Here is a 72089-nt window from a genome sequence, read left to right as displayed (position 1 = left end):
GGAATTTTATCCACTGTCCTAAATTTCACTTAATTCTGCTCCTTTTGTTAACTTCGAAGAAAACAAAATGGGGAAAAAAGTCTACAAAAAATTCTCTTCGGTTAATATGCCTTGAAGTACAGACAAGAAAGAGCTGAAAATTGACAAGCAATTGTAAGATTCGATTGTGATGTTCAAAATCCTACCTCTTTGCAATCATTCTTCTAAATCTGTACAACTTTTTGTCATTTTATTGGACATTATTGTGAAATTTTTAATGAAACAATTAAAATCTATGCGGTTAAACTTATTCATTTTAATTTCGTGAACAGTTGTTATTTTCATGATTTAAAAAAAAAGTTTGTATCACCTGTCCTTAAGTAACAAGAATATTACTTCATATCAAGATAATTTGTTTTAGGAATGATTCAGTGCTATCGTACACGTACATTAATGTTACACGTACATTATTGTTAGTTGTAGCGTGTGAAAAATAACTGGTTTGTTACTGCTATCGTTAAACTAGTGGATGATTCCAGATATACAGATCTGTGGTAACTTCCATTGAGAAAGTATTTGGAAAAAATATTTTCATCACTTAAAGGATTTCCAGAATTGTAAAGGATTGGAAATCAACCAATGAGCCAGTAGAGTAAATAACTTTTATCAATATGCCCGCTAAAAATACATGTATGTGATAAGATTGATGGAAAATCTTTCAGTTCTTCCCCGATAAAAAGTTTCCTGCTCTACCGAAGAATGAGTGTTTCTATTTTCCAAAAGAGCATATTAATTGAATATTGCTTAAACTTCTGTGAAACACCACTAGTGATTACATCACAGAAGTTGAAATCGACTGGATGTTATAAATTTCAACCCGAAAAAAATTCGGGGGGCGGGGGGGTTATTGTTCCACCTAATTTTTTCCGCAGAAGTTCTCCCAGGTGGCTTGGACAATTTAAATGAAACTTCAATATTATAAACACCTACCAGGCACGTAGCAAAAGGTCAGTCCGCCCCTTTTGTCGCAGTATAGTTAAATATTAAATAAGAGTAATGTAGTAGTGTATGAATAAAATTTGGTACTTAAAGTAGTTGGAACCGCCCCCCCCCCCTCCCCTCCCCGAAAAAGGATTTTTCGAGTTTGGACAATTTCCTTTTTTTATGCTCCCGTAATCGAAGATTCGACGGTAAATAGTTTTTGCCCTATCCGTCCGTCTGTTTGTCTGCAAAACTTTTACCTTGCCCATAACTTATAATTGGTTGAAGCTACGGCTTTAATACCGGTATTTCACATGTGTATTCCTTGTTACAAGATCTTCCTTTGGGTACTAACACATTTGACCTCTTGACCTTAGAGTTTGACCCATTTTTGCAAAAATTAACCAACTTTAACCCTGGCCATAACTTTTGAACAGTTGGTGCTAAGGCTTTCATATTTCACATGTGTACAAGACCTTTCCATGGGTGTAAATATATTTGTCCTTTTTCCCTTGACCTGGGAGTTAAAACTACTTTTGAAAAAACTTTAACCTTCGCCATAACTTTTGAATAGTTGATGCTAGGGCTTTTATACTTTGCATGTGTATTTCTTGTGACAAAGTCTTCCCCTGCATACCATTAATTTTAGCCCATTGACCTTGATTTGGAGTTTGGCCCACTTTAAGAAAACGTTAACCTTGACCATAACTTTTGAATGGTTGGTGCTTGGCTTTTATATTTACTAGGTAGGTCCATTGACACAAGCCTTTTCTTTGGGTAACAGTATTTTTGATCTCTTGACCCTAACCTTGGCATTTGACTTGCATGTCAGAAATTTTAACCTTCGCCATAAGCTGCCGTACGGGGCATCAGTGTTTCACAAGCACACATTGTTTGTTTTTGCTTTTTTGTTTTTGGCTTGTCAAGTTTTTTTTTCAGGTACGTTGAAATAATCTTCTCTGACTGCCCTCACCCCACTACTTTCAGAAACGAAGCTACGTCCCTGCCTAAACTCATTCAGAATGGTCGCCAAAGCCATGAAAATGGATGAATGTCAGTTCTTGGTGACATACAGTACGCTAATACTTGCAGTCTCAAATTTTCCATTTGTAATTGTTATATCTTTATGGTTATTAAATGTATATCTTAAATATGGAACTACTCTATGACGGAAAACTAAAAGTTTTAGATATTTTCCACAAATTGCTTATAAAACAAAACAAAATATTAATGTGTCTTTTCACTACGGGTGGGACGATACACAGGTTTTGCGATACGGTACGTTTCTCGACACATATAACAAGATACGATACGTACCTCGATATGATGATAAATTAGAAAACTATAATAAACTTAGTATTTTATTTCAATAGTTTGTCTTCTTGGCAATAAATCAACAAATTATTTTATGTCAGATCACATGTGCTCTGAAATTAATACTTGAATTTCATTGACTAAAAGTATACAAAAAACAATATTACACGTTTGTTTTGCCAAATGTCTATACAACAAGTTGAGTTTTCAAATAATTATGTAGTTCATCAATATCATTGACTAAAAATTCATATAAAAAAATGACATGTACATAATTTTTAATTGCTGAAATTTTATATAACCAAGCTGAGTTTACAAAAGAATTATTCCACAATTTGTCTCAAAGTTTTAAATTCTTTTTAATGAAATAAGAGAAATCATGCTTTGTTCCGAGCTGTTCATGCAAGGTGGACATTAATAAAAAAGAAACGATACTTTCTGTATATAATACGCTTTACATACTTAACTTTTCTTGTCCCATCATCCGAGGATGCATAAAAGTGAAAATGTTTTACCCCTTATCTACGACATATTAGTTTTATGGTGTGTTCTTAATATCAATATCTTCTCTTCTTTTCGTACAAGCCTCCATTTTCCAAGACAACCTTACTTTCATTTTCAATCTTTTTGATTTGTCGTTCGTGTATCGTTTCTTACCGATATTTTAATGCATTTATCGTAAACTGTATCTTAGCAGAAAATATCAGTGTATCGGTATATCGCCCCACCTCTAAAGTACATGTATAATCCATAGATATATGGACCTCAAATAAAAGCATTTCGACCTCACAATTCGCATTATGTCGATGTGCTTTCTTTCAGGTCGATATATCTAGGGTCTGACCTCGCTCAAATGTTATATTTGTAAAGTATCCAGTATGCGTTTATTATGATAAATTTGGTCTTTATCACATCTTCTTTTGATAAATTTCTCTGATTATTTTTATCATTCATTCCAATACATGTACAAATTATTTCAGGAATAGTGCCAGCCCTGTAAGACTCATGTCAATCAGATCTATATGTGTAGGTCTATATTTTATATCAGTAAATTATTTATTTTTTAAAACACTATTTAAAACCGAAAATGCATTTAATAGAAGTCATATTTTCTCTTGGATATGTATTTGGATAACTCTCCGGAAAAGGTGAAAACGATGTGCTTAATGTAGAGGGAGCATGTTAAACAAAAGAGGGAAATAAATGATAAGGAAGTCTTTCGAAAGTTCTGTCTTGTCTGTTTCTAAATTTGAATTTATTTGACGTTCCACTCTGCCAACATTCTAAAAATTCCTTGTAAGCTAAGTGGGAAAAATCCTTTCAATGCATATTTTGGGGATCCTTGAAAATTTCGTAAATTTTTATTACGTTCCTTTAACTACCTGCCCCTGAAAAAGTTATCAGTACATGCATGCTTAAGATGCAGTATAAGAAAGACAACATACAACGAAAATCATGCAATAAGGATGTATGAGGTCTTTAAATAAAAATATATCTGAGCATTACTTCCCTAGTGATGTTACAATTTCCTAAATTTCGCTGGAAAGTACATGTAAGCATACTACATGTATGTATAAAGATTGAAAAATGTCATGTACATGAAAGCATCCATCAGCAAACTTAAATAATTTCGGGGGGGGGGGGGGATTATATTTTAAAATAACTAGTTTAATTTTCAGTTAGAAAATTGGTGCATATTTTTTTTTATCTGCTTTCTTTAACTTTGGAATTTAATGTTCAATATATCCACCCGAGATTTTAATTTTTTAAACTGTAAGATATTTGCTAATTTGACGTAATAAACATTGTCTGAACATAATCTTGTAAATCAACAGAAATATTACATTTTTTTAAATTTTGAGATTAAATTAACAAAGCTGAGTACATGTGTACCAAAAAATCTCAGCAGAACTTTATAATTATACAGTGTCTGGTATAGGTCATAATTTGAGAAATTCATCTTATTAATTCGTGGCCAAGAAAATAAAATTTGTGGCGAGGGCGAAATAAAGATTGGTGTCCACGAAATAAAAAATCGTGGCAACGAGTGTATGTAAAATAAATATGGAAAGGATTAAAAAATCTTTTTCCAACCTGATGTGTTTTACTGCAGTCAAACTATCATAAACCGTAAACAGATTTCAACTTAAAGTTATTTTCCTCGATACATTATACGTAAAATGTGTTCTATTCAACATATAAGAACTTTTGAATAAGCATGCAGAAGGCTTTTGATTTATATCAATATTTACTAATCTGATAAAACTGTAATGTATAAAATCTTGCTAGACAACAATGGAAATACATGTACAAGATGTCCAAATTTTTACAAGATTTTTTTTTCCAGATACATTAACTTAAGAGGATTGGACTTACTATAACAAAGAGGGGCAGCCTATCTGCCTTTCAATAAACATTTTAATGCTAAATGCTGATACAGTGAAACACTATTTTCGGGAATAGTGAGGGGCAAACAACAGCCCCCCCCCCCCCGATACTTCTTGCCTGGTTTAAGCTTTGTAAGATATGTTTATGAAATGTCGCAAATTCTGAGTGTTTTTTAAATGTTCTAGGGTCAGACAGGAGTACAAGGTCACGACAGGAGAACAAGATGATATAAGAAGATTAAGAAATAAGCAGTTGTCCTTAATCAAAAAGAATTTTGGCTACTTTTCAGACATTATTAACAATATCAACTTAACTTTTCAAAAGCATCCTTGTATGAAGAAAAATATTAAGTTCTTCAAAGAAAGCATCAAGCATCCATTGAAAGAATGTGGAGGGCAGTCATTCAAAACTATATTCTTCAATAGAAACAGTGTGCAAAACATGAAAATAATGTGAAAGCTGTTTTGTTCAATAATCATTTATTAGTCATAAAAGGCAACAACAATTGTTATTGCCTAACTCTTGAACATTTTTTTTTTAAAATCCCTATCAGTCAACAAAGCTATAGGTCTAATTTGTCAAAATTATATTTTAATAAAAAATCATTGATGAAATAATGGCATATTTATACTAAGCGTTTATTTACAGAGTTAAAGGCAGCATGCGATTTGTCGGACCCGAGAGCCAAACTGTTTTTACATTTTTAAAAATATAACAATATTCTTTGTTTATATTTTTTTAAGATGTACATGAGATTACACCATTGCTGTATTTAAATAACGATGTGATTACTATCAAATGCCTTGTGTAATGTGTAAACATGCAAACAATTACAAATGTGTCCCTCTGTCTGCTTTCATCTTGCATGTAATCAGATAAAGTAATAAATACAGAGCCGGATCTGGAGTTTTTTTTGTTTTTTTTTTTTATATGTATTGATCACGCGTACGGATTTACAGACAAACACAGGTTTATTTTTATCTACATGTAAGTACTTTTGAAAGACTTTCCAAAATTTGAAAAATTAAAAAAAAAAATACCTAACACAGTTCAAAGGTTACAGCCAATTATTATTTTTAAACAGACAGGAAGACATGAGGACATACGGGAAAAAAATCCATCAGGCTCTCGATCTTAGATGACATAAAAAGACTAAAAAAATCCACAAAATATTGATCACTTTTGTTTGAGATTTTACGGAATTTATTAGATTAAAATGAATAAACTAAAAAAATATAGCATATTGTTATTGAAATTATCGAATTAAATGTTACAATTTGAATTAATTTCTTTTTGTGTGTTACGCGTTGTTGCATTAGAAAGTACTAGGATGGTTAAGGTAATCTAATTTTATATTAAAAGACGTACATACGTAATTATGTATAGTCGACAGAAGTCAGTAGAGGAGATTTCGTGTCATGTGACGGAAGTCAAAAGGCAAGATTTCATCTTAAGCACGCCCTATTTTAATGGCATTTCATAAATTGGTCAAGAGCATTTTTTCTCAAAGAGAACATTTTACAAATTAACACGTGAATGATAATTTAAAAAAACCCAAGTATTTATAGATTTTAGGTATTTTAAGACAGAATAAAACCCAGTACTTTCCTTTGATTTATAGTTTAAATATTTGAAGAGATCCATGCTTGAATTGAATTGTAATGAATTAGTGATCTCTTCAAATAATTAAAGATATCTTCAGTTATTTTACTTTATGTTAATTAGGCCCTCCATAGTTCCTGCTGTAGATACTGTAAAGTTAAATCTTTCATTCGCTTACCTTATTCCACGAATATATTAAAATTTTAGATGTTCAGGCAGAAATTAATAAGTCTTATGAGCAAAATGTTTCGTTCTTATGATGCTGTCTGTAAAGAAGAACGATAGGTCATTTGTATATTGTATAGGATACAAAGCAAAATTATTCATATATTCTAAGTAAGCTATTCAGTAAAATGTATAAACTTAGAAACAGTTTACGAGAAAAATAGGAAAATATGCGGGGGTTAGTTGTTATAGGCTGGTGTAAAGGTATTTGGACAGAGTTTGTAACGTGAATTTTATTATGGGCCTGTACTCTTCAATGCTATGCTTTCCAAACATTCCAGATGCATTATCGATTTTTATGTATTTTTTTTGGCGGCCGATTTGATGCTTTGCCTCAATTTTAACTTGTTTCCTTTTGTGTACATAGGCGGAAAAGACCAAGCGGAAAAAGACGAGAAGTTTTGCTCATGTGATATCTGTTACAGGAAGCAGCGAAAAAAACACTCAAGGGCGTTTTCGTCAAGTATTATCTAACCTAATATGGCTCTTATGTAACACGATGGTTAATTGCGATTGGTTTTTTAGAGTACCGTATTCCGAGAAATTGTATAAGATTTTCCCACAGGTGCTTGAGGACAGGACCCCCCCCCCCCCCCGATATAGACCTCCAGGTCTGTTCGACTTTTTTCTCATAAATTAGATATTGATGACCCATCTGTGATATAATCTCTATATCATCAATTCGGAAAATTGACTTAAACAACCATTTTATAAAGGTTACTACCCTATATATAAAAATTAACATATATAGGGTAGGGTAGATTTTATAAAATGTTTGTTTTAGGTAATTTTTTGAATTGTTGGTATAAATTATATCACAAATATGTCATTGAAAGATAATTTATGAGAAAAAAAGTCGAAAAGGCCCGGAGGTCTATATCGGGGGGTGGGGGGGGGTCCTGTCCTCAAGCACCTTTGGATTTTCCCCTACAAAATATCATCGATAACATGCCTGTTTTACAATCATACTATAAGGGAAATAGGATTCTACATTTTAAGGTTATTGAACTTATATTGGTGAATATTGGCACGAGTTGACTTTACAATTGCACGAGTTTCGGCAAAAGGCGATTGTTGGCACGGGTTCGCTTTACAAATGTACAAGTTGCGACAACGAGTGCCAATATTCACCAATATAAGTTCAATATCTCCTGTTATTGCTAAAACGTTTTCCCATTGACTTATATTAATCATTTTAATTAAATATATCAAAATTAATGATAATTAATCAGTATCTAAATTAAAAAAGAGCAATATCAGCGTCTGTTCTGGAAGTATTCAATATCAGATCATTCCAATGATCCTACAAAGTGCTATGATTTGCTTATTGGGGGTTTTATTGATGCTATAGGTACTAAATCATTAATTAATATTTTTTGTGAAAATAGACACATCTAACCTGGCTGCCACTACCCATCATAAATATTGTCGTTGAGGGGTTGACCAGACGAAATTGTTTGTGTGGGCGTTCGAATTCTGAATGTTTTGGGGCATACTCGTACATGTATATCTTTTGCAAACTGAGCGTACAATAAAACACCGAGATTCTGAACGCTGAAAGTCTCTTGATTTTTAGGGTTTTTTTTAATTATAGACTATTTAATAGCTATATCATAATGTAATTTATGTTAACAAAAGATCACTTCGATTGTAAAACAGGTAAATTGGTTTCTTCAGTTTATAATTCCTCTTACAAATGTTAAAAAATATCGGAGTAAAGAGAATAATGAGGCTGTAAACACTGCAAACCAGAGCTTGAATTTCATGGTAAAGCAGTTCGGTGAAATTTTGACCACTTTTCCTGATGTATGGCTTTCAATCCCCTAAATTTGCTTTTAAATAAATTAGTTATAAATAGATTCAGAGTGGTTAAGATGGTTTGTTTTCTTTTTTTCGTATTTTTATACTGAATGTATAAAAAATAATAAATTGCTTAAAAAAAAACATAGCAGGCATGGCCTCGAGGTAATTTCGACCACAACAAACATCAAAAAGAAAGATAACTCTTGCAAAGAAAAGAAACTCATTTTATTAGTAAATTTTAGAAAATACTTGTATCTCTCTCTCTCAAAGAGAGAGATTTAAAAGGATAATTATGCATCCAAGCATGTTTGTTGATTCATTATGAGTTGGGTGGGTAAAAGTTTTTCAAGAACAAGTATAACAACTGCGGCCTACATGTACATGGTTGTGGCGAATCGCATCTTAAAAATTATACCGTGCAAAAAGGCCTTCTGCTTTCGGTGTCTTAGTGAATGCGATGCTATTATATATGGCATATAGTAATTGTCTTGGTCAAACTTCAAAGTCAAAGCCGAGGGGTAAAAAATCATAGTATATTTGAAAAGGTCTTGCCACATGCAGGTAATAATGAAATATGTGAAGATAACGAACAATATTCGAGCTCAAAAGTCAATTCAACATTACAAATTAGGAGCAGGGCAAACAACGACCTCTAAGACATCAGAGATGGGATCAGGTGCCATGGAGGAGTGAGCATCCCCTGCCGACCGGTCACACCCGCCATGATCGGGAAATAACGGAAAAATCCGTCGACAATTAAGTGTGTAAATAATGGCCTAAGAATTAGAATGAAAAAAGTCAGCATTTGACTTAATGATAGATTGTATTTGCTGACAAGGTCATTGTATCGACCATAGAACTTACGAAATGATGACTTTAAACGAGACTGCTGATATTCTTGTTTCATCAACTTGTTTGTCAATAGCTTACCTCCTTTTAGAAATTGTTTATACCTAGGGCATGCTTTGGCGTATCGAATCAACTGAGAGATATAAACCCCGAATGTAGGTGATAAGGGTATATTGCTGCATAAGTAAGGGAAGTTGACGATTGAAAAGTTAAAGTCATCACGTTTATCATAAAGCATTGTTGTTAGATTACCATTCACGTTTTTTTTTAATAAATATCCAAATATGAAACAGATGTGTCAGACTCTGGTATCTTTTATCTCTAGCTCACCGGGATATAGCGTGACGACAGAAGAATGGAAATAACCATTGTTAATTGACAATACGTCGTCGATATATCTAAATGTCAAGTTGAAGGCCACAGCACGTGTTTTCTTTAAACGTAAAAGATTTTAAACAAATTCTGCTTCATATGAATACAAAAATAGGTCTGCTAATAACGGGGCGCAATTGGTACCCATGGGAATTCCAATAGATTGTTGGAAGACCTGGTCTCCAAAAACCACATAGATATTGTCAATCAGAAACATGTCAAATATGAAAGTGCTATCTCTTCTAAATCAAAAGTTATAAGGAAAGATTAAATTAATTTTTGAAAAGAAGGTCAAACTTCAAAATCAAGGTCATAAACCATAACAAATTTGGAAAGGTCCTGTCACAGGTAATGTACTTGTGTAATATGAAAGCACTACCTTTTCTCATTCAAATTTTATAACCAATTTAAAGTTATGTTAAAATGTTTGAAAAGTAGGTCAAGGTTATGGGGGTAAAAAATCATAGCATATTTGGAAATGTCGTGTCACAGGTAATGTACATGTCAAATATGAAAGTCCTATCTCTTCTTAATCAAAAGTTATCAGCAAACATTAAATTTTTGAAAAGTGGGTCAAACTTCAAGGTCACGGGGTCAAAAGTCATTTTAAAAAAATTGTCACAGGTAATATACATGTGTAACATGAAAGCCCAATCCTTTCTAATTCAAAAGTTATGACCAATTTAAAGTTATGTTAATTTTTTTTAAAAGTATGTCAAACTTTAAGGTCAAAGGTCACGGGGTAAAAAATCTAAGTTTATTTAGAAAGTCTTGTCACAGGTAATATACCTGTGAAATATGAAAACCATATCTCTTCTCATTCAAAAGTTATGACCAAGGTTGAAGTTTTTGTGACAGACAGACTGACAGACGAATGAGATTTAATGTCCCCTCGCTTTCGCAAAAGCGGCGGACAAAAATTTCTCAGATTTCACAAATAATTTTATGTATTGATTTTTAAACTGTCCAACCCAAAGTGGATTTTATTCTATGCGTTTTTTTATTTATTATTTTATTTTCACCATACACTAATTTATTTGAAATACATTGTATTATGTATTATTTAAAAAAAAATTTTTGTCAAATAAGATAGATCATGAGAAATTCGATACCACTTTTTTTAGTTAAAATGACAGGGGCAGATCCAGTATATTTTCCCCAAGGGGGTCCACGTGTCGGACTCGGAAATTTTTTTTTACCAACCCCCCCCCCCCCCAAAAAAAAAAAAAAACAAAACAAACAAACAACAAAACCAAGAGAAAAAAGTAAATAAATAGAAAAAATGAAACACACACAAAACTGTTTAAGTCTAAAATGAGTCCGTGTTTCCTGGGGGGGGGGGGGGGGTTATCAAAGATTTTTTACTTTTAAATAGAAATTTTAAAACTGAAAAGCCGGGGAGCTCTAGATCCGCCCATGAGTTGTTAGTCCTTGGCTAAAAGTTCGAAATTCTACAGTAAATGAACAATCTGTAGTAAATTAACTTTGTTAAAAAACATTTTATTAGACCATTATGAAGTTATTGAATACTTTATCCCCAGAATGTAAGCAACAGTGAATTTTATACTTCATTGTTTTTGAATACTTTTCCTGGGGAGATATGGCAGGCACCGTATGTTGAAAGGAACTGTAAAAACTTTAAAATGCATCCTCTATATAATTTTCTCAGACCATAACATTTTCTATAAATGTTTAAATACTCTTTAATTTTCTCTTCAAAGAAAAAAATTAATTAAGAAAGCTACACTTCAAGCTTTACTATCATTATTCATACACGGTTACATCTGTTTTTCTTAAAATTTCTGATCTCTTTTTATTTGATGTGGATTTAATTGTCATGAAGCAAGAAAAAGGAAGATAACTTGTATCATAAATTCCACGAAGTTACAGAAAATCAATGCACTATTCGTAATAGATATAAAAACATAGTACAAGCTATTATAAACAATCTTACTTCGATTGCGTGTGGAGGTATAAAACAAACTCCAAAATAGCTGTAAACTGCTAAAAGGAAGACAATTTACATCATTGATGCATGTGACACTTGCTTTTACTCAGCAGTTTATTACCCTTCATCTGTCCCCCTGGAGAAATTAATACGTCAAAATGCAAAAAAACCAAATTAGATCGAATTGCTGCATTACACTGGAAAAAATAGTGCTCACATTCGCCCCGTTTTAAAACAGAAATAACAACCCGGGATAATATATCAGCCATTGAAAGCACCAGGAGCTGAAAATTTGATCAGTTGGTAATTTGAACCCTTGACTGCTGCTTAGGTCTTTTGACAATAGCACTTTGTCATTAGATACCATTCAACATTCATCCTTGTCGAAAACCTTATCAGACAACAGTGCGGGTCAGGTGGCTTGAGATAATTTCCTTTTACACATTACTTGTGACTGTCATTCCTCTGTTTGTGTTCGTGACATTAGATGTAAGAATGAATTAACAGACGATCAATGGAATTCGCACTCGTCTATTTATTTTGTTATATCGTTCATTGATTTGTCTTTTTTTTTACATGGACAAGGATAACCACACTTGTACGAACTCTTCTTCGCTTACTTTGCCATCTTCTGCAAGAAGATAACAGAAACAATTATTCTCCATAAATGTAATCAGTTGTAACTGACAGCAATTCAATTCTAGGTCCTATCAATTCCCATATAGACATGTATTTGATAAATGTAATGAAAAACTTTTGTTGAATTATTCAGTTTGAGCAGATGAATGACCATGAGGAAAAAAAATTGTTAACGGATAATGGCACATGTGACTATTTACAGAGGCAGAGATAATTGTTCATCGAGGTGATTATGCAGATCAACATCTCTAATCTCCATTCTGAAATACTTTTGTCATAACCTGACAGGGGCCTCAAGGTTAATAAACAAACAGATTGATTACTAAATAAAGTAATAAAGTTATTTGCATGTTATGACAAAAACTTACGATCCCGATCGAAATAGTAGAAAACGCGTGTAAGATCAGGGACCTTAGAAATGACGTCATCGCGATCTGTATCGGCATGATGGAAAAGGGTAATGGCGTGCGAGATGTCGCCCAAATGCCGAGATCTCCAAATGTATATGAATTCTTGTTCATCCACAATACCATCCACTAATATTAAGATAAAAAAGAGATATTGTTCGTAACAACATTCATGCAAATTCTTAGAAAACAAAACGTTGAAAGCGTCAATTCTGATGCATATGGTGGCATATTTCTGCCCTCCTACATGCAAGATAAATTATCTCAACCTGCAAGATTAAAATTTAACAAAGTTGAGAAATTCCTAACCTTTTTTTATAATTTGATGTTTAATACGAGTAAATATACTTCCCAACGCCAGTATCCGATATGATACATGTATATGCAAAATGCAGTAAATTTCTGTTGACATGCGACTTATTTATGTCATCATGCGAGTTAGTTAAATGGACATAACAAAATTATTTTGACATGCGAATTGATGTCGACATCCGAGTTTTTTTTTTTCGACTTTCAACATCATTAATTTGTCGTGTGACTTATTAGTCCCCTACCGGTGAAACCGGAGGGGACTATAGGTTTCCTCTGAGTCTGTCCGTCCGTCTGTCTGTCTGTCCCACTTGGTTTTCCGCACTTTTTTCCTAAACGCTTGCAGATATTGAGCTGATTTTTGGTATGTGAGTGTATCTTGATGAGTTACAGATCAAGTTTGCATTTCGTTCCTCTTCATTGATTTTTGACGGAATTACGGCCTTTTCAATTTTTACGGGTTTTCAGCAATTTTCTTCTAAACGCTTGTAGATATTGAGCTGATTTTTGGTATGTGGCTTTACCTTGATTAGTTATAGAATAAGTTTGCATTTCGTCCCGCTTCATTAATTTTTGACGGAATTATGGCATTTTCAATTCTTAACGGGAACCAGATTACACTTGCCGGTAGGGGACTAGTATTGCTAATGCAATACTCTCAGAATGCTTGTTTATGCTGACATGCGAGTTAATTTTGTCGACCAGATTACGACATCAGGCGCGGATCCAGTATTTTTTTCCGGGGGGGGGGGGCATCCCAGTCAAAAAAAAATTCTAACCCAAATATTTCTCGACAAGCAAAAACAAAACACCCCTCCCCCCCCCCCCTAAATTTCCATCCCAAACGAAATAAAGCAAGAAAATTTCTTGACTAGCAGAAAAAAACAACAACCTAAAATCCATTTCCTAAACGTTCAAAACACCTATTTTGTACTGGTGATTGTGGGGTCCACATTTTCCAGGGGGGGGGGGGGGGGGGTTCTGAAGTCATTTTTTATTTGCTTCAGTATATACTTTTTATTACTCTGCAAATTCCGGGGAGGGGGGGGGTCCTGAACCCCCCCCCTTAGATCTGCGCATGGACATAATTATGTTGGCTTGTGACTCAATAATGTTAACACGCGACTTAATTATGGCAATATTCGTATACATAAGACTCTTACGAGTATACTGATATGTCGACATAAATAAGCTGCATGTTAAAATAATTATTTCCCATGTCGACAGAAATGTATGTTTACATAAATAACTCACAAAAGTTGCATCTTGCATGTACATGTATGATGTATGGCGTTAATAAGTAAATTTACCCATCTCTAAAAGGTTGACAATCTGCATGTTTGCTCATTATCTGGCATGGAGACGTACTTTTCTCCATTTTGCTATAATTTATCTTGCATTTAGGAGCTGAAATATGTCGTCAGAGATGCATGATGGAAACTGAAAAAAAAGGACTTTAAACAATAATATATACACATTTCTAAGTTTGATTATTGACTGCTTTTTAAAATCAAAATTTAAGGAAGTGAATATAAATATCGTCATTTAATTTTGAAATCGTTAATCAAACCACGCTCAAAAGAAGAAATACTTTTCTTCAATGATTGCCCAGTAAGATACATGTACTTGTATCATTGATAAATGGTGACTTTTAGTTATTTAAAACATAAAGTTTACGAAAGATCTTATATATCTACAACAATTTTATTTATTGTAAACCAATTCTTACTGTTGTGGTCAAAAGTCTGAAAGATATCGTCTAGTTCTAGTTTTGTAAGAAAGCCATCAGGGGTTCTGTTTCTTTCAGCAGCAGAAAAAATGGCACGTGCCTCTGGACTGTCAACAACAGGACGTCCCAAGTGAAACTGACCACTTACCCTTGAAGAAATAATAATCTAAGGTGAAGGTTATTCGGGAAAATTTGATCAAGCATCATCTAAAAAGTTAGAGGATTCGATAGCAGTGTACCAAAAGCATTAATTTTTCTACCTGTAAAGATAAAATATCAATGAGTTAATATGTTGTCTTCAAATTTCAAAAATATGGTTATCCCTGCTGCAAATGTCAGTTTAGCTGACTGGAATTTCAACGACAGTGCAGCGAGACTGAAAGTTCGGAACATGGTCTAACTCAAATGTTTGGGTAATATAAAAAGTATCATCTGATAAAATTTAATTATATAAGAAAAAGGAGTAATATGAAACGTGCTTGAAAAGCGCAGATCGATATCTTTTAATCGCATTCTTTTATACGTTGAATTAATGTTTGTCATTGGAAATATAAATCCGAAGATTAAAAATAAATGTTCCAAACAGCAATATTACAATCCTTTTGTTTTCGTGAACAAGTATTGATGATCAAAAACATACAAGAAAAAAAGAAATAAATAAATTCTTCGTAAACATTCGTGACGTAATTGTCCAACATGTGTTCAATATTTTGGGTCAGAATGATACACTTGTACTCACATGATGACCCCCATGACAGCTCCTAAACATAAGGCTAAGATAATTTTGTCCATTGTCCTAAAACAAAAAGATTATTATTCTACATATCTTAATTCAGTAAACGTTGTATGTCTTACTGCATTAATTTTTTTTTTCATTTCCTACATGGAAATTGAACAAACCTTTGATACCAGAAAGAGAGAGATTAGAGTTCTTATCGTCTGCATTATGTCAGAACTAAGTTATGACATACATGTACAGGGCTAGGTTCTTAAACAAGCATGACTGTACAAAGTGTTGAAAGATAAGTCTCCAGTGAAAAGCAAATCGGCATATCTATATTTTATCGCATTGATTTTGTTTTTCAGAATTTGGTATATTTCATGTTGACGTTAAACTCATCTATGCCAAACTGTGTTGATTCAGTACCGTAGTAAGCAAACGCACTATAATTCTATTTCTTAGCTCTACTGGTCAGAGACCAAAAGAGCTTATGCATTAGTAAGGTGTCCATCATCCGTCCATCTTGGTGTCCGTCTGTCTGCCTGTAAACAATCTGTTAAAACGCTACTCCTTCAGTTTTGGTCCGATTTCAATAAAACTTCGTTCACAAGTAGATTATACTAAGATACACATAATTCTGTGTATCGTCTTTAAGGTTTTGACGAACGCTCTTGCCATGCTTACTAAAATAAAATTTTGTAAAATTCTCTCATCATCCGGTCCATTCACAAATTGCTCGACATATATATTGTCAAAATCCTTGTTTCTGCAATTAATGTCATTTGAAATTGAGTTTAAATATAAACTGTGGAAATTTTATTAAATTTTAACTGACTTTTTATAATTCAGAAAGTTATTGTTCTAACGTCTTCTTTGATAGGGCATTAGAAGTATTTAAAGGTCGCGGGTCCAAGCCTCAGCCGCGACAAACCTAAGTCGATAAAATGGAAAGCACTCGGCACTATGACATGAAAGGTGCGGGTCTTTCGAATAAGACCTTAAAAACCAAAGCCCTTGTCACGGTAGGCGTTGGTACGATAAAGATCCCTTACTGTTCGGTGGCCCTGAGTCCTGATTTGAAGCCCTTCGCCAGTATATGGTGGCGTCTATATATAAGCGAAAAGTTTTTCGTATGTGACGTAAAACAACATACAATCAATCAATTAATCAATCTCTGGATCAAAAACTGATAATGATTAAGTTATTTTTGCTACTTTATCATAGTCAAGCGTATGTATTTGTCATACTTAAACCGTGTTTTTACAATATAGTACAACCCATGCTATTTTAATATTATGCCTTTATTTTCTTACATGTAGTATGTTGGGAAAAGCAATTCTAGCTTGAAAGTATTGCATATTGATGAAATAAACATTACTTCTGTCAGATGAACGTCATCATGAACGGTGAAATTCAATTTTCATGAGCCAATATAACCCTCAAAAAAGATCTTTTTATCCTCAAGAGAACAAAGTCAATTTAGGCTTATTTTTCCTATTCGAATGTATGAAGCTATCTGAATAATAAGTCAAATAAGTCAAAACAAGTTGAAATATTCAGCTCACTATTAATGTTGCAACTTCACATTCAGTAATACAATACTGCCCCTTAATCTGATTTTTTGGTTACGTTTTTAGCAGACATCACAAATATTGAAAATTGTGAATTGGAAACAAGGTTATTGCTATATACATGTATATATATGCCAGGAAAACACTGGAATGATATATTTTATGTCCATTTTAATTTTTTTATTGTACAATTGAAGATTTATTGCAAAGATTGCCCTATCTTAATTTATTCTTCTTTCTGTAAAAAAAGAAACTCCATTAAAACATGGAATTACATGAAAAGTACATGTATACCATTCGTATTTTTTAAAAAACGGAAGAGTTCGAAGACATTCGCTGTTTTTATCATGAATTTAGTGTTTATTATAAATATGCAAATAGCTCTAAAACAATTATCTAGAGTCACGAACTTGTCACCGAAGACTTCTTCGCAAATTTTCTGTTATTGATTCAATGTCTCAATAAATATGGTGTGAAACTCATCGAAGCCAAAAGAATCATTAGATTTGATGCTGAATGATAAGTACTTCTCTGTGTATAGGTAGGAATTTATTGTAGGTTGATTCTGCATGCCTGGGGGAGACACTGGTTTTTATTAGTCCAATAGGGGTCTTTACCCAACTGTGTGCATGAAAATTTGCTGCATCACTGACGTGAAGATAGAATCAATGATTTGTCACAACAATACATCACGTGTTTAAATATGAAGGTCTCTCGCTATATATTGATGACATTTAGTCCTACGATTAAGGAGCCTGATTTTCAGATGCTTGGGTTTTTATTTTCAGATTTACTGAGGCTGTTAGATTAACTTAGGAAGGTAAGTGTTGCGTTTTTAAATTATTTGAGTTTTGAGTGGAAATATTATTTACAATTTTACAACTTTAAAAGGTTTGTTGATTAAACCTTCTAAAAACCATAACCACGAATTTGTTTCGGTGTAACTTTAAAACCAATCTATTAACATGTTATAGAAACATCATATTTGCACTGTATAAGAAATAACCGTGTTACTAGGATATGCATGTAGACTCCGTAAAATCGAGGTCCAGAAGATTTTTTATCACTACCAACTCGTACCAAATTTCCTTGTTTTCGTGACTTTTTTCAATTACCTGACCATTTGAAATTTTTTAAAAACTTTTTTACTTTAGAAAGATAGCATTACGCACAATGTGTTGTTTTTCATTTCTTCTTTACATTATCAATGACAATTACTATATTAAGAAAAATAATATAAAAATAGCACCGAGGATTTTTCTTCATTTTAATTATAGTTGTGAAAAATGTTCACTGACTTTTTTTCAGTCCTGTAGTAGCAATCGCTGTAAACCAAGCTTTGAAACAGAAATACTCCAAGACAAATTTTAGGTTGTAACTGCTTTGCAAATGATAAAGATGAAAAATGAACGTTTTTATAATAAATACATATATCAATAACCGTATAAAAATAACATTTTTGTTCAATGAATTCTAAAATCCCCCCCCCCCCCCATCTTGCGGATTGAATTATCTGTCTTTCTGTTCGTCGAGATTCGCCCCAGCAAATCTTTCTCTAAATGCAACGCTAGATGCATATATATAAATCAGGCATGTTGTAAGGGAGTCTGCTTGGGAAAAAGCTATAAATGTCAAAAGGTGCACTTTCTCTTTGGTAGATGATTAATATGGCGCCAAATGCTATATATAATGTCCCAAGCGTATACACTAAATGGGAAAATCGCGATCCAATACTTTTCATGACGTCATAATGAGTTTTAAGGGGAAAAACTGTTTAACTCAGAAGTGAATTGTGAAACAATGAGATAGCGATTTAAAAGAAAAAAGAGATAAAGAAGTTACCATTATCCCTGTTTATTCTACCCGTGGATTAATGCTTGTTTCCGACATGTCGGCGACAGTAAAAGAGTGGTATAAAGTAAGTAATCAGCATTATATTTCCCTACGGAATAATTGATGATTATTAATTTCCATCCCGGTAAATAGGTATGCACTTGATGACGGATGAAATGAAGTTTATAGTTTACAAAGTTTATTCTTTCAACATCAACCCTTTTTCTTTTTTAAATGGCGGAAAATTGAGAAAGCCGGCTTGATTACCAGGATTTTAAGGTATTATATCCTCGAAGAAAGGTGTAAAGGGTTGTGTTATTTCCAAGTATCAAAAGTTTTGTGCAGGTCACAATTAAAACATAAGATGAGACGATGATCGATAAGATTTCGACACGAATCCGGTTATTCATGCACACCAGTGAATACTTTTTTTCGGTTTTGTTTTTCTACTGTAAGGATTGTTTGATATGATAGCCAAAGACAATTGAAGTCAATAACTTGCAAATTTGAATTTAAATGATTATGTTTTTGAAAAATTAATGAAATGAGAAATAGAACTTTCAGCATAGATTGGATTGTTGGATTTCATTTAACATTTTCTAAAATCATTCAGTACATACGTACGGCTATCTCAGATGTATGCTATTTTAATGTCAATAAACAATAACCCATTTATGCATTGTTCACATTTATTTGTTTTCTATGTCCTTTTACTCTCACACAGAAAGGAAGAACTTTCATTTTAACAAGCATTCTGAGAGTATTGCATTAGCAATACTAGTCCCCTACCGGCAAGTGTAATCTGGTTCCGTTCCCGTTAAGAATTGAAAATGCCATAATTCCGTCAAAAATTAATGAAGCGGGACGAAATGTAAACTTGATCTATAACTAATTAAGGTAAAGCCACATACCAAAAATCAGCTCAATATCTACAAGCGTTTAGAAGAAAATTGCGGAAAACCCGCAAAAATTGAAAAGGCCGTAATTCCGTCAAAAATCAATGAAGCGGAACGAAATGCAAACTTGATCTGTAACTCATCAAGATACACTTACATATCAAAAATCAGCTCAATATCTGCAAGCGTTTAAGAAAAAAGTGCGGAAAACCAAGTGGGACAGACTGACAGACAGACAGAGGGACAGACAGACAGACAGACAGACAGACAGACGGACAGACGGACGGACAGACTCAGAGGAAACCTATAGTCCCCTCCGGTTTCACCGGTAGGGGACTAATAAAGAAGCCAAAATTCAGTTCATTTATTGACAACGCCATTGTGCATTCGCATGCAGTCCTAAATACAACAAAACAATGAAAAAATAAAATGGAATACAGCAAACCATATAATTTACAAATATATGTAAATACTGCAAACATCTATATGCATATTACTTTGAAGTTTTTTTTTAAATATCAAGGCACTTATTTAAAAAAAAAAAGTTAACAATCTTCTAGCCACTTTAACATTCACAGAATTGATAATTGATGTCAATTTAAAGGTTTCCTTCATATAATAATATCGTTATATTGTAACCTACATTCGTTATAACTAAAGAAAAATAAGGTATGAAATGTTGTCCAGTTTATTTTCAAACAAAAATTCGTAAGAAATAAATACATGGTTAGCTCAACGAACATCTGCCGGTCCTTCGGATGAGACCGTATAAACCGAGGTCCTGTGTCGCAGTAGGTGTTGGCACAAAAAAAATTCCCTCACTGCTCAATGGCCGTAAGTGCCGAGTATAGATATTAAAATTGCAACCCTCCACCGGCAAGTAGTGGCGTCTCCATATGAGTGAAAAATTCTCAAGAGGGACGTTAAACAACAGACAAACAAACGAACATCTGCCTGTTTCAATATATGTAGTGCAGCCACAATGATTCGTAATTGTTTTTTCTCGTAATTGTAAGTAATCTTGCGATATATGTTCATTTGAGCTTACTAAATTTTAATCAAGATAACTTTTATCATAAGATAATTTTCTAGAATCTAACTTACAATTGTTCACTTAATTTTTTGTGACCATAAAGCTCCTCATTAATTCGTGAAACGATGGGCATATTTTTGATAAGCTTGTAGAACATACACTCTACTCATTTAAATAAGGTTTTGTCTCAAAATAAGCATATAACTATTTCCAAAGACAGCAAAGAAATGTTTCGTGCTTTCCGTACCGATGTACTATTAGGTATTAAAAGTTCAAATTCATTACTGTTTGTGATAAAATCTAAAATCCTAAATCTGTTGCCTAATTGAATGAACAGCCATTTTCAAGGTAAACATACCCTGCTACACAGTCAGAGGCAATAAATAATAATGATTTCTCATCACACAATATGTATTGTACAAGAATACTCCTCAGCAATAGCTGACAGAGTTCTTGTTTAAATAGTATTTCAATATCAAGGAGCGATGAACATCACCACGTATCTCTAAACAATTAGAACCCAACGTGTTGATAAAAACTCTAAAAGCATTGTCAATATTTAAATGGTTTACTGTTAATGGCAGTTAAAAAAAATCATATTTGCTCTCTCGAGCTTTTAATCGCTACATTTTGCCTACTTTCTATGACACACCAAAGAAGGGAGCAGGCGGCTACCTATTAATTTTTGAACAAGTCATTATTTTTGTATATTCGCTTTATTACCTATCTTCCCACAAATCATAATTAGAGCCTTGCATTTAAGTTTAAGGTCCATTGGCCATGATTTTAATATAAACATAAACACTATCTTCTGTCACATGAATACCATCTTTTGTCAAGTTTGTAATGCTACTCTGCTTCAAAACTAAAATGAATTTGAATCAAGTTCAAGACCAAACTTTCTTGTTATCTGTATTCTTGTTACGTTTCCCTCTTAATAAATTAGGCCCTTACTTTCGTTTAAATGACCATGTACAAATAAATTCCAATGGATTACCTGTCGGGGTTGTCCAACCTTTTTTTTTTCTACGTGTGAGCATCTTATGTTTCTTCAATTCTTGGACATCATCCAGTCAATGTGATTAATGTTTCTTACCCATTGTGCCTCAATTCGTTTGTTGATAATAGTATTTTGAGCATAATGAAGACTTAGCACATGTATTTACAATTGTACATTAATTCACTTCCCACTGGATAATAAATGAGAGCTTAATATGAGAAAAAGTATCATATGTTTCATGCTTAGGAGCTGGAACTCCTAATCTACAAATTTGAGACAATATAATGCTTAATATAATTATGCAATAATATAATATACTTATGTGTTTGAGGAAAGATTGTCTTGTATAACATTTTTAAATTTATAACTTAGTATTTCCATTGGGAACGTTAGACCCAGATTTCATGATACTTACATGGCTATAATATTCGGCGTTTATGCAAATTACCACGCAAGCCACTCGATTGATCACATCATGAATCCAAAAAATTAGACAGTTATTCCTTAAATAAAGAATAACTAAAGATTTTCCAAGCATTTTCATTGTATTTTAAGAAAGTCTCAACTAGTGGCTTAAGTCCTTAAACCAGACATCACGAATTCAAAATTCTTACAGAAAGTTTATTTATTCAATTCCTAGTAGATGTCCAAGAATGAAGAAGATTTTCAAAAATGTATTTTTTGTTCATACCTTAAAAGCCCCACCCAGGGATGCGGATTCTTGAATGAGGAGCCTTTTTTTTTTTACACAATACTGTAGGAGAGCTTTTTACTCATCAAAATCAGCGAAAAAGTTAACCAGGTGTGTGGAAATAGATGAGATGATTTGAAGATTAAATTTTCATGGTTTTGATCCAACACCTAGACTCCTCAGCTGAAATTCCGTATGTTCTCGAGAAACTATCTTCCAGAATTGGAATTTTATGCCGTTTCATAGAGGACCTGATAATGTTCAAAACTTTACAAACACGAAAAGCAATACATCATCAATCCTAAAATATGGCCAACAAGACCTTTTTAAAAAGAATTTTGGTGACAAAAACACTATTTTGGGTCATGTATTCGTTTTACCAACAGTGTTCAGTAATACGACGTGAACCTTTGACTGATTCAAACCGGAACTCAGCTTCTTATAACACCTAATTGCTGGTTGACAGGAAGTATGTACTGCATTTTTTGTCGACTGTAATTTAAAAAAAAATATCAAAAGTCAGCAAAATTTGAAGAAAAAAAGTGTCATGTTTTTTTAAAGTTAACTACACTCAGTCCATGTAGCACACTCAGGTCTTGGATGATCATATATCCAGTGGATAAATTATCTTTGGCTGTCTTTTTTTCTGCGAGCCTTCTGACCCTTTGACGAGATTATCTTATGCATTAAAGCCCCGATCTCCAGCTGTATTCTTTTATTTATGAAGCGACTTTCAGGTTTTCAATCTAATAATTTCCTTCGCGGTTTGGACATATTTCGTTCAGCAAACAACAAATGGCGTGATAATATAGACAAGCGGCTTTTACTGTTTGTTGTGCTGAAGAATACTTAAAAAGGCATGTTTGCTAATTTGAGTTTCTTGTACTATAAGGCTGTAAATTTTTAATAGTTCTCTCTTTCTTCGTAGATATTACAGACAGAAATACTTATGTTAGACAGCTTTTGATAATGTAGAGTAACTTGATAAAAAAAAATCCCTAACATTTTAAAAATTAAATTTACATTAATTTAAAATGATATATGAGACATACTTTACAGTAAAAACCACAAGCTATCATACTAGTAAAAAGAAAATTAGTGAATATGATGCCAATTTACTATACCCCAAAGATTCCAAATGTCTGTAAAAGTGAGTTGTTTAATTACTTTAATAAATCCTAATTTTATCAAAAAGCATTGCATTTGATTCTAATTAAACTTATATCAAGTTTATTCAATGAATATAAATAAAAGTTCAATTTTCTCAAACCAGACTATCCACACAAAGCATATTTTTTGAAGTTCCTCCATTAATCTTGTGAATCAATATCTTGGAAGACAAAATCCTTCCAAAGCCCATCTTAATTAACTATATTTGCAGCTTATTTCCTGGAAAGTCACTGTCTGTGATTATATAAAGTGATGACTGTGTTGAAGAACGCTATATAGACGATTTCCAAAGCGAATTACTCTATTGGTTTTGTCTCGTGTTTCTCAGAGGTCAGCTTGTCTCACTGACAGCTTATCCGCCTTCACTTAGTTTACTTTTCACGTTTGATGTGTGAATTATTCTTACGGATACCGGTATTTTTAAGGACTGTTTATATGTACAGACAATAACCATCGTTGTCAGTCATATTCACATTTTGTGACTTGCACGGGCAATTTCGGCCATGGAGAAATCATTTTGCCATAGTGACATAGTCCTTGAAGCCTTCTTTAGCGAATCACTTGTGAATTTCCGCATTCTCTTCTTTGCTTTCTGTTCAAAATGTTCAATTTGATAAAAGTGCTGTAAGCAATATCTAAATAAATTGAAAAATAAAATATTAGTAAGGCCATTTCTAAGCAATATATGAACTCGAAAACACATATTTTAAGCTAAAGGAACTTGTATTTTGTTATTGCCGTAGCAGACTTTTTAAAAATAATTCTAATATTCTTCCTTTTAGAAATTAGTGAAAAGATATTACAAATTCTTGGATCAAACTCTGTTCTCCAATTTTTCGTTAATTAAATAACGTTAAAAATTTTTAAGACCTAGTTAATAAATATCATGCAGTTATCGATCTTCTTGACCACGCTTAGCGGCACTTAAAATATCTCCTACTTTAATTACTTCTCTGTCTCTTGAGTACAGCTATTGAAATGCTATTTTCTGTAAAAGAAATATCCAAAAATCACTCTGCAATTACTTCCAAAATCAATAGCATCAAAACTTATGACTTTTATACGCTTTATACAACCATTTATCGCAATAAATTAAAGACCAGACTTTTGACAACATAGACAACTACTTCTTCGATCAATTAAAATGGTACTCGGAAATTTTTATTTGAGATTAGTCATCTAAATTATTTTGTAAAAAAAAAAAATCATTCCGATTCTACACACAAGTACTCTTCAGTTCACATTAAAAAGATGTTAGAGTTCCTCATTGATAATAGCTGTATGTAGCCTTTGGAGACCAGGTCTTCCAACAATATTCCGGTGAGAACTTTATTGTTCTCTTTTGTTAGCCAACCTGTTATTATATTCTTATACAAAAATCTGAAAGAAGAAAACTCTAGCTGTGGCCTTCAGTTTGAGATCTGCAGCAGACACATATCAAAGACATTCATAAATTAACAATAGTCATTCATATTTGGACTCAATAGGTCTTAGTTAACTCGAAATAAAAGACACTACAGAGTTTAACACGTTTCATATTAGTATGGTTTACTTACTATAGACGTAATAACCATCTAACAAGTATATATATGACAAACGTAATGACTTAAGTTTTCAACAGTCAGCCTTTCTCAGTTATGCCGTAATGTTCTAATATCAACCGAGGTTTCTGTCTCCCAGTTGATTCGATACTCAAGAGCATGTTCTGATCAATTTGTAAACCGAGCCAGGCTATTGACAAATGAGTAGAAGTTAAAGGGCTTTCAACAATATCGTTTAAAGTCAGCGTTTGAAAAATTCTGCATAGTCGATATAATGACCTTGTTTGCAAAATAATAAATCCATTCGTTCGATTGTTTTATGAACGACAAATTTTATACCAATGTTGGGCTACTGTTTTCACACTAATTTTAATATAGAGGGCTTGCGGCAGATGTGACTGGTCGACAGGAGATGTTACTCCTCCTGGGCACCCGATCTTACCTCTAGTGTTTCCAGGAGTCAGTTTTTTGGCCAGTTCACGATTTGTATTGTTTAAAAGATTTATGAAATCGTTCAATGTTCGTTGTCGTAACCTTTTCATAACTAAGTGTACCGCCAATCCCACATTCCTAGCGACTACTCCCAAATTGCAAAAAATTTAGAAAGTTGAATTTCAATCCCGTGGGAGTATACGTCATTCAATCCTCCTCATACCCATAGGATATATTTTCCTTAGCAATATCTTTTCACAAATATCATTTCATACATAATTTCATACATGTTATCATACAAACCATAAGTGGTATAAAGTCGAATTTGCATTTTTAATACACATGCTAGAATAGTGGGCAATAGTTTATAAAAAAGGGAAAGTGATTTAAAAAAATGTTCTCGGCATTCGATAAGTTTTTTTTTTTTTTTTTTTTTTTTTTTTTTTTTTTTTTAGAAATTTTTGTAAACTATTTACACATCAGCTTTATTCGTTATTACAATCATTAAAATCCAAATTGAAAAAAAAGTAAAGCTGTTTAATTAAAAAAAAAATGGTTTTCAAATCAACAGTACAATAAGTTGCAGTTGCTCGAGGCTCACCATCATCTAATAAGATATCTTCTATGTTTATTTTTCAGTGGTTGTCATTTGTTACCCATACTCTGATTACATGATGAAAGTGAGTAGAATTAACACCTCTATTGGACTGTATCGGGTACATCTTGTTATTTTTGCCTTCGTCATAGTGATAGCAACATTGGCTTCAGGTAAAATATTCTTTAGGCACAAAAATCACACGAACTTTTACTTGTGGTTTCAGCTATATAATATTATTGAATCTGCATGTATTTCTTATTGGTATGTTCAAAGAAATTGGGGAGCTTATGTGATACACTCGGCGTCGATGCCCCAGGTTAAAGTTTGTGGTGCAGATTTCTTTTCAAGTACTTCTATGGCCTATATAGTAATGGTAGATGCCTGGAAGATGCTTCTTGTTTGTTTCATTTTACCAGTGAAGGTTTCAGATGCTGCAATTTTATCTAAAGAATGACCAGGCTATGTTGTTGGAGCAGGTTCAAGTTTATGGAGCAGGTCTCATTTTCACCTATAGCTATAAACCCTAAATTGACCAAACTTGCATGGATGATACATCTAAGGATGCATACTACCGGGTTTGCTTCGAATGCTGAATCTGACCTGCATTTCCCGGATGAGTAACAAGATTAAAGTTTTTGAAGCAGGTTCATTCTACAGTAACTGTGAGCCATATGTTGACCAAACTTGCTTGGAAGGTACATCGAAGGATGCACTCTACCAGGCTTGCATCAGATACTTGATCTTAACTACATTTTCTGGATGTTTGTTTGTTGTTTTACGTCCCTCTGGAGAGTTTTTCACTCATATGGAGACGCCACCACTTGACGGTGGAGAGCTGCAAATTTTGACTTATACTCAGCACTCAGGGCCATTGAGCAGTGAGGGATCTTATTCGCGCCAGCATCTACTGGGACACGGGACCTCGGTTTATATGGTCTCATACGAAGGACCGGTCTCCGCGTCCCACAGTGGGATTCGAATCTGCGATGTAAGGATTAACTCCTTACTCCGAGACTCCAGAGCGGACGCTCTACCACTGCTCCATTTTCCGGATGAGCTACCAGGTTAAAGTTTTTGGAGCAGGTTCATTCGAAAGTAACTATGAGCTCTATGATGGCCAAACTTGCACGGATGATGCATCTAGAAACGAACACCACAAGGCTTGTTTCAGATGCTGAATCTGACGTACATTTTCCGGATGAGTGACCATATTAAAAATTTTGGAGCAGGTTCATTCTAAAGTAACCATTAGGCCTATGTTGACCATACCTGCATGGATGATACATCTAACAATGTACACTACTGGACTTGCTTCTGATGCTGGATTTGAGGTACATTTTCTAGATGAGTGACCTTGTTAAAAGTTTTTAGAGCAGGTCTATTACCAAGAAACTATAAAGCCTATCTGAACCAAAACTTGCATGGATGATTCATCAAGGGATGGACACTCTCAAACTTGCTTCAGATGCTGAATTTGAGTTACATTTATGGATGAGTGACTAGTATAAATTTTTTGGATAAGCCCATTCCCAAGGAACTGCAAGCCCTATCTTATCAAAACTGCATAAATGTTGCATCTAGGGATGTACTAGATTATTAGTTAAGTTTCGGACTTTGCCTTACTTAAAGACAACATTAGTTGAGGTGAGCTCTGTAATCTCTGATTACCTATCTTTCTCTTCAGGGAATGAGAATGAAATAGACACAGACTTCGTACCCGACAAAAGGTACAGTCAATCATATTCTCTTTTCTGCAGATTTTTTTCTTAGTTCTAATCTACAACTTACTAAATCAACCCTTCATGACAGTCACGAATCATTGCATCAATATGAAAAAGGATATCAAATTTGATAAATTATTTAATTTATAAAATTACCTGTACAGTTGAACTATTCTTAATGCATACCTCACATACAGGTACCTTACATGTATATACATTGATTTTTTTCACATTTCCCACTGCAAATCACTATTACTTTTTTGCAACATAGTGACAATCACGACTAATGGTTAAAATATTTCTTTGGTAGGGAGGGGGTGTTTCATAGGTAGGTAACAGTGCCCATAGTGATATAATCCCTACGCTTATTTATCATGTTTACATCTGTTGTTAGCACTAAACTAAACATATATTAATTATTCTCTCCATGGTTTTTCAGATATGCTATGATGTCATATGGTTATGGGTCACGTGGTAGACCTCGTCCTTCGTACCGCTATTCAGGTAGACAAAGGTAGATGAACTTAATTGCTGTAAAATGATTTTAAGAATGATTATACCTGTATTTTGATTCCACAGTTAATCAATTGTTATATGCATCATGGTGATGTTGATGAATTTTAGGGTAGAGGGTTAAAATTTTTAGTGACTTTCAAAGGAGTTTTTAATTTACGAAATCATTGTCATTTTAAAATTTCATATCTCTATATTTTGTGTATTTTACGTTACATAATGCATAAAATGTTTTAATTATACATATTTCTTTTCTGGATTTGAGTGCTAACATACATGTACACAAGGGCTACGGCCTAGGATACCCCAGCGTTATAACCATGTCAAAGTATAATTAAAATCGTCAGTTTTGAAATTGAATTGTTTACATTGTAACATCATGGATTTAGATGTAGGATGCTATGCTTTATTGTCAAATCCAAGAGGAGTATTCAGTTATCAAACATCAAAATGTGAAACTCGTCATAGGGAGATAAAGAGCATATTATTTCTTTGTTATGGAACTTTTATCTTAAGTTGACTGCATCGTCTGAATGTTGAGTTAATACTCTGTAATTTGATGCAAATACTTCTATAAATGAAATGTAAATTAAGGTTTTTTTATCGACATTAGCTCGAAAGCTCGATGGAATTCAAAATAAAATACTCAAGTTTGCACATAGTTGTGCTGAAAAGTTATGCAATATTTAATTAGTCATTAGCTCTTTACTTCAATATCAGCACTCTAGTATATATACCATTGCAAGGTCATTCAACCTTTGTCAGCACATGTTTAAATCAATAATGATTCAGATCTTTAATTGCTGTTATTCTATACATTAAGCTAATTTCCGCTACAATGGGTAGATAATGCATTTTAATAGCTTAATGTTTCGATTTTTACCTCTGCAGTATAATATTTTTCGTCTTGTAGGGTTTCCAGCTCATCGCGTCCCTGGGAACAACTTCCGGACTATAAATGCTACCGGAAGCGTTGCTCTACTTCCTCTGACTGCTGTAGAAGGTATAATGTGTGTGACCCCCATGTGAAGGTCTGTTACGACTGCTGGTATGGTTACAGTTGCCAATCTTCTAGCGATTGCTGTCAGAGATACCCTCGCTGCCACCCAAGGAAGAAATTTTGCTACAACTGACTGTTGCAATAAATGTGTAGTTTTAAAAGTCATCTCTTGTTTGCTTTTTTAACATCAAAGTAGTCAGATAATGACGATGAAATTAATGTAATAGTTTTTAAATTCTTTCAACGTCATAAATGTGTAGTTTCTTTTAGATCTTTTGGTTTGTCGAAGACAGAGAAAAACATTTGATGTTAGTTACGTAATGGCTAAATTGTTCGAAAATTACTATATAAAAGGGCAATTGTTAACTCGCAAATTAGCATAATTGCTTTTACATGAATTTCAAGAGGGGGTATTCTTTTTCTTTGGCTTATGTTGATTGATATGATCAAGAAATCAATTATTTATCATCGAAAAAGCAGTATTTAATCAAGATATATCATTACTATTCGATTATTCAATAAAATTAAAAAGTAAACATGGTAAATAAACTTTTAACTAGTATGGCTAGTTAGAACTGAATTAAAAGAACATTTAAGGATTCTTTTTTTTCTTCTGGTTTAAAATCTTAACCTTAAACATGAGGATTATATCACTATGGGCACTGTTATCTACCTATGAGACACATCGTTTTCAACTTCCATCATTAATCCTGCGATGTCACTTTTTCTCAAAGTGATAAAAAAAAAAAAAAAAAAAAAAAACTGATATAAGATATAAATTTTTTGTGTAATGTGTGTTTTTCTATGTCTGTCTAAATATAGACCTACTGATTAAAATAAAAAAGGAACATCGCTGAAATTCACAATTAAAAAAATCGTATTTTATGTACATAAAAAAGAGACAAGTCATTCAAATATCTGTAAGTAAATACATTCGATTGGAATTTTTTCGTTTATAGCGTAATTAGATAAGGGATTCCTATATATTTATTCACAAGATCCGCTCCCATGCTCTCGAATTCTCGTTTGATCAGAGTCGGTAAACATGGCGGATAATTCAAGTGGTGATGTTGACAAACACGAAAAATATAAGCGATATATGGAGTATTCATTAAAATTTTGGATTAATTTATGTCTTGCCTAACTACATTTTTAAGTTAAGATACGGAATCATAATAAAATAGTCACTTTGAGCCAAAAAAGGGTGGTAGTGAATCACTCCCGCATTTGCACCCCTGGAGTTGTACCCCCACAGAAGAGTATTACATTATTGCAGCAAACTTTTATTAAGCGGAAAGTCATATATGAATAGAGATGAAATAAAAATACCGAGTGTGTGCAAAAAGTTTTACAGGAGTTTGCTTCAAAATCAAAGAAAAACTGCAATTATTTAAGATAGCAAAGGACAAGAACATAACCCAATGTATCGGGAACTATCATAGAGGATATTCTGTCACCCAGGCCAGTGTTACCTGGTCCAAAATCAAGGTAAGTCTATATATATATATATATAATCTATCTATCTATCTATAAATTAAAGCACGACAAAAGTTTAAAGTTCAATAAAAAAAATTGATGCAATTTTTGATCGATATGTTTTTTTTTTTTTCATGAACCAATTTCTTCATACAGCCTTAATTCATAGATCAGTATACCAGAGCAATGCACCTTAGTTTTTATCCTTATTTGGTAGATCTATACTCAGTACATAGTAAGACAGTCTTCCTTCGTGATGCATATCGCAGACTTACTGGGGATCGCTCTGCAAGTATCACATGTACAGAGGCTGAGGTTGACAAGCGGGTGGCAGGTATTATAGACACTGAAAATTCTTAAGTTAGGGTTTCAATCTGTAGGTCTTACGAGACAACCAACTTCATATTGAAACCAAACTCGGAAGTCTGTCAATTGTGTCAGATATTACATGTAGAAATTTATCAGATAGTGAAGAAAATCTTGAAAATGAAAGTAAAGATAAAATTGAACCTGTTCAGATATACTCAATGGAGTTATTAATCGCCTGAAATGAAAAGAACACCAGAAGATATAAATGTAGGAAATATGGTCAGGTGGCATATTTCTGCCCCCTACATGCAAGATAAATTATGTTAACATGCAAGAAAAGTATGTCAACATGCAAGATTATTATGTCAACATGCAAAATAATTATGTTGACATGAAAGTTACCAATCTTTTTTTGGAATCTAATTTTAATGTTGGTAAAATTACTTACTAACGCAAGTATACGACATCATACAAGCAAGCTGCAACAGGATTATGTTGACAAGCGACTTATTTATGTTATCATGCAGCATAATTATGTAGACATGCGACTTATTTATTTCAACATTCAAAATAATTATATTAACATGCAACTTTTTTATGTTAACAGGCGACTTATTTATGTCAGCATGCGAGTTACATTTTAACATGCAAGGTATTTATGTCAACATGCAAGATAATAAGTTGCATGTTAAAATACATATCTCGCATGTTAACATAATTATCTTACATGTTGACATAAATAAATTACATGTCTACATAATTATCTTGCATGTTGACATAAATAAGTCGCAAGTCGACATATTAATTATCTTGCATAATTTGTCTTGCATGTAGAGGGCAGAAATATGCCACCATCAGTTCCAATAAATTAAAACTAGACCCAACTCTAAAAGTTGGTAGCACAACTCAGCAGCAGCTGAAAAATAAAAAGCAGTTGCATGACTTTTTATCCTCTCAGTGTTTTATTAGACACTTCCTATTTTGGGTTAGAATTGTGGCAAGTCATTTTGCAAGCCCCCTTAGACTGCCAAGCAAGCACCTTTGAAAAAGATTGCTTTTATCCCAGACACATAACCTGAAAATGAGAACAAATATAATCCATTGTTATATAAATATGGAAATCCCACCTCTGAAAAATATAGACCTTCCCTTTTAGCAAAGAAGTCAGTAAAAAAAAACTCTATGAAGTTCCTTTTTCTCTACTTCCTAAACTGCAAAAAAGGTTTCAATGGTCAGTCTGAATGTGATTGCCCCAGAATATTCCACAGCAAGCATGTAAAAAGAAGTATAAAGAATAATGAATTACAAAATGTTTCCTCAGATTTGTTTAATTTACGTGAATCTTCAATCTGTGATGTCAATAGACAAAAATCATCACAGGTCAGTTTATTTGAGACTGAAAAAATTGTCCCTGTGAAGTGGCAATGGCTGTGTTTTTCATTTGCAGCATGAAGATTTACATGATTTAAAGAAACATGAATAAAATCAATTGGTTTAAGATTTACGAGGGGTGATCAAAAAGTTCGCGAACTATATCTCTATATTTACAAAACCACAGTTCAGATCAGATTCATTTAGCACACATATAGTCATACACATATTCTATTAATAGCAGGTGTTATTTAATGCTTTGCTCCGTGTTTGTGACGTCACAATGGGAAAATGACGTCAATATGTAGGTGACTTGTGACAAAAAATGGTTGACTCAGTCGTACTCGAGCAACGAACGGCTGTAAAGTTTAACGTATATCTTGGAAATTCCTTTCCAGTAGAATATGATAATTTGTACAAGGTTTATAAAGACAAAAGACTTACCAGAAGTTCAATCATTAATTGGATTGATTGTTTTAGTAAAGGCAAGGAGATGGTTAAATATGATGTTTGTTCCGTTGCCCAGCGAAAGCAAGCTGGGGAAAAGATGTGTCCTTAGTTGAGCAATTTGTTATGACAGATCGCCAAGTTACAATTAGAAAAATAGTTGAATATCTTAACAATAATATAATTATTAAATCCCTAAAATATCGTTTACTTTAGACTTTAAAGATATGAGATATTAAAAAAAAAGTCGTCCATACTTTATCCACATTGGATAAACGACGCTTCCGAGACAGAGGACTCGGGTTTTGATGACCACCATGCTAATTCTGGGAAGGGATGTCCTTGTCCACCCATCCTATTGCCGAGATTTGGCCATTTCTGACAGACGGACCGTTTTTGTTATAAAAAATAACTTTCATGGTAAGAAATATAAGACTCGGAAAAATCTTTTAGCTTCTGTGAACAGAAGCCACGGAGCATGTCACGTGACCGCCTGGATCACGTGATTCGCGCATGGGCAGAACAATGGCAGATGTGATTATAATCGGAGAGAACTACTTTAAAAAATAATGAGCACTGAAACCTCATTTTATTTCTTTTAAGTTATATTAAAGATTCCAATCAACCGTTGGATAATGTAAAACCCACAACTCATTCTGAAATACCGCCATGGAAATTAATAAATATCCTTAACCGAATTTAAAAAGCTAGAAACGAATTCCCTTCTTTTCAAACAGAAATTAGCCAAAATTGAAGTCTAAACAGTCTAAAATTGAGATTTATACAGATAAAATAAAGTAGCTGCAGTGTTTTAAAAATAACTTAAAAATAATGTTCTCAACACGACTTCCGAATGAAACAACAACTTTTACAACCGAAGCAAAAGCAATGGAACTTGCATTTGAATATATTCAAAAGTTTATTGACAATTTTTATTTATTTACTTTTTTTTCAGACTTCCTCTCCTGCTTACAACCAAATCACAATATGAACATTGATCACTCAAAAATTTCGAATATTCTAACAAGTACTATCATTTCACTGAACAAGGTGAAATAGTTGAATTCCAAGTCATTTTGCGATCTCTGGCAATACAAAGGGCGATAGTGCTGCAAAATAAAAAAAAAATATAAAAAATATCTATCACTTTATCTCGCTCCTGGTCTTTGATGATGTTTATCAAAATGTTACGGGAAAGGCATTTCATCATTATACGTATACAGTGTATATATTAATTGTAATCATTGCTGTCCTACACTGTAAGACCAAAAATAGTCATAATCATGTCAGTGCGGATTCGTTTAACTTATCATAATATCTTAAAGTACTTATTAAAAAGGGGATGGTTTCGTGCTTTCGTTTAAGGAGGCATTCTTCTCGTGTTTATCATATTTAACAATTAATAAAATTTTCACAGATTGAAGACAATGTCACTAAGTGATGACATAAATTACATTTATTTGATCGTTTAATTAAGAGGTCAAGGTCATATTTTCCTTGTCATTAAGAATAAAAAAAATATTGTTGCCAATCATGTAATGCTTATTATTATTTTAAAAGATTTAATCTTTTTCTTTTAACATAAAAAGTTGAGACAACAAAAGGTCTACCAAATGATAATATTAAATTGAGATAACCCGTTAAACTAAATAGATATTGAGTAACCCGAATTTCCACTATTTTTCTTAATTTTTTAGGGAATATTAGTTGTTTTAATATTTTGTATATTTAAAATTTTATTATTTTCACATATGGTAGAATAGTCATGTAAAGGTACAAAGTGATACATAAACCGAAAGTTTTGACCGTTTAATAACAGAGAAAAACATTTTTTACTGAATTTTTACTCAAATCTTTTCTTAGAATCCTTAGCTTTCAAAGGCTATAGAATTCCATTTGTCTAGAAAATCATATTCATTTGATATATTTTAAAACTTTAGTCCATTATTATTAATTTCAGCCACTACAAAAATTTCCTTAAGCCTTTGATTGTTTAAAAATATCTTTTAAATTCATTGTTCTGTAGTAATTTTTAGAAGCAGAAAATGAGATATTTTCATACGCCGCCATTCCGCCAAAAATATAGTCCCTGCTAGATTTTAAAGTCAGTTTACCATTACTATTTCATAGTGTACAATTATGAAAAAGAAAGAAAAATATCACCTTAAAAACCCTAAATATCTAAATATAAAAGACCTGTAAACAAATATACTTTGAGTATTTCATGAAGTGAGAAACCAGACAAGAATTCCTCCTTAAGGTATTTAACCCCCTCCTTTAAAAATGTGGGGGGGGGGTTCTTTGCAACTGTCGGTCGGAATATGCCGGTGGTTCAAGTGTTGTCCGCACCGCACAATATCTTGAGAATATTTTGCTCGACAGTCATCAAACTTTGTACACTGGTGCCCCTTGATTGATGACCCCTATTGATTTTGAGGTCACTTACCCTAGACATAGGAAGATATTGTCCCTTCATTACATCGAGAACCATTTATTTGACATACATCAAACTTGGTTCATTGGTTCGCCATAAGAAGTAGACCCCTAATGATTTTGATGTCACAAGGTCAAGGATCAAACTGATCATACAGTGTAGGAAGATATTGCCCGATCAATATTTTGAGAACTCTGCTTTAAAGTTATATATGGCGTATTTTTGATAAGTTCAGACTAACTAAAATTTAGAAAGATCTTTCTATTTCTTTTATTACTTTATATCACAGGCACTTGGGGTATGGACCCCCCTTTCCCCCTTTTTTCCATTTTTTTTTCTTTTTAAATCTGGGACCTAGTCACCTTTTTCCTATTTTTGTATTCTAATATGCACTGTATGTTATCAATAATGAAACTCTTTTGTCTCTATAAGCTGTTTTTAAATATATCGTTTTCGACTGATGCATAGAAGGAGAGAAGGCTTGCAACTCTTTTCTCATCGTCTGCCTCACCTCGCTTAAACTTCCCCTGATTATTTATCGAAAGAATAAGAAAACATGGAATATGCATACATCAATAAATTCGTTATACATTCTTCTTCCTTTTCATATTTCCATTTAATTTTTATGTGCCCCCGATTTATAACTATTTCGATTAAATCACCCGCATCTAGGGTAAATTTTGTTGATGTGCACCAGCTGGGAAGGAAGTGCAATAACGGTAACTCTAACTTTATCAATGTTCTGCATTAAAAAAATTCCAGGCTTTGCAATAACAATATTATGAAATTTGGTTGTCTAGGTCGTCTGTTAAAAGTTAATCTTCATCCATTAGAATTTGCTAGTTAAAGTTATCTTGTTATTCACAGAACTTACCGTTACATGTTATATGAAGAGAAAATTCGGGATTTATTCCTTCTCGCATTTAATGTTCCGAATGACATTACAAGTAATGATGATACCCGAAAATACCGGGCATTTCCGTCCCAGCTGGTGCACATCAACAAAATTTACCCTAGATGCAGGTGATTTAATCGAAATATTTACAAATCGGGGGCACATAAAAATTAAATGGAAATATGAAAAGGAAGAAGAATGTATAACGAATTTATTGATGTATGCATATTCCATGTTTTCTTATTCTTTCGATAAATAATCAGGCGAAAAACGATATATTTAAAAACAGCTTACAGAGACAAAAGAGTTACATTATTGATAACATACAGTGCATACTAGAATACAAAAATAGGAAAAAGGTGACTCTACCCCCGATTTAAAAAGAAAAAAAAATGGAAAAGGGGGGGTCCATACCCCAAGTGCCTGTGCTTTATATAAAAATAGGACTTTCCTTTAAATTACACAATTTAAATCAATCGCGTTTCATAGATATTAGAAATTTAAAACAATAACTGATTTATTTACCGACTCCCCATTTAAATATCAGACACAGTGTAAAGAAACATGGGGTTAAAGAAACATGGAGTTATTTTTTAGCTCAGATACCGGTATATACGCCATATATAGCTTTAAAGACGTCAAACTGTGTCCACTTGTTCCCATTGAGAAGTACGTTGCAATTTTAGATATTCAGGTAACAAGGACAAATTGGACATAGAAATATATTAACGCTCAATATCTGGATAACTCTTTGCTCGACAGAAATAAAACTTGGTATACTGGCACGCCATGAATAGTAGATGATCCCTATTAATTTTGAGATCAAAAGGTCAAAGATCAAACTTGACATAGGAAAATATTGTTCCTTCAATATCTTGTGAACCAATTTACTTGACATTCAGCTTAGTACATTTGTTCCCTTTAGGAGTAGATGACCTTTGTAGATTATGATGTCACGAGGTCAAAGGGTCAAACTTGGAAGATGTTGACCGATCAATATCTTGAGGACCCTTTGCTTAACAGACCTCAAACTTGGACGGTACACTGGTTCCCCTCATGGAGTAGATGACCCCTATTTCATATGAGGTCACAAGGTCAAACTGGATATAGGAATATATTAACCACTCAATATCTTGGGAACTCTTTGCTTGACAGACATCAAATTTGGTACTAATGATAAAGAGGTCTGATAGAGATCCAGCTTGGTATTATATTTACCCTGAGTAGTAACTGACCTATTGCTTTTACTATCAAAGCATATAATCTAAATTTGAAATTCGTACCTATTTAACCGGATTTTCGGTAGGAAAAATCCGGTTATTGAGATGATGAAAATGGCAAACTTCTACAGTGTTCAAGATAAGAATATTTTAATTCTGCAGATTAATTGTGTATATATGTCACAGTTGTGCATACTGATTGGATTTTGAATTTTGATAATTTAGGAGAACCAGAAGTCTCTGACGAGACTGTAGCTCTACTGGTTGTACTTATAAAGGAAGATAAAAGTAGCACTTGGACTTCAAACTTTGCAACAGCAATACATAGAATAATGATCCTTGGTTTAGTCTCTTTTTGTGGCAAGATTTATTGCAATCAGACTAAAACTGTAGGAGGAGTAGCGTTCTGAAAGTATTTCAAGAAAATTTCTATTTTAAGTAACCACGGCAACACTGTTCATCAAAATCAACAACTGGGGCCAAAATAAAAAATACCTTTGTTTCCCCTAACGCGACCGACCCACTTAAATCGTGCCGACTGAAAAGTTTTTTTAATAAGATTATTTGAATATTTTTTTATTGTTTATCAAATTTATAAAACACAATTTCATCAAAATCCGTTTTTTATCAGAACGGCGGCTTTTGTTTTACTCTCATTTGGTGCCGACATGTGGCCACAGAGGGTTAGTTCGTGTTATAAAACAATGGTGACGTATCAATCTTATTATGTCTTTTACTTACTAGAATTCTACACTCTTGAGACATCTCGTGAATTAATGTACCATGACTAAGGAGTGTTAAGATGGTATTTAAAAAATTAACGTACGTAGTAAGCATTGCAAAGCCTGGCTCATGAGTAGATGAGGGGCGCTCCTTGTGAATACATATCAGTAAATTTCACTGCATTTGATTCGTTTCGATCTAATAAACAGTTCATGTAAGATCCTATATTTACTACATAGGACCATAGGAGTTGTAAATATGTCTTTGTATGATTACTTCATTTGATAAATATAATTCAGATGTCGTTTTTTTATTCCTTTAATTATGGGGTATTGCCTCCGTGACTATAAAATTAGATATATGAAACTTTAATCATTTTAGATATGGTTTGGTTGAATTATATATTGTTTATACATGTACATGTACACTATTTCCAAATAGTGTTGAAATCTTTAAAATTTGCTTATGGTACGGCTTCCTGAGACGGCCAGTTTATTTTGCGTTAGTTAGGCCCTTGAAAACAGGTTGTTTCTTTGCTTTAAAATACCTTTAAAATTTGTTGGGCCGGTGGAAGGCTCCTAATTTAGACTTTTACTCGGCAGTTATGGCCTTTGATCATTAAGCATCAGTAAGGGATCTTTTACGTGCCATCTACATGTACACTGGACCTACGTGTTTTATGGTCTTATTCCACTGACCGGTCTGCAAGTCCCACGTTGGGACCTGTGACTTAGAATTAGCTCCCGAATTACGTCGTGACTCCAAAACGAAACACTAGAATTACTGTGCCACGCGAGGCCCTTGACATTTTGTCTGTGTAAGTACTCGAAGATGATAGTAGGTTTGAAAAATGTACTCGAATGTCCGATGGTTCAGTATTTGCGAATCTTGTGTTTTTTGTAAATATTCGATTTCAATAAATTTACGCTGGCCTGAGATATTTTACAAGTTCAAATGAATAATATTTGTGAATTAATTTACCATACATGTTGCTTCATTTGTATGATATTAGGTTTAAAATTGGTTTCTTTTGTTCTTTCTTATTTATAAAGATATTACTCCATTTTTCAGAATGTATCCCCAAACCTGCTGTCAGAAAAAAAAATAAATTTACCTACCTACCGACCCAACTTGAGATTTTTGGGTCGGGTTAGGGGAAACAAAGATATTTTTAATGATGGCCTGGTATAGAGAATTATGTATCTTAGTGTAGTCTACTTGTGTGCCAAGTTATACTAAAATCAGACCAAAACTGTAGGAGGAGTAGTATTTTGAAGGTATTTCAAGGAAATTTCTATTTTTAGTAACTATGGCAACAAAAATCATCGAAATCTAAAATCCGTAAAAAGAATTATGTATCTTAGTGTTGTCTACTTGTTTGCCAAGTTATACTGAAATTGGACCAAAACTGTAGGAGGAGTAGCGTTTTGAAAGTTTTTCACAGAAATTCCTATTTTCAGTAACCATGGCAGCACCATTCATTTAAATCAAAAACCGATACACAGAATTATGTATCTTAGTATAGTCTATTTTTGTGCCAAGTTATATTGAAATCAGATCAAAACTATAGGAGGAGTAGCGTTTTGAAAGTTTTTCACAGAAATTTCTATTCATAGTAACCATGGCATCACCGTTCACTGAAATCAAAAACCAATATACAGAATTATGTATCTTAGTATAGTCTACTTGTGTGCCAATTAATATTGAAATCAGATCAAAACTGTAGGAGGAGTAGCGTTTTGAAAGTTTTTCACAGAATTTCTATTTTTAGTAACCATGGCAACACCGTTCATTGAAATCAAAAACTGATATACAGAATTATGTACCTTAGTGTATTCTACTTATGCCAAGTTATATTGAAATCAGATCAAAACTGTAGGAGGAGTAGCGTTTTGAAAGTTTTTCACAGAAATTTCTATTCATAGTAACCATGGCATCACCGTTCATTGAAATCAAAAACCGATATACAGAATTATGTATCTTAGTATTGTCTACTTGTGTGCCAATTAATATTGAAATCAGATCAAAACTGTAGGAGGAGTAGCATTTTGAAAGTTTTTCACAGAAATTTCTATTTATAGTAACCATGACAACACCGTTTATTGAAATCAAAAACCGATACACAGAATCATGTATCCTAGTATAGTCTATTTGTGTGCCAAGTTATATTGAAATCAGACCAAAACTGCAGGAGGAGTAGTGTTTTGAAAAATTGTTTACAGACGGATGTACAGACAGAGGGACGGACACCTTACTATCGCATAAGCTCTTCTGGTCTCTGACCAGCAGAGCTAATAATGATCCTTGGTTTAGTCTGTTTTTGTGGCAAGATTTATTGCAATAAGAATAAAAATGTAGGAGGAGTAGCCTTTTGAAATAATTTTACATAAATTTCGATTTAAGTAACCATGGCAACATCATTCAACAAAATCAAAAAGCAATAATGACAATTATGTATCTCAGTGTAGTCTACTTGTGTGTCAAGTTATTGTAAAATCAGACCAAAACTGTAGGAGGAGTAGCGTTTTGAAAGTATTTCAAAGAAATTTCTATTTTTTAGTAACCATGGCAACACCGTTCATTGAAATCAAAAAACGATACACAGAATTATGTATCCTAGTATAGTCTATTTGTGTGCCAAGTTATATTGAAATCAGACCAAAACTGCAGGAGGAGTAGTGTTTTGAAAAATTGTTTACAGACGGATGGACAGACAGAGGGACGGACACCTTACTATCGCATAAGCTCTTCTGGTCTCTGACCAGCAGAGCTAATAATGATCCTTGGTTTAGTCTGTTTTTGTGGCAAGATTTATTGCAAGCAGAATAAAAATGTAGGAGGAGTAGCCTTTTGAAATAATTTTACATAAATTTCGATTTAAGTAACCATGGCAACATCATTCAACAAAATCAAAAAGCAATAATGACAATTATGTATCTCAGTGTAGTCTACTTGTGTGTCAAGTTATTGTAAAATCAGACCAAAACTGTAGGAGGAGTAGCGTTTTGAAAGTATTTCAAAGAAATTTCTATTTTTTAGTAACCATGGCAACACCGTTCATTGAAATCAAAAAACGATACACAGAATTATGTATCCTAGTATAGTCTATTTGTGTGCCAAGTTATATTGAAATCAGACCAAAACTGCAGGAGGAGTAGTGTTTTGAAAAATTGTTTACAGACGGATGGACAGACAGAGGGACGGACACCTTACTATCGCATAAGCTCTTCTGGTCTCTGACCAGCAGAGCTAATAATGATCCTTGGTTTAGTCTGTTTTTGTGGCAAGATTTATTGCAATCAGAATAAAAATGTAGGAGGAGTAGCCTTTTGAAATAATTTTACATAAATTTCGATTTAAGTAACCATGGCAACATCATTCAACAAAATCAAAAAGCAATAATGACAATTATGTATCTCAGTGTAGTCTACTTGTGTGTCAAGTTATTGTAAAATCAGATCAAAACTGTAGGAGGAGTAGCATTTTGAAAGTTTTTCACAGAAATTTCTATTTATAGTAACCATGACAACACCGTTTATTGAAATCAAAAACCGATACACAGAATCATGTATCCTAGTATAGTCTATTTGTGTGCCAAGTTATATTGAAATCAGACCAAAACTGCAGGAGGAGTAGTGTTTTGAAAAATTGTTTACAGACGGATGGACAGACAGAGGGACGGACACCTTACTATCGCATAAGCTCTTCTGGTCTCTGACCAGCAGAGCTAATAATGATCCTTGGTTTAGTCTGTTTTTGTGGCAAGATTTATTGCAATCAGAATAAAAATGTAGGAGGAGTAGCCTTTTGAAATAATTTTACATAAATTTCGATTTAAGTAACCATGGCAACATCATTCAACAAAATCAAAAAGCAATAATGACAATTATGTATCTCAGTGTAGTCTACTTGTGTGTCAAGTTATTGTAAAATCAGACCAAAACTGTAGGAGGAGTAGCGTTTTGAAAGTATTTCAAAGAAATTTCTATTTTTTAGTAACCATGGCAACACCGTTCATTGAAATCAAAAAACGATACACAGAATTATGTATCTTAGTATAGTCTACTTGTGTGCCAAGTTATATTGAAAACAGATCAAAACTGTAGGAGGAGTAGCGTTTTGAAAAATTGTTTACAGACAGACAGACAGACAGACGGACGGACGACGGATACCTTACTATCGCATAAGCTCTTCTGGTCTATGACCAGTAGAGCTGAAAATACCAACTGGTGAAATTAGTCCTTTTTTGCAGAATATTGCATACAGGGTACCTCATTTTTTCGGATAACTCCTCTAGTTTTCAAGATGGGAAATTCTTATTTTGCAGATTGATTGTACCTATGTCCAAAATGTGCATAATAATTTGATTCTTATTTTTTATATATAATTTATGCGAAAAAATGCCAGCTATTGAGTTAAGTCATTTTTAGGTCACCTGAGTCACTCAGGTGACTTATTGCTATCCGTTTTCGTCCTTCGTCGTGTGTTAACATTTGAACATTTTCAGCTTCTTTTCTGAAACCTCTTAACCAATTTCAACCAAATTTGGCATAAAGCATATATGGATAAAGGGGAACAACAATTATGAATTTTATGGTCCCTGCCCCCCTGGGGCGTGAGGGGTGGGGCTAAAACCACCAAAATTAATGCAATCTTTAAAAATCTTCTTCTTTAGTCCTGGACATCAAGCAGTCAAACTGTTGGCATGATTGTAATAAGCATTGAGCCCTCTACCTAAATGTTGAAAATCATGGTCCCAGGGTCAGGAGTTCTGGTGCTAGGGCGGGGCTATATAGATCATATAGTGAAAGTGCATTATTTTTTTGAAAATTTCTTCTCTGCTCCTGGGTATCAAATAAACCAAGTAAGTACATACACTGTAGTTATGAAGCAAGAGTGCCTCTTCCAAAATTGTGAATATCATGGCCCCAAGGTCAGGGGTTCTGGTGTTAGGGCTGGGCTCTATTGATTATATAGTGAAAATACATTAATTCTTTGAAAATCTTCTTCTCTGCTCCTGGGTATTAAATAAAGTAACTAAGTACATAGTTATGATGAGCAAGAGTGCCTCTTCCAAAATTGTGAATTTCATGGCCCCAGGGTCAGGGGTTCTGGTGTTAGGGCGGGGCTCTATTGATTATATAGTAAAAATGCATTAATTCTTTGAAAATCTTCTCTGCCCCTGTGTATTATCTAATCAAACTAAGTACATTGTTAAGATACACAAGATTTCCTCTTCCAAAATTGTGATTTTCATGGCCCCAGCGTCAAGGGTTCTGGTGAAAAGGAGGGAGGGCTCTACTGATTATATAGTGAAAATGCATTAATTCTTTGAAAATATTCTTCTCTGTTCCAGGATATTAAATAAACTAACCAAGTATATAGTTATGATGAACAAGAGTGCCTCTTCCAAATTTGTGATTTTCATGGCCCAAGGGTCAAGGGTTCTGGTGAAAAGGGGGGGGCTCTATTGATTATATAGTGAAAATGCATTAATTCTTTGAAAATCTTCTTCTCTGCTCCTGGGTATCAAATAAACTAAGTACATAGTGATAATTGGCAAGAGTGCCTCTTCTAAAATTGTGAATTTCATGGCCCCAGGGTCAGGGGTTCTGGTGTTAGGGCGGGGCTCTATTGATTATATAGTGAAAATGCATTAATTCTTTGAAAATATTCTTCTCTGCTCCTGGGTATTAAATTAACTAAGTACATAGTTCTGATGAGCAAGAGTGCTTCTTCCAAAATTGTGAAATTGATGGCCCCAGGGTCAGGGGTTCTAGTGTTAGGGCAGGGCTCTATTGATTAGGTGAAAATGCATTCTTCTTCTCTGCCCCTGTGTATTATTTAAACAAACCAAGTACATAGTTATGATGAGCAAGATTCCCTATTCCAAAATTGTGAATTTCAATGGCCCAGGGTCAGGGGTTCTGGTGTTAGGGTGGGGGGGGGGGGGCTCTATTGATTATATAGTGAAAATGCATTAATTCTTTGAAAATCTTCTTCTCTGCCCCTGTGTATTATTTAAACAAACTAAGTACATTGTTATGATACTCAAGATTTCCTCTTCCAAAATTGTGAATCTCATGGCCTCAGGGTCAAGGGTTCTGGTGAAAAAAAAGGGGGGGGGGGCTCTATTGATTATTTAGTGAAAAAGCAAAATTTCTTTGAAAATATTCTTTTCTGCTTCTGGTTAAAAACAAAGAAGCTAAGTGTATAGTTATAATGAACATGATTGCTTCTTCCAGAGTAGTGAATTGCATGACGGAGGGGGGGGGGGGGCTGTTGATAATATAGTGAATCTGTAGTAAAAAAAAAAATGCATTATTTCTTTGAAAATCTTCTCTGTACCTGGGCATATCAGAGTCAAATAGAGTAAAAGTTTAATAAAGAATTTTGAACATCTGGACCATTTTGTCAAGTGTTCTGGTCCTGGCCAGGGCTCTATTAATTTGTATGCTACTGAGAGGAGTTATTCCCCTTTGCCATTTACTTTTGATAATTAGTCACTGTAAATAATGTACTTGAAAGGTTAATAGAATAAGAGAATTATGCAAGATTTTTTATCGTATAATACAAAAAGTACTTTCATAGTTTTAATGATCAGGTAGACTTGTAAGTAATAGATAAATAAAAATGAGACAAAAATAACTTGTCTTATTCAATGTTCATCAAAGACCAAAAGAGTCCAATGTAAGAGATTTCAACAAGGAATTCAAGTAGTACAGATCGAAGCACTGTTAGTTTGTTATGACTGAGTGGTGATAGTGATAAATGGGGAACAGATTAGAACCTAATTTATGAACTGTTAATGAACACTAGACTAATTATTTTGTTGATCCTGATCACCCTATTTTTCTTGCTTTTGGGCAACAAAGCTTCACCTTTCAGTTCATTTTATACTCTGTGGATCCTCTAAATTCTTGTATTATACTCAGGTGACCGTTAAGGCCCTTGGTCTCTTGTTTCAAAAAATATTGCACATTGGGTATCCCATTTGTCCGAATAACGCCTCCTATATCTTTCAAAATAAGAACTTTTTTATTTAGCAGTCAATTGTTCGTATATATGACTTGTGGATACTACTTGGATTTAAATTTTGATATTTTATGAGAAAATACCAGCTGTTGAACCTACACTGTTGTCATTTATTTATTTTTTTTGCAAAATATTGCAGATACGGTACCTCATTTGTCCGGATAATCCCTCCGACAGTTTTCAAGATAAGACTTTTTTTTTTTTAGATCAATTGTATCAGAGATGTGGATGATACGTGGATTCTGATCTTTGATTGAACTTTCTATGCAAAATACATGAAATATGCTAATATGGTACATTGATTATTTTTGGATGTCACCTCCTACAGTTTTCAAAATAAAAAGTTTTTATATTAATAGACGACGTTCACAATTACAAGCGTTCAGAATAAAGGTTTTTTTAATTAATAGACGACGTTCAGAATTACAAGAGTTATAATTCCGGAGTCAATCATGGTCAACCGGCGAAAATGCTGTTTTCCCTCTATATTATAACCAACTGTATGGAGCAGTATCTGATAAATAAAGTCTGTATGTGTATGTTCATTATGTTTTCTTCAATTGTTGCCTCATACTTTCAGAATGCCTACAGCTTCAGATATATATTAAAATTACATTCAATTTGTGAATTTAATATTTGAAGTTCTTACTGAAATTTATGAAAAACTTTTCTGCGGAAAATTTTCTCAGCAAAAATTATTCTATTATTTAAAAAAAATAATGTAGTATTCTTGGGGTTCAAACTCCTAGCAATAATAATCCAGAGTATCATTTTCCTTTGAGACTAACACGCTAACCACTACGCTACACAACTGACAAGACATGGCATTTAAATCATGTTTGTGCTATGAGAAAATAATCCTTTTTGCCCTCTTTGGTGTGAGTATGCTATTCCATAGACGAATCATTTCAATCTTCGTGAGATTTTTTGCAAATTGTGGAGATTTTACATAAAGTGTGCCTTAAAGTTACACAATGAGTCAAAATCGTGTTTCTTTAAACATAGCTGTATCGTAAATGTCAAGGTCACACCACTTATTTTTAGCGTAAAATTGTAAACAACATTCAATCGGAGCATGCAAAGTTGAGAAATATGTTCTAATAATCTTTTAAAAGAGTGTATCAAAATTTTTGGTCTACCGACATTCCTTTTTTTTTGTTTTTCAGAGCATGGCAACTTCAACTTTATTGCGCACGCGTGCAGTAAGGAGGAAGAAACAAAGCAAAATTTTCGTGTTAGGTCATACAAATTTTTTTATCTCCATAAAAGTAGATGGGTTAGGTTCCGAAACCTGTAATTTTCTAAAACGTAATACTTTCAGGATTTGAACAAAATCTGCACGGGTCATGCAAAAATTATGTCAATTTTCGTTTGTGCGACACGATGTCGCTTTCATATTGCATGATAAATATAAAAAGAAAATTTTATTTATTGAAATTTAATTTTTTACCTTCATATTTGTTACACCATAGGCATGTTGCCTGCCTTGTTCGCTCATCTTGGTTTTACAGGTAAGTTAAACAGACAATAGATATTTCGCGAAAAAGGGAGATAATTCTGGCAAGTGTTTATTTGCAATCATTTTCTTAAATTCCCAAAAGTCACAGTAAAGCAACAACAAAACACACAAATATTGACTTAAATTTTCATTTATTTTTTAGGAAGTTTTCCCACTGTAATTTTCCTATGGTTTGCTCGTTGTAGCATAACGCAAATATTGCGAGTCAAACGACTGTTCAGAATTTTCTCATCAATTGCAGGTACCTCATGGATATTTGTCGGAAAAGGCAATACATTCGTTAAATTGTATCTTATACAATGGGACCATAAAGATCCCAAAATTTACGACAAACATCTGGTGGAATGTGAGGCTTTGACAATAAAATTTGAACAGACTTTTGACACACAATCATCTGTCGCTTCACGCAAAGAGTAGTGACAAACACCATTCCAAGGCCTTCCTTCGTAACCTCCATTTCATTACTTACCTTGTTAGGAGCACCACTTTTCTTGTTGACACTATATAATCTCATTACTCGGGACCCTTTAAATCAATACTTTGAAACACTCCGGTACATTTCCCTGTTCATTGCCATTACCTTTACACAACGTCCTATCGTCAAGAAGAGTATAAGCTCGTGAAAATCTTGAAAACTTACCTTGAATCGAGCAAGATGAATTATTCCAAGGACCACAAACACATACCACCAATCACGGAGTATTTTTATTTAACATCCATGAGTATGGATTGTACTGTGGTCCCTGGGTGATCCTCGCCGACCCCTGGCGCTAAAACGCGACAGCGGGGTTGCTGTGGCAAGGGCCCAAGAACCGAGAACTGACCCTAGACGCGAAAATCCAGGGAGGTTACGAAGTAAGCGTTGCTCATGGTGTTTGTTATTGCTTCTTGCGTGAAAGGACCCAGCTCCAATCCACCCCCATGTTCGAAGTGGACAGATATGGGCAGGTATCCCGCTAGTTCCGACACTACTTCAACAAGCGCCCCTTTATATAGCCGATCGAGTACACGTCAGTGATTAAAATAGAAAAAAAAACTGACGAGGACATTCAATTCGGAATTTCTCTGTATTTATTGTATACACAGGGTACAAAGGAATGCTGACAGTGCACTGTTTATCCAAATAAATTTCGATCACTCGTGATTATTCATCACCTGATTTCATAAATGTTGTGAAATGTGCAAATGATAGCAATATTTTAAATAGCAACAATCACAATATGGGAAAATTCTATATCAATCAATATTTGCTTAACTTTAACGTATGAAGGAATATTGACTATTTTTATTTGTTTTGTATTGCTTTATCATTCTAAAGGTAACAATTTTAGGTAAATAAATATGATGTTCTAATACACGTATCCTTTCAAAAATATGAAATACTTGTAATTTTTTTTACACTGAATTAAAAATTAGAGACTGCATGTTTAAACAACGTTTTTTTTTTCTCTCTATACATGTAGATATATTTATATACAGTGTACACATTGAATGTGCGTGTGTGTGTGCTTTACTTAAAAATAACATGCCACGATTAAATGAAGATAAAATAACCTTTCATGCTCAACTAAATTTTTGTGTATTCTGTGAATATCTTTGAATTTTTCAAAATTTTCAAAACAGTTTAAGACAAAGTTAATCTGACCGATTAAAACAAACAGGGTCAGTTAAAGGACACGGGACTTGTATATATATTTGCTTAATGTTAGCAACAAACGCTTGCCTGTGTTTACTCGAGTCTAAAGATAGACAATCCGAACTCGGAAGCTTCACATTTTGATCTTACAGAGTGACTAAAATAAACAGGGATAAAAATTCTATACGCACATCAGTGTAATCGCTTTTCATTTATGTGCATTGTCACCAGAAATTCTGCAACTGAAAATATACTTGTTGATCCATTATTTTAAAGAAAGCAAAATTTTATATTTTTTGTTGTTGAAAAATCTGCTCTGTAAAATGAAAGATAACTCGCTCTGCATTTTGTCCCTGCTTTGCTGTTTATTTTAAGTTTTATCCATTTGTGTCAAGGTTTGTATTTTTTTTTATCGATTGATTGATTGTATATTGTTTTACGTCCCATTCGAGAATTTTTCACTCATATAGAGACGTCACCATATACCGGTGAAGGGCTTCAAATTTTGACCTTTACTCGGCACTCAGGGCCATTGAGCAGTGAGGGATCTTTATCGTGCCAACGCCTGCCGTGACACGGGGCCTCGGTTTTTAAGGTCTCATCCGAAAGACCCGCAACTTTCACTCCAAAGTGCCGAGCGCATGGCGAAGGAACAGTTGCTACCTATTTTTTATCGACTTAGGTCTGTCGCGGCCGAGATTCGAACTCACGACCTCCCGATCACGTTTTTTTATCGAAAAAGAATTGTAATATATGTCTGACTGTTTTTTTTTTTCAAATCAGGTTTCCTTATAATCAAACCACTATAATATGACGCTTGTGCTGAGATGCAAAGTGTATAAACATAAAATGGACTAATATTTTGAACCTGTGGTGTGTTTAAAAAATAAGATCATACATTTTCATTTTTTTTGAAATAATGTGAGCCTTCTGTCTTGTCATGATATTTTGGTTTCAAACCCCTAGTCTTCCAGAAATACATTCTGATGAACGTTTTGGATCCTGTTTTAATTCGCACTCGATCAGGTTCTTACTACGCGCACAGTAGGAAGTTGATGGTTGTCACTGGGTTGTATAGATGACAGCACCTGAAGTTGACCTACATATATGACGGCATACTTAAAAACGTCAAGGAACTTTTAGAAAATTTGAAATCACAGATTTTACTAAAATCAATAACATCAAAACGTACGACTTCTCAACACTTTATACAACCATTCCCCACTATAACTTTCCCACTATAAATTGAAGTCCAAGCTTTTTGACATCATAGACAGCTGATTTTTCAATAAAAATGGAACTCGTACATAAACTTAACTTGTCATTGGTCATTTGCAGAATTATTTTGTTAAAAAGCATTCCGATTGTACACACAAGTGAAGTTCATATTAAAAAGATGCTGGAGTTTCTGATTGACAATATCTCTGTAGTATTTGGAGATCAGGTCTTCCGCCCTGTTATTAGTAGACCTAGTTTTGTATTCAAATGAAGCAGAACGATTCAAAATCTTCTACGTGAGAAGAAAAAAAAACACTTGCTGTGGCCTTCAACTCGACATTTCGAAATATCGACGACGTATTAACAATTAACAATAGTTACTTCCATTTGTATGTCCATAGGACATTTAAATATAAGAATTGTAAATGCACAATAATTATAGCGACGAATTCCTTTAAATATTGCTATAAATTTTTTTGTCTGTACATGTACATTTTGTCTTTTCGCAAAATTGTAACTTTTTTTTATATTTTTGTACATGTACCAATTTCAGGAAATGTACATGTACAAAAAACAAAATTAAAGGCCGTGTAAATTTATTTTAGACAGGCTTATATCGGCCATCGTACTTATCATATGCATATGGGGTTTATGTCTTTCGGTTGATTCGATATGCAAGAGCATGCTCTACGTATGAACAATTTTTAAATCGAGACAAGCTTTTGACAAACAAGTTGATGAAACAAGGATATCAACAGTCTCGTTTGAAGTCATCATTTTGCAAGTTTTATGGTCGATACAATGACCTTGTCAGCACATACAACCTATCATTGAGTCAAATGCTGATTGACGTTTTTCAAACTAATTGTTAGGCAATTATTTATACACTGAACTGTCTACTGATTTTTTTTTCCGATTATGACAAGAAGCACACAGCGGGTGTGACCGGTTGGCAGGGGATGCTCACTCCGACAAGAAGCACACAGCGGGTGTGACCGGTTGGCAGGGGATGCTCACTCCTCCAAGGCACCTAGCTGGTCCCACCTCTAAATTTTGAGGTCCGTGTTTGCTGTGCTCCAAATTTGTATTGTTTCATTGGACCTTCGAGATTGAACACTGTTCCTTATCTTCATATTTCATGTCATTATCTTCATTTTTCCGTTCTTTGCCTTGAGAAGTTCTCCTGCTCCTATGAGTAAATTTTCTGTCGCGAAAATAGTGTCCAGTTGTTTTTCTTCATAAGTACAGCGTTGCGTTTTCCCCGCTTAATCTGTATTTCTAGGTGGTTTTTAGATTCACTGTCCTGGTTTTGTTATCTAACGTATGGACAGGTCTTTTGCTTTTGGTAGTTATCTATTAATTTGATGTCAAAGTACGCCAGTGTCTTGTGTGTTTTCTCAAAGTTAATAGTGCAACTATCTCCTGATTTTAGAAGGGGCTCGGCAAACAGTTTCCAATCTTTGGATCTTGGAATCAACATTGTTATTCAGATCGTGTGAATTAACTTCTCTCTAAATTTCTGAATTATTTGGGAAGTCTTGCATTTAGGACTTGCACTGATATATAAATTATTTATTGTCGTCTGTATCGATGCTTACTTTGGTGCGGTACTGTACTACATTGCCTGTATAAAAGGATTGAATATTTCTTGTATCCACAGGTACAGAGACAACTATTTATCAACTTTGTCTATCAGCAACTAGTGTTATTTAGAAGTACTACACGTAATACCCAGCTTACAGCCAGCTATAATTAAGTCAATACGTGCTCAGCACATCATCACTTCGGAGAGATAATTCAGCTTTAAATACCATTCATCATGATTTAATGTCTTAATAAACAGAATCTACATGATTTAATTACTCATGTCTGAATGTTAAGACATCGTTAAATACTTTTTATAAGCTTTATCGGACCTACATTAAATAGCGAGTTTGACTGTGTTTATTAACTTAATGAATTCATAGATATTCTTAATTATATTTGTCATTACTTGATTTCTGACAGGTACGAAAGGGCTCACAAAGTCTGAAACCTTTACTCATAAAATAGTGGGTCATTATAATACTACTGGTTTCAGCAGGTGTTGCGTTTCAATTGGCGCCCAACGTGGGGCTCAGGTATTCTGTACTTGTGAAATTAATTAATTTGACAAGATGTCTACATCAACTCTAGAAGAGGCTTTAGTATTAGAAGGCACTTCAACTCTAGAAGGTACTATTTCAGCACCCACAATAGAATCTAGTGAAGGGATGATATCTACTCCTCGACACCATTCATCTCAGCATCCATTGTATGTTTATAAGAGAATTAGACACATCCCCATTAAAATTTAAAAACTCCAGGGTGCATATGATGCAGAGGGTAATGTAGCTCAAAAGGGAGGTAATTCCATTATCCTCCAAGAATTACTTTCTTTGAAGCAAAGCTTACAACTTGAAATTAGACATGCTTGTTCAGAAACTTCAGAGATCTGTTATGATATGCAGTATAGGTAAGGTAGAGATGTGGCAGATCTACGCTCAGATTTTGAAAATCAGCTTTCATGTTTGAAAAAGAGATTCACACAATTTGAGAATCAACACCTGAGCAATCTCAATAATAGATCTGATGACGTTAGGTAGACAAACAAAACACTGAACTCTACACATGACACCTGCCAAACAATGACCTAGTCACAACAAATTCAAACAACTGCACCAAATGTACAAAGTTCAGATCTGATCAGACATCAAATCCCCTTCACGACTCATTTCCACACAATGTAAGGGGGAGAACTCTGACTCCATCACCTAAATACATTTGGGCAAATTGGGGATGCATCTTTTAGCCAACCAAGGGTTTGCAATCAAAGGGAGACAACTCACTCACTACTATCCCCTGACACAAACAGGCAATATAGGGACACATTCAACCCTTCTCATTCTCCAAATCATAATCAAAGGGCAACAACTCAAACGAAACCACAACTTTATGATGGTAGTGAAGATTTCGAAGAGTACATAACCCAATTTGAAATTATTTCGGAGATAAATGGGTGGGACTACCCAAGTATATCTCTTCACTTAGCTGGATGCTTAAAGGACCTTGCACGTTCAATTTTGAGTGAACTACCTCGGACTCAAGAGCCTGAGGTCGACCCCAGATGTAAAATGGGCCAACACTATTGGCATTAATGAATCTTGGTCAAAGAATGTGTGATTATTTGTTAAAGTGAGGGTGCAAAATGAAGATATTTCCATGCTTTATGACACAGTTGCAAATGTCACCTTGTTGAGTGAAAATTTTATCAACAGATTAGATACTTCTTTGAAACCAGATATTAGACCAGCCAACACCAGTCTAGTAACTGCAACGAGAGAAAGTACTCCATTTCACGGACAGAGCAAAGTTACTTTGTCCATTGGTTCTTTGTGCTATGACCACAATGTACTGATCGCAAACATCAACAATGATGGAATTTTGGGATTATATTTCCTGGTCAAACACAGTTATAATGTCAGCCAAAGAAATTTTGAACATAGGATTAGAGGGCGAGGAAGTACCCTGCCATAGATTTGCAAACGATGGCCGCTTTGTCAACTTGCTGTAAAGTTGTGATTTCAGAAGATATTGAAATTCCCCTTAGAAGTGAAATGACTGTACCTTGCACCATTGTAGTTGGTAATCTACCAAGACACTCCGCTTTTATTGAGGGCGCACAAAAATTTGTTGGACGAAAAGGACTTTTAGTAGCCAAGTCACTAATAAACGTCAGCAAAGATGTAGTACCATTACGAGGTATCAACTTACCACACCAGCCCTGAAAGCTTTACAAAGGTACCATTGCTGCTATTTGTGAGAACGTAGAAACTGATGATATCATCACTTTTAACAAAGTTCAAACTATTTCTAGAGATGAGACATATCCTTCAGAAACCAAATCCCAACAAATACCTGAGCACCTTAAAGACCTGTTTGAAAGATCAAGTATTCATTTACCGCCAGTAGAACAACACAAACTTAAAGACCTCCTTTGCTCTTATCAACAATTATTTTCAAGTAACTCTTCAGATTTGGGCCACATCTCTTTGGTAAAACATGAAATCAACACCGGAAATTCCAGACCAATAAAGCAAAGACCAAGAAGGATACCCTTGGCAAAACTGAGAGAAGCTAATGAGGAGATCTCTAAAATGAGTTCAGAGGGCATGATAGAGCCATCCGTGAGCCCTTGGTCATCCAACATCGTACTGGTGGAAAAGAAAGATGGTTCTCTTAGATTATGTGTCGACTTTCGCCAGTTAAATGACATTACCATAAAAGATTCACATCCTTTACCCAGAATTGATGACACTTTAGATGCACTGTCAGTGTCAAAATATTACAGTACATATGACTTAAAGTCAGGTTACTGGCAAGTGGGTCTCGCAGAGGGTGACAAACAGAAAACAGCATTTTCTTATCCAGATGGAGGACTTTGGCAATTTACTGTAATGGCTTTCGGGCTGTGTAATGCCCCTGCCACATTTGAGAGGCTTATGGAGAGAATACTACATGGTTAGTCATATGATATTTGTCTCGTCTACTTAGACGACATTATTGTTCATTCAAAAAACATTTGATAAACAAATCGAAAACCTAAAATCGGTGTATGATCGATTAAGAGAAGCCTACCTAAAGTTGAGTCCAGATACATGTCAACTCTGTCAAAATGAGGTACTCTTCTTAGGTTACAACGTCATTGAAAATGGTTTTTCAACAGATCCAAACAAAATCAAAGCAGTCAAAGAATAGCCATCGTCAAAGTCTATAAAAGAAGTAACGAGCTTCCTTGGATTGACATCCTACTACAGAAAATTCATATTGCATTCTGCAGATAAAGCGAAGTCCTTACACAGATTAACAGAAAAATGAACTAGATTTTAAAGGAATGAAGAATGTCAACAGTCATTTGAAACTTTGAAAAATGCTTTAATTACGGCCCCATTTCTATCTAACCCTATGGAAGTAGGTACTTTCATCCTAGACACTGATGCCAGTTAAGTTGGTTTGGGAGCAGTATTATCTCAGGTCTAGGATGGGTCAGAAAAAGTTGTTTCATACTACAGTAGAATCTTTACAAAGCCAGAGAGGAGTTATTGCGTCACTAGACGAGAGCTTCTGGTCATAGCAAGCTCATTGAAATACTTTCGTCACTATTTGTATGGTCGTCACATTATTATTAGAACACATCACGGAGCACTTAGATGGCTTCTTAACTTCAAGAAACCTGAGGGACAAAATGGCCAGATGGTTTGAGGTACTAGCTACGTACGATTTTGAGATTCAACACAGAGCAGGCAGAAGTCACAACAATACATATGCTCTTAGTCGCAGATCCTGTGTTGGACCAGGATGTTCACACTGTACAAGAATAGAAAATAACGAGTCAAAAGAAGGACAGACAGGAACGACAATTTCTAGAAAAGGAAATGCAATAACAAGGTCAAAAAACAGAAGAACACCAGCAATAGCTGAAGATTTAACACCATTCAAGGAACACCAGAGAAATGATCCCATACGAAAAGTTAATATAAACGTCAAAGAGATAGGGCATAACCTTGAATGGGCAGACATTGCTACAATGGGTAATACTTTGAAATTCTACTGGCATAGATGGGATTCATTAGAACTAAAAGATAGCATCTTATATTACAAGTTTGAAAACACAAGAGGTTTTACCTCTTTGTTAGTTGTTATACCTGAATTAGCAAAAGAGACGATTCTTAGACAACTTCATGATGGAATCACTGGGGACATTTAGGAATTAAGAAAACTTTAATTAAAGTTCAGCAAAGATATTACGGGCATCACTTGAGGAAAGACGTAGAGAGCTGGTGTCTGTGGAAGCAAGAAGCCACTTCCAAAGAAGTGGAGGGCACATCTACAACAGTATAATGTTGGAGCACCTTTTGAAGGAATGGATATTTTGTGTCCATTTCCTAGAACTAGTAAGGGAAAATAACAATTTGTAAGTAATCGGTGATTACTTCACCAAATGGTTAGAAGGCATCCCCATAAAGGATCAAGATGCTACCACAATAGCGAAAGTTTTTGTTAATAGCATAGTGTCCATATTTGGAACACCTTTACAGCTCCATACCGACCAAAGTACAAGTTTTAGTCTACAGTTTTCAAGCAAGTGTGTGAGTTGCTAAGAATTCAGAAAACTAGAAACCCCCCCCCCCTTCATCCCCAATCTCTGATGGAATGGCCGTAAGAGGAAATCGAACCATAAACCACATGTTATCAGCTTTTGTTTCAGAGAATCAGAGACTCAGATGAACATATATACTTGTTAATGTTAGCCTACAGATCTTCAGTGCATGAAACGACAAAAGTTACCCCCGATGAGATGATGTTTGGTCGACAAGTCACCTTACCTATAGAAGTGCTATATGGGACCCCTATAGAAGATAGCAATCTTCCAGACTATAGTGAAGAATATGCATTCCAACTCCGGAAGCGAATAGAGAAAATTCATCAATTTGCAAGAGAAAATTTCCAACTGTCTTCATATAACATGAAGCGCCGATATGACAAACAGTCAAATGTATTACAACTAGAAACTTATGCATTAGTGTGGCTATTCAACCCAAAAAGGTCTAAGGTTCTCTGCCCCAAGCTACAATGTAAATGGGAGGGCCCCTACACCGTCATACCAAAATTGAATGATGTCATTCAGGGTTCTCCACAAGGGGTTTTACCATGGCGGCCCGCCATGGTTAAATTTATGTACGCCATGGTCAAACGAGCTGCGCCATGGTTAAAATCGTTGGCCGCCATGATTAAATTTTTATTGCATTTTAGTGTTGACACCTACTTTTTAATGACTTGAGTAGTTAATTGTGTTTATACAACGACTGCCAGTGCACCTGGCATGCCTCGAGGGAAAGCGGACAATGCTAATCAAACACGGTCGTTGATCGGCGATTATGCTATGAAGCGTGACAATGGAGAGTCAATCAGCTGATAATCAATATCTTCATAGTTATTTATCCTGTACACTTGTAATTTCGGGGAATTCCAACGTGTTCTCATTACGATAACAAATTTAACAGATGACATAGAAATGAGCAGTAACAACATGGAAATCGGCAAGCGTCCGATTCAAGTGTCTGTGCAAAGAAAAAAAATAATGACCCTATCAACATGATCAACATTTCATATTCTTTGTATTTAATCAATTCCATATGCTTTCTTTCTGATAAAATGTACATCAGTGCCACTGGTAGTATTACTTTTAGAGTTACCTTCCGTTCTTATGAAACGTCGCGTGGATCTATTTTTAGCACTGGAGCACGTGGAGAAGTAAACAAAAGAGGAAAATCGGCGAAAATACAATATGCAGAAAAAAAAGAACGTTTAGGATTAAAAGAAAAACAAAAAAGAGAAAGCAAAATTACAGTTATTTCAAATTTATGCCCCTGGTTATATTTAGTTACTTTTACCATGCATGCCATCAGTAAGTTTTCATAGACCATGCAGTAAAAAAGCTGAGTCATTAATTGATAGGATGTCGGTGTTTGCGAGTCTGTTAACTTTTAAAAAATGCTACCCATTCATTAGTTTTATTCATATTAAAATAAAACGTTTCATACAACAGGCAACATCAATTCTGTATATATTAATTTTATAATGTTGCCATGGTTACTCGATCAATTTTTTTCTTTTTGGAATTCCTTCAAATTGTTCCTACAGTCTTGGGATTTTGTTACACATTTGTAAAGAAAGATACATATTAATCTTTTTTATCATGTTTATTCTTATTTATATTTTTTAGATTAGTTGTTTCAACTTTTTGTGTTGCAGTAATTATAAGTTCATTGATTAACGAAGGTTAGGAAGTCTAACACGCATTCGTGTTTTCGGTCACATCATTACTCGTGTTTTCGCCTTCGCGCAGCTTCCTCCATGGTTAAATTTTCAAATGTGGAGAACCCTGGTCATTTTCAAGATCCAGAAAAACAAACACTTAAAGCCCAAGATTGTACTTCATGATCTCCTCAAACCCTATACAAACAACAAACAGTAGAATGACAACTCAGAATATATATATGTACAAACATTATTTAAGGTAAATATCAACACCAGTTATACATTATATGAGCGCAGAGCTGCACCATCGAATATTCATCATCAAAACATTGTTTGTGTTATTGATTAACGTCCACCTCGAGAATTTTTCACTCATACGAAGACGTCACCACTTGCCGTTGGAGAGCTGCAAATTTTGATTTATGCTCGGCACCTCAGGGCCATTGAGCAGTGAGGGATCTTTTTCGTGCCAGCACCTACTGCGACACGGGACCTCGGTTTATACGGTCTCATCTGAAGGACCGGTCTCCACGTCCCACAGTGGGATTCGAACCCGCAACGTAAGGATCAACTCCTTACTCCGCGACTCTAGAGCGAACGCTCTAATCACTGCGCCCCCGTGGGGATCCGGGGTGACAAGAATAGGTCCCTGGCACCTCCTTGCATGTCGTAAAAGGCGACGAAATAGGGCAACCTGTTGGCCGTTGGTTGCGACCCGTGTTGGTGGAGAAGGGGATCCGGGTGGCTGAGGTCTGCAGGTGCTGTGTGTAATGCACCTGTCTCGCCAACACTCCACTTTGGCCCCCATATTCATCTAGACGGGAGGTCAAGTTTGGCCCGACTTGATCAATCGGCTATTCACGCCGAGCTTATATCTATATTCCTTTAGTATTGATGTTTTTGCAATGTCCTATTCAACAATTGTTCACATGTTTTGCAACTTACCAATACGCCGACGTTTCCATATTGATATTTAAATTAAGCGGTAGCTTAGGGTCAATCAGGCATATCATGTCTGAGTATAGTTTCTTTGTATCCTCTTGGTGTCGGTCTTACTGGATGTCCGTTTGACTAGATATCGCCCTTGTTGGCGCTCCGAGGCGGGCGGGGAGCAAGGATTCTGAACTTCCTTCATATAACCATGGCTTCTTCTAAAAAACGTTCTTACCCATCAGATTTAGACTCCTTCAATGATGAGCAATTAAAAACTGTTGCGGAACACTGGCCCCGCTTCATCACACTTGAAGCACAGTTATCAGATCAGCAAAAAAAGCCTTTAACAAAAATATCGCCTTTCATTATACAAAAAGGCATACAAGGAATTATTGGTACGCCCAAATCTGTGGAGCTCTACTTATTGAAGTAAGCAAGAAACAACATTCAGTTTCATTGTTGGCTCTTAAAATGTTGGCAGATATCCCGGTACTCGGAAAAGTTCACAGTGGACTAAACCAGAGTAAAGGTATCTTGTTTGACAGGGATCACGACCTGGATGGTATTCCTGAACAGGAAATCCAACATGAATTGGAATCCCAGGGAGTGATCTCTGTTAAACGGTTCACAAAAAAGCGTAATGAAATGATTAAACCTACAAACACTTACCTTTTGACATTTGCTATGCCGACTCTACCAACTAATATAAAAGTGGGACTGTACCAAATGAAAATTGAAATATTTGTACCCAACCCCTTGCGTTGCTTTAAATGCCAGCGATTTGGGCATGGGCAAATGAATTGTAAATGCTCGGAAACATGCTTCAGGTGTGGTGAGGAGGGGCAAGATGGCAAAACTTGTCAGAATGACCCAAAGTGTAAAAACTGCAAGGGAGAACACATGGCGTCTTCAAAACAATGCCCACTGTGGAAAAAAGAAAAGGAAATACAGAAAGTTAAAAGTAGAAAAACGAGTACTTTATCCAGAGGCAAAAAAAAACTAGTTAACCTGTATAGTGTTCCGACACCTAAATTGACATCATATGCAACAGTTTTGAAAACATCCTCATTGAAGGATATGTCCACACAGGTCTGCGAGGATGATATTCTCCAACAGACCTCTTCTTCAAAAGTGTCTTTGTCATCTAATGACAAAGGTAAAACGAAAACAGTGCCTGCTTCTGCGGGCCCTACAGCTGCGGCTGCGCCAAAACCTGTAGCTGCGGCTGTATCCAGGCCTGCAGCTACTTCTAGACCATCTGGGAGACAAAACACGTCTCCTTCCAAAAAACAGTTGAGTGATCGGATACCAAAGGGTACAACAGACCCCGTTGCTTTACATAATAAATTCGGGGTCCTTGAAGAAATGGATTTTACTACATCACATTAATCTTCTTCAAAAGACCGAAACCTTTCCCCAAAAAAGAGTAATGGGAGGATATCTCCTATCACCCACAATAAAAAAAAATGAATCATCCTACAATTATCCAGTGGAATTGTCGAAGTTTAGAGTTAATTTTAACGAATTATCTTTACTTATTAGGGACCATTGCCCAGTAGCAATATGTCTTCAAGAAACACATCTAAAAGAAACCGATAAGATAAGTGTTAAAAACTACATTATGTATAACCATTTTGCTCCGACTGAAAGAGCCTCTGGTGGTTCTTCTTTAGCAATATATAACAAATATTTTCATAGTCAGATAGATTTCAAAAAAAATTTACAAGCAATAGCCATACGTCTTTCTCTTGATAAAACAATTACACTTTGTTCTGTATATATCCCTCCAAATTATCATTTACAGTCTCAAGAATTAACGGAATTAATTCAACAACTTCCTGCCCCCTTTCTTCTCATGGGAGACTTCAATGCCCATAATCCGCTGTGGGGTGGTGATAAAATAACAGATAAAGGTAAAAAACTGGAAGATGCTATATCTCATCACAATTTATGTATATTAAATGACGGTTCAAACACTTATTTACATCCAGGAAATGGTTCATATTCCTCGATAGATATCAGTATAGTGGACCCTTCTTTACTTTTAGATTTCGATTGGTCCGTACATGACGATCTGTGCGGAAGCGATCATTTTCCTATCATTATTAAACAAAACAAACCTTCAAACAACAGTTGTATTCAACACTGGAAATTAAACAAGGCTGATTGGACTCAATTTGAATACTTATGTTCACAAAATATTTCGGCGGATAAATTTGAAAATCATCCTGACCCTATTCAAAAATTTACTGAAATTTTATTAAACACGGCAAATGAGTGCATACCTAAAACCTCAACGAATTCTACGAGAATCAAAAAACCATGGTTTACAGAAGAATGCGATGCAGCTATTAAAGCTCGCAAAAAAGCAGAAAGACTTTTTCACAAATCACCATCTTCTATAAATCTTAATAATTTTTGGATATTCCGAGCAAAAGCCAGAAGAACTATAAATTACAGTTAAAGAAAGTCTTGGAAAAATTTTGTTTCAAATCTAAATTCACATACACCTATTCACAAGATCTGGAATGCTATAAGGAAAATAAAAGGAAAAGGTTCTGGCGGAAAATATCAACATCTTAATGTTGGAAATCAAATTGTCACAGATCAAAAAGAAATTTCAAATGAAATAGCCGAAGCAATTGCTAGAAATTCCTCGACAAGTAAGATGAACAATAATTTTATAACTTATAAAAATTTACAGGAAAAGAAAACATTAGAATTCACTTCTGAAAACAAAGAATGTTATAATGAACCATTTACTTTCGATAAATTACAAAAACCCTTAGATAAATCCCATGATACAGCAGTGGGACCGGATCAGATTCATTATCAATTAATTAAACACCTTCCAAAAAGCAGCAAAGAATGTCTTTTGCGAATTTTTAAAACGATCTGGGAAAAAGGTAATTTTCCACAATCCTGGACACAGGCAACAATTATTCCTATTCCAAAGCCTGGAAAGGACCATGCAGATCCAAATAACTATAGACCAATTGCTTTAACAAGCTGCATATGCAAAACCATGGAACGGATGATCAATGAACGCTTGATATGGTTTCTTGAAACTAATAATATTATAACAAATATACAATGTGGTTTTAGAAAAAACCGAAGTACAATAGACCATCTAGTAAGGCTGGAAACCTATATTCGAGATGCCTTTGTTAAAAAAGAACATGCAGTATCTATATTTTTTGATTTGGAAAAAGCATACGATACTACTTGGAAATATGGTATCATGAGAGATCTTTTTAATATTGGCCTCAAAGGAAATTTATATTTATCAAAAAAATTTTAAATGACAGAAATTTTAATGTACGTTTAGGGTCTACAACCTCAAACAATTTTAACCAAGAAATGGGTTTACCGCAAGGAAGTATCCTATCAGTCACATTATTTAGTATAGAAATAAACAGTTTAGCTGAAGTACTTAAAAATGACATGCTTGGTAGTTTATATGTTGATGACTTTGTCCTTTGTTACAAATCCAAAAATATGAAATCAATTGAGCGAAAATTACAGTCTTGTCTAAACAAAATACAAATTTGGGCCGAAGAGAATGGTTTTAAATTTTCAAAAAACAAAACTGCATGCATATGCGTACATTTCTGTTCCAAACGAAAAGCCCACGATGATCCGCATTTGCAATTAGATGGCGATACAATAAAAGTACTTAAAGTTTAAGATTAAATTTTAGGTGTCATATTTGATAAAAAACTGTCTTTTATTCCACATATCAAAATGCTTAAAGAAAAATGTACTAAAGCTCTAGATTCAAGGATTCCGAGCTACCTTTGAATATTGTAAAACCTACTACTCGTTCTGAAATACCGCCATGGAAATTAATTAAACCACTTGTAAATACTACCCTAACAGAATTCATAAAGTCAGAAACAAATCCCATTGTTTTCAAACAAAAATTAGCAGAACTTAAACAATCCAAACATTCCACAATCGAGATTTATACAGATGGTTCAAAAGACAAAAAGAAAGTTGCTGCCGCTGCAGTGGTTGAAAATAATGTGTTTTCTACCCGAATTCCAAATGAATCAACAATTTTTACAGCCGAAGCAAAGGCAATACAACTTGCATTTGATTATATACAATCATCTAGTGATAACATGTTTACAATTTTTTCAGACTCCCTCTCCTGTTTACAATACATAAACAGTATGTATTGATCACCCATACATTTTAGATATCTTAATCCAAATACCATAATTTCATTAATCAAGGTAGAATTGTTGAATTTTGTTGGAGTCCAGGCCATATTGGTATCTCTGGAAACACTAAGGCTGATAGTGCTGCGAAAAATGCACTTCAGTATGAAAATTCCTTACACTGATTTAAAATATTTAGTAAAAAATATGTAAATTCTCTTTGGCAAATATTTTGGGATTTTTGCGATGCTAATAAACTCTATACAATACAGAACAAAGTCAATCAATCATTTGATTTCGGCCTGAAACGTCAGGACGAAGTCATTATATCAAGATTACGCATCGGACATTCAAGGTTTACTCATTCATGTTTACTTAACAGGGAACATCAACCTGAATGTATCTCGTGTGACTATGCAATAACTATACAACATTTACTATTAGAATGTTCCGATTTTTCGCCTATACGTAGTAGACTCTTTAATAATGTGCATACAATGCATGATCTTTTTAAAAACACTAATCCTTTTACAATTTTAAAGTACTTACAAGAAACTGATGTAAATGAATACATTTTAATTAACAATTGTTTGTGATTAATAATTTAGCTGCTTGTATAAATTTTTAAGGTCCGTCGGATGGGACGTAAAATGGTGCCCCGTGACAAGGATTACAACCCCCTTGGCACGTAAAAGATCGTTTTTCTGGTTTTCGAAAAAGAGTAGGCTCACTCAGAGAAACCCAAAACTTTCAAAACTGGCCACACGATATAACTTTTTATCGCCGATATATGACTGAAATAGTGCCGATTCGGCGTAAAACATTAATCAATCAATCTCTAACCACTGCGCCACGCGGGCGACTCATCATCCAAAGTAAATATTACCTATAATTTCTTCAAGATACTTTTAATTATATATTAAATTGCAGCTTACCATGTTTCACTGCACGAAGTGTCCTAAGCTGTCCTTTGAGCGGCGAAGTCTATGTGAGTGGCACGTGTTTGAGAAGCATAGCGGCTTTGGCTATCAGTGCACCATTTGTTTGAATGTTTTAACCAGCCTCACAACCATTCGGGCAGATTTCTTCTGCCGAGGAAGAAATCCACCGACACATACATAGCAGAGGAGGCAGAGGAACACCGCAAATTTATGAAAAGTTTGAACCAGAATTTTTGTGAAGCAGGAAGATCAGAGACGAACGCCCTCAGAACGTCATCAAATCCAGCAGAACAACAGAAAAAGGTCACACCAGAGAAGTCCGAGTCACAAGCAGGAGAAGAAAGAGAATCAACAAAATGAGAACTAGATCTGAAGATACTAGAAGAGTCATGGAGAAGGAATCAAGCTCTGCAAGACTAGACAAGTAACACCACCAATAAGGAACCTGAGATAAAGTCACAAATGGAGAAGGCACCAGTAGTGGACATCTTGAAAGCAGAAGATGACCGTCTTTCGCTTTATGCCTGGAAGTTCTCAGATGCTCAAATGCAGGAGGTGTTTGAAGAGATTGTAGAATCGATGCCCAGACTCGCCAATGAAGCAAGGTTTCCCCCACTAAAGAAAATATCATCAGCCCCTTCAACACCAGGCTTCGGGGCCACCAACGTTGAGATTTTCTCAAATCTCAGATGTCTCAGAAAATGTGAGTTTTTCTCGTGCCACAAAATAAATATTTTCTCAACTCAGACTAATCTTTCGAGTTTTTTCCACAAATCTGAGATCTTTCTCAAATCTGAGATTTTTCTCAAACATGCGTGCCAACAACGTTTTTCAGATTAAGCTGAGAAAAAAATCTGAGATTTCTCAGAAAGTCTTGAGATTGGCACATAGTAGTCTCAAATAAAATCTCACAGAATGATAATATGGTAAAATATTTACATTTCGAAATATTTCTTCTTAAAATTCTTTGCAAATTAGAAAAGTTAATGTTCTCATGAACTACCATGGATGAGTAAGAATATTTCCATGGTGATGTGACTGAAGTCAAGAAATAGTGCAAACTTTTTTTTTCAAAAATGATCGTTGAATGACAAAAATATTTGGCATGTCATCAGAAAAATAATGTAAATATAAGACATGAATTTAATATTTGAGAATTCATGAGGTACATGAACTACAATGCTTCACGCCTGCATATTTATGATGAAGCGCTAACGCGTTTCATCAAATATGACGGCGTGAAGCGTCGTAGTTAATGTCCTCATGAATTCTCAAAAATTAAATTCATCTCTTAGATGGTTTCAAATGTAATGACAGTGCATACTTTTATCCATGAATACACGAAATTAACATGCAAGCACAGAAAGCATGTTAATTGCTCCCAAAACAAGATACCGTATTTGAGCTAGAAAAGGGGGGAGGGCGGGTCTTGCTCACAAGTAAAAAATCTTATTATATTGTCCACGCATTAAAACAATCCATTTGAAACTTAACCAAAAGAAAAAAAAGTAAGAAAACAAGGAAAACATAAAGAATAAAAGCAACATTTATGTGGCACGTTATACATAATATGTATATCTTCAATCATACAGGAATGAATTAATTCTAAATACATTCATATATATATATATATATATATATATATATATATATATATATATATATATATATATATTCATTCATTCATATCTAATTGTGCTATTTATGGTTAGGCAAATTTATAAATTCACAATGTACATGTATATCAGAAAAGGAAATATGACTAGATAAAATATTAAACCTCCACGGCCTCTTCTTTGTTCTTTCTCCGGTAGTAATTTTTTACTTGTACAATATACATGTACGTACCTTTCGCCGGTGTAAATTATACGCAAATATTGAAAGAATGTTCAGGCCTGTAGCAACGGTTTCAAAAGTGAAGGGGGAGGGGGGCAACTTCCTCAAAAAAAAAAATCTGACAAAAAAGCTAATTTACTGTCCAAATCCTGCTGGAATTTGCCTGTGCTCGACCCTAAAACATCAAAAAAAAGGGGGGGGGGCAACCAGCATCTATAGGAAAATTTACTATAACAAAAACTATACTTAGAAAAAGGGGCGGGACCCGCTGCGTTCTACGGGCCTGAATGTTGTCTAAAATTCTGTGAACAAATATTGCCATGCTTTGGAAATAATTTACAAATCACAATTTATTAATGATTATAAGTTTGTCTAATTTGGTTCTTAACTAAATCTATATCACTCTTAATTGATCTTGATTGAGAATTGGGATCTACTTTATACTCACAATGCATCGCACACAAAAATCCTTGACCGTTCATATTATTTATAAGATTAAGCCTGACTTATGACCATTCTAAAGAACATGTATAAATCACGACAAGAACTTACAGTAATCTTTTTAATACGACCAGTTACATTTTGAAATAAAAATTAAAAAAACCTACAAGTTTGGTCCTTAGTTTCAAATATTACATGAACACTCCGTGAAACTTTTATATACGATATGATAATAGGAATTAATCAGTTATTGTCCACACTTCATTTCACTATGCACCTTTATATACATGTATAAACACAACACCTTGATATGCATTGTAGCGCACCGAGCAGGTTGACGCCAGGTTTATTATATTGAATATATTCAAATCTACAAACAAAGCAGTTTTGATATAACATTAGGCCCACATACTAAAAGGCAAAAACACAAAAAGCGAATTTTAATGATAATGCAATAAAGTTTAAAGCCTCCTCCGCCCTCCAGGAAAAACCATAGATAAAAAACAAATATTTTGAAGAAACTATGGAAACCTGTGTGTCCGCGGCAAATTGCAGAGTAAGCGAAAAAGTTGAGTGGCGGACCCTCACTTATGTTTTAAACATCCAAAATTTTTTTTCTAAATTTATGAAAATATAAATTTTACTATTGTATTCATAAAAAATAAAAAGTAGCGTGCGCTAAAAAGTGAACTCTTATAACCACCCGTAAAAACAATCGAACACGTTTTCTTAATACCGACATTTCATTGGCTGAAACCTACATAACAATTTCACCTTAGTAACACCACACTTTCGTATTCGTTTACATGTCGTCAGGACAATTATTTTTCGCTATACTTCGTAACGCGAAAAAATATAAGTCCACACTTCGTTTCACTATGCACCTTTACACCTTAATATGCATTGTAGCGCACCGAGCAGGTTGACAATAGACATTACCAAAGAAAGGGAGAGAAAAGAGCGAGAAAAAAAAAATATATGTATAACTCACAACAACAATTGTTTTGACACATTTAACCTTTTTTCTAAAGAGTCTTTAACAAACATTTTTGCTAGACACAGATTTCCATCGCCCGTGCCTTTGTAAACACCTTTCATTAACACCAACATTTGCAGCAGCAGTTGCACCTCCTAATCTTTTGCGATAAGTGCTTCATTTCCATCTCTATATTGATCGTTTTTGCATTTTTCAATAATAATTTTTAAATAATTTTGTTCAACAATGATATTATTGCATTTCAAAGAACTCAGCTCGTCAAATCTCAAAAAACCAGCAAAAGCTATCAAAATCATAGCTAAATTTCTCAAATAAAAGAACATATGTACTGTCTGTATACAAATCACACAAATCTTGTAACATCTGACGGTCGACTGGATCTTTCCTGCGCACCGGTCTACCAGTTAAACGTTTTGCTGATTCCTGTAATGATTTCAAGAAGGAATTTTCGGTAGGATCTGGATAACCATTAATTTCATGCATCCATTTAATCGAATAAATAGCACTGTTCACTGTAGAATACGACGCAAGAATCTAGCAAATAAGTAATATATAATGCAACGTGTACCGGCTGCGCTAGTATTTCACTTTGCTCGTGCTCATTTATGAACTTCTTCCATCGTTGAAAATTATGTTTGTAGGCCTTGTTGGTGCCGTTACTCTTCGATGTTAAGAGATATCCACACATATGCTCACTGAAAGACCCCAGCTTGCTGCCCAATGAAATGCCACTATCAGTAACTGCTTTGTTTATATGTAACTGCACTCCTAATCCTGGAAAAAATATTCATTTCCATTAAAATATATCCATAATCTTGTGCACTGACTGTCAATTCTAGAATTAAATCCTCAATAGCAACATCTTAAATTTCAAAGGAAATTTTGCAAATACTGATTTGTTACTCTTGCCATGCGTTATTAATTTTTCATTAGGCAAATAATCATAAAATTTAACAAAATGTTTGAAACAGTTTCCCTCAAATATCAAAGGTCAATATGGAGATGACTTCCACTCTGGAATAATCAACGTACCTGAGGCCTTTTCCGCTACCATTTTGTTAATAACTCTAGGTATAAAACTGGGCGGGGAACTAACCAACTATTTTCACTTACCCATACCTGTGTAAAAGCGTCAATTGCCTCTGTACCAGGACACCAATATTTTGAATTGAATCTTTAACATTTTTTATTGTAATGAGTTGCAAACCTATCAACAGTATGAACTCCCCACAATTTCTCATAAATGTCAAATACCTCATCGTGAACTGACCAATCGTCCATGTCAGTTACACGGCTTAAAAAATCTGCCCTTTTGTTTTCATTTCTAGGCTTCCATACATTTTGAACCTGAACACTGTTTTCACTACAAGTTTCAAATATTTGATTTGCAATAATTTGTAAATATGGCGTTTTGCTCCCAACTTGCATAATTTTTTAAACGTTTTTACTGTCCGAAATTACGCTTACCTTTGTGTTTTCAATGATACTGTCTTTACTTTTCATAACCCTGTTAACAGTTTCAAGCTCTCTCCATGTTGAGCTCTGCATCGCCTCTTCTTCTGTCCAATTTCCAACTACACTACCCATAAAAACATCTTCATTTCTCTCATTCAGACTTTCAAAATAACCACCAAAGCCTACATCTGAGGCATCGCAATATAAATACAAATTGCATACATCTGATGCGCTTACCAAATCAATTGAACAACCATTTTCGTTCAATGTTGACACACTTTTGCGCCAAAACTCAATTTCTTTCAAAGTTTCCGCAGTTATTTTTACCTGAGCTTCCCAGCTAGCTTTGCTTGACATGCAGTAATATAAAAATCTTGTTCTCATTCTAACAATATCACCAAAAACGACTTTCATAGATATTATTTGACCAACAATTTTAGCCAAAAATTTTACATGAAAATAAAGAACATGTACTTCGCAGTGTAAGGCATCTAAGCAAGAATTTAAACGTTGTATTCTGTCACCACTGACGTGAACTTGACCTCTTTCTGTATTCCACTGCAGACCTAACCATAAACAATTTTGACTTGGAACCCAATTACATTTTTCTTCTGCAAACAAGAAGCCCAAATTTTGAAAAATGTGTTTTATTGAATTACTTGCATTTGATGCCTCATCAAAATTTCTGCCTGCAACTATACCGTCATCTAAAAATGTAATAATCTTTATTCCTTCTGACCTTAAGCGTTTCACCGGTTTTCGAAGAACTTTAGAAAATATGTACCCTGCTGTAGAAATGCCAAAAGGTAGTACATTAAAAACAAAATAAGAAACTTTTCCATTTTCTTTCCATGAAAACCCTAAATATTGTCAATGTTCCTCGTGTATTTCTAAATGATGATAAGCTGAGATTTTAGGTCAAAAGTAAACATAAAATCTCCGACTTTAAGCATTTCCTTTGCTGTTATAGCATCCTCGTATCTAAACTTAAACTTGTGTAAATGAGGATTAATATGTCTACAATCAAGTACCAACCTTGACTTACCTTTTCTATTTTTAGCCACAGTCAAAGGATTTACAACTGTAGGTTTTTCAGACACCCGTGACACACACACCCCTTTTCTACCAAATTTCTGATCTCACCTGTGACGAAATCTGGTTCATCTCTCGCTGACCTATTGTTGTTTAATTCAATTGCCACAGGGTTAGTTTTGAATGGAATTCTATAACCTGACTTTATAACATCCAAAACTGTTTTACCTGTTCCAATTTTCTCCCACTCATCGTAGTGTGATCTTAAGCGACCAACTGGAGATTTTTTATTTATTATATCATTAAAATGTTCCAAAGAATGAGTGCACTTTAGTACGTCATTTGGAACCTTTTCGGCTACCCATTTTAAGCTTTACATTACAATATATCGCTTAATTAATCTATGATTATTGTGCAAGCATATTCTTTTGATATTTATTCCTTGAGTTTTTTGTCATATATATTTCTATAATTACAGACAATGCCATTGAAAAGAACATGTACAAGCCTTAAATTCCGGAAATTTGAACGGGACCACTTTCGAATTTAAGGTATCCGCAAATAGGCGGAGACATTCAAAAATCGCATGGATGTGGAATGTAAACACTAGCACATATGATTTTTTTAACACTGCGAATTTAAATGGAGAAGAGAGAGATTGTGTAGTTTCATGGTGCACAAATAATGATTCTAGTGTTTAGAGATGGGGAAGATGTCTCGCCCTACAGACCATTATACAGAGGCGACATGAGCCTGTACATGTACTTACTAATCACACTGCCAATACCAGAATTCTTTCAAAACACCCCTAATGAAAAATATAAAGTAAAATATGAGACATATAATCTTCAAACCCTATTAAAATTTGCGCAAAAATCTTCCATAGTTTGAAGTTGGAAGTACGATAGATACTGTCACAATAGAAACTTTCAATGACAAACACAATGAAATGTTCAATGAAAGCCTTATCGTATCGAACAGTGGAATGTCATGTGAGTAAAGTGATTATAATATCAATCGTTGACACTCGGTGAACTGTTAATTTAGTGGCTAATTCGACCGTAGTTTGGAGACTTTTTCAAAAAATTTGATATGAGCCGCAATTTGTCCAACATTGTCCTTTGGATATGTTGAAGTTTAAATTAAAATACACATTCTGTGCAAATGAGACCAATGGACAAGTTGCGGCTCGATGTAAACAATGTCGTTGAAAACTGGTATGCATATGAATAACAATAGAAATGTGACAAAACTGTTAGACCCCCGTCTCAAAAGCTAGTGTCGCTCGGCATTACTTAATACTTTCATGTAATATAATATACCAAAACCTGCTCTCAAGACATTGTTTAATACCTATAAAACATAAAGTTTATGAACTTCGGAATTTTATTTTGCGCAAAACACCGGGACATAACTCTCATAGCTTAAGTGCACTCATCCTTTGAAATAGATAAAAAATCATCGAAGTTTTCACTTATCTTATTTGATCTTTCTTTGTGCAATCTCGACTCCAGTGCCCCTTTGCCCCGCAATCAAAACATCTGCCGGGTTTTCCACTGCTCGTTGACTTCTCGTCAGTCTCCATTCGAGTGGCTGTTGCCGGTTTCTTTTGATAGGGTTCAAATCTAGATCGCTCCCTCCCGTTGAAACCTTTCCTCTCGGCCCTCATCTGTGCTTTGTACATCTTCTTCTCATCATCCGAATCGTCTGCTATCGGATTGGCTTCGTACTCTTGAACCACTCTCCAACCGAGCTGCGACGAATCGGCTATCTTATTAACTTTTTGACGATTCTTAACCAATTCTATACCTTCAGCGATACTGCTTTTGGCTGACTCCACTCTGTCGTCGCTGTTTAAATGCTCCCTGGCCTCTTTCAGTTTGGTTAGAACTTTCGCTTCATGCTTATATTGGTTCTCATTTCCTTTTTTACGAAAAACATAATGTTCATTCAAATTTTCTTCAATTTTGCTGATTCGAGACGTGGAAATTTGCTGAATGTCTTGTTGGAATACCGTCAATCGAATGTCCATCATATCTTTTAGATTGTCTAACAATTCTGACTGTTGACGAGACACAGCTAGATTAACTTCTTCAGAAATTGCACCCTGTATCTGCCTGGCGTCCATGACCAAAAACACGACTTGCTCGGGATAGCGTGCGCTAGAAAGTGAACTCTTACTAACCACCCGTAAATACAATCGAACACGTTTTCTCAATACCGACATTTCATTGGCTGAAACCTACATAACAATTTCACCTTAATAACACCACACTTTCGTATTCGTTTACATGTCCTCAGGACAATTATTTTTCGCTATACTTCGTAACGCAAAAAAATGTAAATTGTCACTTGATAAGCGTATGTGAGATTGATTTGGGTTTTCAGTTACGACTTAAAATTGTCCACTATATCCCTGAACTATCAGTGAAAAGCTGGAGGGTGTCTTGTGAACTCCATTCAGTATCAGGGAAATAAACTACCCCATTGAAGTTGTTTAAAAATTCTAACCAAATCTGAATGTCAAGTTTCATATAACATATGGTGATATTAACATGGTGATAAGGTTTGTACTGCCCATCATAGCATTATAGAACCGCCTATTAGAAGCTCGACTACCTGGAATAGCCTTAGCAACAAAAAAAAAATCATTTTTCCTACTCTATATGCTCTGAAGAGATGTTATGGTAATTGTTCTTTTTTCAATATTATGTTCTAGTATTTGTGAAATTTCATGGACTTAAACGGATGGAATTCGGATTCGCATTTTAACTGTATCTATTTCCAAACCCAAGAATACTAGGCATGTAGTGGGGTCCTGTGCTTTGTCTGGATTAAGGGGAATGCCCATTTCTGCACTCAGACTTTGGAATGTATAGCAAGATTTGGCAGTGACTAGTGTCT

At 34.4% G+C, this 72089-nt stretch overlaps 3 protein-coding genes and 1 pseudogene across 5 annotated transcripts; 2 read left to right on the top strand and 2 right to left on the bottom strand.

Annotated features, from left to right (window-relative positions):
* Positions 1-11978: 11978 nt before the first annotated feature.
* On the bottom strand, positions 11979-59782 carry LOC133173054 (uncharacterized). 2 transcript variants are annotated; one of them, XM_061307968.1, is made up of 5 exons: positions 59772-59782; positions 15285-15341; positions 14546-14694; positions 12469-12636; positions 11979-12092 (listed from the first exon to the last, which is right to left on the bottom strand). In XM_061307968.1, exons 2-5 carry the CDS (start codon positions 15335-15337, stop codon positions 12034-12036), a joined length of 429 nt encoding a protein of 142 aa, XP_061163952.1. In that variant the 5' UTR covers positions 15338-15341; positions 59772-59782; the 3' UTR covers positions 11979-12033. The 2 variants fall into 2 exon arrangements, with proteins under 2 accessions (XP_061163952.1, XP_061163951.1); XM_061307967.1 differs by lacking the exon at positions 59772-59782 and adding an exon at positions 15446-15468.
* On the top strand, positions 17493-29430 carry LOC133173053 (uncharacterized). 2 transcript variants are annotated; one of them, XM_061307966.1, is made up of 5 exons: positions 17493-17657; positions 26073-26201; positions 27716-27758; positions 28192-28266; positions 29179-29430. In XM_061307966.1, exons 2-5 carry the CDS (start codon positions 26105-26107, stop codon positions 29396-29398), a joined length of 435 nt encoding a protein of 144 aa, XP_061163950.1. In that variant the 5' UTR covers positions 17493-17657; positions 26073-26104; the 3' UTR covers positions 29399-29430. The 2 variants fall into 2 exon arrangements, with proteins under 2 accessions (XP_061163950.1, XP_061163948.1); XM_061307964.1 differs by lacking the exon at positions 17493-17657 and adding an exon at positions 18662-18755.
* Positions 58792-59709, top strand: LOC133173917 (uncharacterized). Its single transcript, XM_061308981.1, has one exon. It carries the CDS (start codon positions 58792-58794, stop codon positions 59707-59709), a length of 918 nt encoding a protein of 305 aa, XP_061164965.1.
* A 9261-nt stretch (positions 59783-69043) lies between the features above and the next one.
* Positions 69044-71532, bottom strand: LOC133173916 (uncharacterized; annotated as a pseudogene).
* Between the last annotated feature and the right edge of the window lie 557 nt (positions 71533-72089).

Source organism: Saccostrea echinata, unplaced genomic scaffold (assembly GCF_033153115.1).
Source record: "Saccostrea echinata isolate AGI-Se365-2 ecotype Australia unplaced genomic scaffold, CSIRO_AGI_Sech_v1 ptg000056l, whole genome shotgun sequence".
Lineage (NCBI taxonomy): Eukaryota > Metazoa > Mollusca > Bivalvia > Ostreida > Ostreidae > Saccostrea > Saccostrea echinata.
Note: the sequence above shows the minus strand (reverse complement) of the source record. Positions and strands in the feature narration are given on the sequence as shown.

What these genes read in the sequence shown, in the direction of transcription:
- LOC133173054 (XM_061307968.1), bottom strand. Translation starts at nt 15,337, where the DNA reads ATGGACAAAATTATCTTAGCCTTATGTTTAGGAGCTGTCATGGGGGTC. An exon ending in GCTGTCATGGGGGTCATCAT is followed by an intron (nt 14,695 to 15,284) that starts GTGAGTACAAGT and finishes TATTTCTTCAAG; the next exon opens with GGTAAGTGGTCAGTTTCACT. An exon ending in TCAGACTTTTGACCACAACA is followed by an intron (nt 12,637 to 14,545) that starts GTAAGAATTGGT and finishes TCTTAATATTAG; the next exon opens with TGGATGGTATTGTGGATGAA.
- LOC133173053 (XM_061307964.1), top strand. An exon ending in GATAGCAACATTGGCTTCAG is followed by an intron (nt 26,202 to 27,715) that starts GTAAAATATTCT and finishes CTTTCTCTTCAG; the next exon opens with GGAATGAGAATGAAATAGAC. An exon ending in GACTTCGTACCCGACAAAAG is followed by an intron (nt 27,759 to 28,191) that starts GTACAGTCAATC and finishes ATGGTTTTTCAG; the next exon opens with ATATGCTATGATGTCATATG.
- LOC133173917 (XM_061308981.1), top strand. Translation starts at nt 58,792, where the DNA reads ATGTTGGCAGATATCCCGGTACTCGGAAAAGTTCACAGTGGACTAAAC.